Genomic DNA, 70,427 nt, shown 5'->3' on the forward strand with positions numbered 1-70,427 from the left:
CAGGAGCAGTCAGTAGCTACCACATAATAATATATTTGTCTGCTCTTTCCTATTGACTTCCTCCCCCTTTCCATCCCTCTGTAGCCCACATCATGCTGAGTACTACATGCATGAAGCCAAGAGGATGAAGCACCGTGCAGATGCCATGGTGAGACTGGTTCAGGACTGGGTTAGGACCAGAAGGACTGTTCTAACACTGAGTTAGGAATGTTAAAAATCGCTCCGCCATTTTCTGGTTGCTAAAACTCTGATAGTTCGCCTAATTTCAGTTTATGTGACAAAATAAGCTAGTTTAGTGTAGAGAGTCATTGTACCATCTAATCCGCTGTGAAATAGATATTTTTCATTAGCAAAAATATTGTTGTTTCAGCTGTTTGAAGCTGGTGTAATAAAACCGAAAGTGAAAGAAGCAAAAACAAAACTTAAGACCAGGAAGCATAGAAATAGCGCACATAGAACAGATCTACCGCTTCTTAGACTTGCTTTCAATGACAATGATAGATCTATAACTCACATTTCTATGTGGATTTGGTCGGTTTGCCCACAAAGTTACATATTGCCACTTTAAGACTGTTTCAAAGATATCAGTAACATTTTTAAGATAAGTTGGCTAAAATGATGAGGACCCTTTTAGAGGATTAAGTGGCTAGTGAGCTCTTCCAACTTCATTAATTTCCTATATCACTTACCCAGTATCTCTCTCTCTCTGTCTCAGGTGGATAAGCTGGGGAAGGCAGTGAACTATGTGGATGCTGCTCTCTCCTTCATGGAGTGTGGAAAAGCTATGGAGGAGGGACCACTGGAGGCCAAGTCTCCCTATACCATGTACGCAGAGACAGTAGAGCTCATCAGGTGAGACAAACACACACTCACACGCACACACACACACACACATTCACACAGACACTCTCACACACAAACACAGACAAACACAGACACACACACACACACACACACACACACACACACACACACACACACACACACACACACACACACACACACACACACACACACACACACACACACACACACACACACACACACACACACTGTAACAGTGATCCTCTGTGGTTGTCAGGTACGCCATGAAGCTGAAGAACCACTCTGGCCCAGGGGCTAGACAGGAAGACCAACAGTTGGCCGTACTGTGGTATGTTACTAGCAACGATTGTCCAAATGGTTGAAAGGTCAAAAATAAAGTTCTGATCAATGAAAAAGCTGCATAATGGGGTAAGATACTCAACGCATTTTGAATTTTAAAAACCCAAGAAACATTGACTGAACCTTTGTTTAATGAGATCCAGAAAATCTATGGAATCCAGACAGTTTAGGTGGCAATTTCAATTTAATGTTAAATATCAAATGTTTTCTTCTTTGAAACAACCATGCCAACATTTTTTAAAACCATATATGGCCTATTTATGCATTTTGTGATTACATTGATGGAGTAAACTTCTGGAAATACCAACTCATTTCGGCAAGAATAGCATAAAATTAGGCCTACTCTCTATACAATCAGCATATTTCTATGGTAGGCCTACCAAGCCCTCACAATCTCCCAGCTTTCACCATGGTTTTCATTCGTAATGATGATTGTTTTTGTCAAATTCTCATGCATATTCAACATTAGATGGAGACTGTGTTTGAGAAAAGGATAGTCACTAAATGCTCTAGAATTTTCAAGCACAGAAATAGTTGATGTTGGTTGTTCGTTTTTGGGAGCGGCTTCCATTGTGGCTGAGTTAGGCTACTTTGTAAACATTACATCTCTACTTTTTCAAACTCTACAAAAATTAACACCCACCTGTGCAACAATCGCTTTCTTGTCATTCTTGTGATATAAATGTTGTTTGTGCTTTTAATCCCTGTCAAATCAAATCAAATGTTATTTGTCACATGCTTCTTAAACAACAGGTGTACACTAACAGAGAAACGCTTACGTACCTTCCCAACAATGTAGAGAGAAAGAAAATAGAGAAATCATTTAAAAAGTTCAACACAATAATAAAATGTATAATAAATACACAATGAGTAACGGTAACTTGGCAATATACAGGGGGTACCAATACCGAGTTGATGTGCAGGTGTACGAGGTAAATAAGGAAGATATGTACATATAACTAGGAATAAAGTGACAAATAATAAACAGTAGAAGCAGTGGAAGTGATGTGTCCCAAAAGTTCTTGCAAAAAGGGTCAATGCAGATAGTCCGGGTAGTTATTTGGTTAACTATTTATCTAACTATTTAGCAGTTTTATGGCTTGGAGTTAGATGCTGTTCAGGGTCCTGTTGGTTCCAGACTTAGTGCATCGGTACTGCTTGCCGTGCGGTAGCAGAGCGAACAGTCTATGGCTGTAGTCTTTTACCATGTTTAGGGCCTTCCTCTGACACCACCCGATATAGATGTCCTGGATGACAGGGAACTAGGCCCCAGTGATGCCAAGCAGTTGCCATACCGAGCGATGATGCAGCCAGTCAAGATGCTCTCAACGGTGCAGCTGTATAACTTTTTGAGGATCTGAGGGCCCACACTAAATCTTTTGAGCCTCCTGAGGGGGAAGAGGCGTTGTCGTGCCCTCTTCACGACTGTGTTTGGACCATTATAGATCCTTAGTGATGTGGACACCGAGGAATTTGAAGCTCTCTACCCGTTCCACTACAGCCCTGTCGATGTGAATGGGGGCGTACTTGGCCCTCCATTTCCTATAGTCCACAATCAGCTATTTTATCTTGCTGACGTTGAGGGAGAGGATGTTGTCCTGGCATCACACTGCCATGTCTCGAACCTGCTCCCTATAGGCTGTCTCATCGTTGTCTGTGATCAGGCCTACCACCGTTGTGTCGTCTGCAAACTTAATGACGGTTTTGGAGTCGTGCGCGGCCACGCTGTCATGGGTGAACAGGGAGTATAGGAGGGGACTAAGTATGCACCCCTGAGGGGCCCCCGTGTTGAGGGTCAGTGTGATGAATGTGTTGTTGCCTACCCTCACCACCTGGGGCGGCCCGTCAGTAGAGGGAGGTGTTCAGTCCCAGGAACCTTAACTTAGTGATGAGCTTTGAGGGCACTATGGTGTTGAATGCTGAGCTGGAGTCAATTAACAGCATTCTCACATAGGTGTTCCTTTTGTCCAAGTGGGAAAGGGCGATGTGGAGAGCAATAAGGATTGCGTCATCTGTGGATCTGTTGGGGCGGTATGCAAATTGGAGTGGGTCCAGGGTGTTTGGGATGATGGTGTTGTTGTGAGCCATTACCAGCCTTTCAAAGCATTTCATGGCTACAGATGTGAGTGCTACGGGGAGATAGTAATTTAGACAGGTTACCTAGGTGTTCTTGGGAACAGGGACTATGGTGGTCTGCTTGAACATGTAGGTATTACAGACTGGGTCAGGGAGAGGTTAAAAATATCAGTGAAGACACTTTCCAGCAGGTCAGCGCATGTTCTGAGTATGCGTCCTTTTAATCTGTCTGGCCCTGCGGCCTTGTGAATGTTAACCTGTTTAAACATCTTACTCACATCGTCTACGGAGAGCGTGATCACACAGTTGTTCTGAACAGCTGGTGCTCTCACACATGGTTCAGTGTTGCTTGCCTCGAAGTGCGCCTACAAGGCATTTAGCTCGTCTGGTGGGCTCGTTTCACTGGGCAGCTCGTGGCCGAGTTTCCCTTTGTAATCCGTGATAGTTTGCACGCCTTGCCACATCCGACAAGCATCAGAGCCGGTGTAGTAGGATTCGATCTTAGCCCTGTATTGATGCTTTGCCTGTTTGATGGTTCGTCAGAGGGCGTCCAAGCGTCAGCGTTGAATAGATTCAGACAAAAAAACGACTATGTGCCATTGTTGACATTTTGAAGGAGTCTTGCTTCTGTTTGAGCCGGCATAATGCACGTGTGCACAATCATAACATCAACAGGGAAATGCTTTTTGTTTTTTTCTATTGTGTTATTGACTGTACGTTTGTTTATTCCATGTGTAACTCTGTGTTGTTTGTGTCGCACTGCTTTGCTTTATCTTGGCCAGGTCGCAGTTGTAAATGAGAACTTGTTCTCAACGTGCCTACCTGGTTAAATAAAGGTGAAATAAAAACAATAAAAAATAAAAAACAAGCAAGCGTTAGAATGTGCGTTGCTTTTCTTTTTAAATAAATCGGTCCAGCAACAATTATTTGACAAGTGAATTTACACCTCAAAAAACAGAGGAATAATGGCGGGAGAATCCTGAGGTAGGCGGTGCATGCACATTTACATTTACATTTAAGTCATTTAGCAGACGCTCTTATCCAGAGCGACTTACAAATTGGTGCATTCACCTTATGATATCCAGTGGAACAACCACTTTACAATAGTGCATCTAAATCTTTTAAGGGGGGGGGGGGTTAGAAGGATTACTTTATCCTATCCTAGGTATTCCTTAAAGAGGTGGGGTTTCAGGTGTCTCCGGAAGGTGGTGATTGACTCCGCTGACCTGGCGTCGTGAGGGAGTTTGTTCCACCATTGGGGTGCCAGAGCAGCGAACAGTTTTGACTGGGCTGAGCGGGAACTGTACTTCCTCAGAGGTAGGGAGGCGAGCAGGCCAGAGGTGGATGAACGCAGTGCCCTTGTTTGGGTGTAGGGCCTGATCAGAGCCTGAAGGTACGGAGGTGCCGTTCCCCTCACAGCTCCGTAGGCAAGCACCATGGTCTTGTAGCGGATGCGAGCTTCAACTGGAAGCCAGTGGAGAGAGCGGAGGAGCGGGGTGACGTGAGAGAACTTGGGAAGGTTGAACACCAGACGGGCTGCGGCGTTCTGGATGAGTTGTAGGGGTTTAATGGCACAGGCAGGGAGCCCAGCCAACAGCGAGTTGCAGTAATCCAGACGGGAGATGACAAGTGCCTGGATTAGGACCTGCGCCGCTTCCTGTGTGAGGCAGGGTCGTACTCTGCGAATGTTGTAGAGCATGAACCTACAGGAACGGGTCACCGCCCTGATGTTAGTTGAGAACGACAGGGTGTTGTCCAGAATCACGCCAAGGTTCTTAGCACTCTGGGAGGAGGACACAATGGAGTTGTCAACCGTGATGGCGAGATCATGGAACGGGCAGTCCTTCCCCGGGAGGAAGAGCAGCTCCGTCTTGCCGAGGTTCAGCTTGAGGTGGTGATCCGTCATCCACACTGATATGTCTGCCAGACATGCAGAGATGCGATTCGCCACCTGGTTATCAGAAGGGGGAAAGGAGAAGATTAATTGTGATTAAAGATTAAGAGATGCACATTGCTAATGTCACTTTCTCTTTGTAATTTCTTATCTATTATTACCCGCCTAGAAAATAATCACCTATAGGATGTGGATTATGTATTTATTTACTGGGCATTTCTCTGTGTGTGTGTGTGTGTGTGTGTGTGTGTGTGTGTGTGTGTGTGTGTGTGTGTGTGTGTGTGTGTGTGTGTGTGTGTGTGTGTGTGTGTGTGTGTGTGTGTGTGTGTGTGTGTGTGTGTGTGTGTGTGTGTGTGTGTGTGTGTTCCCTAGTTTCCGGTGCCTTGCTCTCCTATACTGGCAGATGTTTCGTCTAAAGAAGGATCACGCCCTGAAGTATTCCAAAGCTCTATTGGACTACTTTAAGGTACAGACCTCACCAGCAGCTATTTTAACTGCTGGATTTAGTGTGATGCAATTAAAAGCAGACATGTTAGATTAGATTGGTTAGATTGTAAATGTGTTTTATCTGTCGTCCCAGAGTTCTCCAAAAGTGCCTACTACTCTCCCAATCTGGAGCGACTCGGGAAAGTAAGAAAGACTCGCTCTCTGTCTCTCTTATCCCCTCTCCCCCTCGCTCTCTTTCTCAATCACTCCAATGTATTTGTGAACGTAGTATTACATTGATTTGACTCTCCTTAGCGAAGTATCATTGTGTTCTTCTCATTGACAGGGGCACAGGGGGACCTCCCTCGTCCCTCTCCCCCAGCCCCTCAGCCCTCACCCTGGGCTCTCACACTGGCAGCTCCCCCTCCTCCCTCATCAGCATTCCCCAACGTATCCACCAGATGGCAGCAAACCACCTCAACATCACCAACAGTGTCCTCTACAGCTATGAGTACTGGGAGGTAGCAGATAGCCTTGCCAGAGACAACAAGGGTAAGAGAGGCTACCTCTTTATTAGCAAATGAATAAATGGACTGAAATGACCTCTTTGGTTTTTTTAGAGAGAGAGAGAGAGAGATAGATAGTGAGAGAGAGAGAGAGATCAGTTTGTTGAGACTAGGTTTCAGTGTTTTATTAGATGTGATTTAACCCCCCACTTTCTCTCTCTCTCGCTCTCGCTCTCTCTTTTTCTCTTTCTTTTTCTCTTTCCAGAGTTCTTTAACTACTTGAACACCCTGTCGGGGCCATTGACTCTCCACAGTAGTATTGCTCATGCAGTCCAGTACACCAGACAGGCTCTACAGTGGATACGCATCAGTGCCAATGTGGGTTAGTGGAGGGAGGGGCGAGACCATAGAGAATGATAGAGAAAGCATCCCTATATAGTTCCCATTATGGCGTCTGTGAGCGCACCGGCAGCGCTATTTCCATTTTTAAGTAGTCAATTTTATTCTTCACAATTGGCTGATCCCTCCTGATGAGCTGGTTGGACATGACTCCAACAGGAAGTTGACTGTCACCAAGTTGACTGCATTAAAATGGTGGAAGCCCTCACTGCTGCTCCCATGCTAACATGGCATTTTGGCCACTGGAGGCCTCTATCATTCTTTATGGGTGAGACCCAACAACCTGGCCTAAGGGAAGGAGGGAGAGAGGGACACAAGTGATGAGAAATTGAGGAGTCCCCTTGTATTCTACGTTTTAAGGATTAGTACTTCAATTAATAGTTCAATTCTCAGCATGTATCATAAATTATGGATTGGATTTATACACAATAGCGCCTTTCCTGGTGCTCAAAGTGCTTCACTTTGTATGGGGAGAAGGTGTTGTTAATCCTACAAACAGGCAAAGGAACTGTTTTAGTATATCTTTACTCTTCCTCTTGGGATTCTCTGTGCTGATCTTTAAAGTTCCACATGGATTCAATGCCTTCAAACTCGCTGCTTTACCAAACGTGCCACATATGTAATGACAAAACACACACAGCAACTGTCTAAAAAGGAAATGGAAGAGAAACATCATACAGTGCACCTGTGAGGACTTTATGATTTCTCTACTGTACAAAAGGACAACAGACATATGACCTGGACTACATCTCCCATGGGCCTCACCAGGACTAATGGTTTCATTAGGGGAAAGGTGAAGTTGGGATTTTGAGTTTTATTTTGGACTGTCAGACCCCTCATCCTAAAATGTAGACCAAGTTACTGGTAGCTTTTCTGTATGACTACACTGTGAGATGGCTCTTTTAAGAACATTTAGAGATGCCTTTCACTTTTTGATGTCTTTTTATGTGCAATAGGTGTGTCAGATTATTTGTTTTTAACAAAAATACCAAAACAATAGGTTTTGATTTGGTTTTGTTGCCAAGTGGATGGCCCAGCATTCATGTTCCTGTCTATGCAAAATTATTATTTATAATATGGTGTAATGTAATTATCAAAAGTTGCATACCGAATTGTATTTCATAAATGTCTTTTTGATATTGCAATTTGTATGCATCTCCATGTTTGTTGAAGCAAAGTTGGTATATGACCTCCTAAAGTCTAACAACAAGGATTTATCCCCAAATAGAAAATGTTTAATGACACCTAGTAATCGCTCAGATATTTCCTAAATTCTATTAGTGTCCCCACTCAACTTTCAATATTTAGATGAAGGTGTATGTGTGTGTGTGTGTGTGTGTGTATTCCAGTTAAATGTATTTGTGATCAGACTGTGCTTCTCTCCTTCATCTCTCCATCTGACTGACTCCCTATCCACTGGGCACACACTGGTTGAATCAACATTGTTTCCATGTCATTTCTACGAAATGACTTTGAACCAACATGGAATAGATGTTGAATTGACGTGTGTGCCCAGTGGGTAGCCTCTCTTTCTTTCTTTCTGCTCCCTCCCTCTCCCCCATCTTTCTGTCTTTCTTTCTCTGAGTAGGTTGTCTGATAGAGCTAGTTCTTTTTTCGACATCACTTATTACCCTGATGCCCTTTGCACCAATAGGAAGACTGTTATGGCAAGCCTCAGCATCCGCTGTCTGGAACCATAGCAACAACTCGGAATAGCCAATGAGACTGGGGAGGATGTAGCCTAGCCTACATCTGCCCGCGTGACAGGTGCACCGCAATGAGACCCTGAGAGGAATTTTTAAAAAGCATCAGACAGTCTATATTTAGATTTGGCTACTGTAGATGAAACATGACAGTGGAACAAACCTGAAATATCACATATGCTTTGACTTCATGCGTTGGATTTCCCGGACTGCGCTTCTGTGGGGTTAACGGGTTTATACATTAAATAACGAATGGGCATTGCACCCGATGACGTGCGTGGGATCAAATTGCCATCCATTCAGTGAGATCACTGGAGCAGAGATTGTAATTTAATTGATTTTGAGATGTTTAGATGTTGCTGTTCACGTCTGCATAATATTGGATAGACTAAAATATTAGGGCCAATCATCATAGGCCCACTAATGTTCAGCGGCTGATAACATTTATTGCCACACGGTTACAACAGAGACTTTCGAGATAACGGTTTACCCAGTATCAGTAGGCCTACACTGGACTGAACTGAAGTATCATAGCTCCACCGCGTTTCGGTATTCTCCGCATGTATGTCGCCCGTGCGTCATTTTGTGAAGTCTGTGTGCGTGCTGGAATAATGCTGGAATAATAGCGCCATCTGCTGGCCGGTTGGGCTAGGGTTTCTGAGGACACTGGCTGCACTGGCTGCATCAAAGCACGAGACAAAATATTAAAAAGTATTCTTTCTCTGTCGCACTATCGGCCACACACTCGGTTTAGTCTACACGCAGCCCTATATTTGGACTCTGGGACTCTAGTCCTCTTCTTGGCTGCCTGCATGGATTTTTTTTGGCCATATACCATATATTATATGCAGATTGTGTATTGCGTTTTTCAGTTTTCAAATCAAATTGTATTTGTCACATGCGCCGAATACAACAGGTGTAGTAGACCTTAGCGTGAAATGCTTACTTACAAGCCCATAACCACTGTCCACTGTCATAACCAACAACACATTTCAGTAAACATAATTAATAAAATATTAACTAAATAAATTAAAGTAAAAAAATTCAATAAAAAGTAACACAATAAAACAACAAAAACGAGGCTATATACCGAGTACCGAGTCAATGTGCGGGGGTACAGGTTAGTCGAGGTAATTTGTGTGTGTGCGTGTCTTAGGGGCCAAGTATGCTGGATGCAGTAACAGTCAAAAGACCAGTCAGAGATCTGTATATAATGACGAGTGCTCGTGTCTCCGTCTTAACAATGGGAGTCGTTGTCCCAAAGGCGGGAAGCAGGCAGGTCCAAAATAAGCCCAAACAAACGCATTAGGCTTATTTTTGACATGTTTGACACTTCCTCTGGCCAAGTCAATGAGGACGTGCCATAGACATTAAAACCAGGGACGTGCGTGCGTGAGATAGTAGCCCACAACATACCGTCGTCCCTAATCTCTTTGACCCAATTCCATTTCAATTTTCAGACCCTTCTCCAGTTTAAGTGGCGCAATAACTACTTCTTTATGCGGTGGAGGCCGATGAGGTTTTAAAGGCTAGGGAAAATTGGCAATGAAATGGAACGTGGCCTTTCACAGCGCTGCGTCAAGTGTAGTGTTGTTGACTCGCCACGGGGTGGCACGATAACCACAGCCAGCGGCAATGGGAGCTGTCACTGACCCGACAGGGAGGACGGTTTAAGGCGCTAAACAGTGAGGGGAGGAGCCAGGGAGTTGAGAGAGGGAGAGAAGGGAGGTAGAGAGAAAAAGCAGACGGGCTGCTGAAAATGGAGAGCACACGGAGAAAGGTGATCGGAGATTATTCAAGAGCATGTCAAAATAGGAAGACCACAACAGTTACACTAAACTCAAAATAGGGAAGAACTCCACCGCATAGACCCTTTTAGAAGAAGGATCCAGCCTGCGAAAACAACATTTAGCTGTTTGATTTCAGCGCAAGATCAAGTCAGTAAAAGAGAGAAGGTGAGTAGCAAAGTGACTTCCGCTTTTACAATGGGAACAGTACAGTGTGGACACTTTGTAGCACACACTCGTGCACCTACTGTTTATTCTATGTTGGACAATTATGTAACATAATTTCGACATAAACAACGTGTCCTCCCTCACTGCACACAGAATCTGTGCAATTATACTCTGTAGCGCTGCGACACGATTCATTCGGTTACATTTGTTATTTACCAGCTAACTCTGCAGCTAGCTTGATTTGCATAATATCTGTCTTTCTGCTTGCCTTTTTTGACAGTCTTCATTCGAGAGTAACGTGGCTAGTTGAGCTTTTTAGGTCTGTGGTAGTCAAAATCACATGGGACCACACTAGCTGACAGACATGACGAAGCAAGCAATACATTTCCCACACAGAATCAGGCGTGGATCTAGCTAACAAGCTTAGCTACACACATAGTGGACGTGGTTGGGGTCAGCTGTCTTTTCATTTAGTAAATCGTCAATGCTAGTCCGTATGCATAGCTATATCTAGTTTAAAGTAAAAATCAAGCATAAAGTAAAATCAAGCCCATTCGTGTGTCCAGGCAATGCTCGCCATGCAGGTCGACCACAAATCTTTGTTTGTGTTCTGCTCGAGGAGGGAGGGAGCAGGGAGGGGGGCTAGCTAGACCTGTAGCCAACTCCAGCAAGCATGACTCCTGCAACCTGCTTACTTTAGAATTTTCAGTCCAGTAAGTACAGTCAGCGAGGATAGCAGTGGTGGCACTGTACAAAGCATGCTCCATAACAGCCTTCTTACAAAAAAAGGCTGCAGTTAGACTGGTGTCTGCTGCTCTGCTCTTTGTACTCATTTTGATTTTCGAGTGATTGAATTGCTCTGACTGCCTGCTTTAGTAAGTACATTCTCTGTCCCCTATCACCCCCAAGCATCTCTCTCATATCTAACTGTCGATGCCTCTGAGGAATTCTTGGTACCAGCCCTTGAAGTTGACTTAAGATGGACTCCTTCCTGGAGGCAGGAACGAATTTGGCCCTTTTGTACCACAATACTTTGGAGCCAGGTTACACTGTGACACCTGCAGTCCACCAGCTGTGGGCCATTTGTGTTTCTGTGGGGACTCATTTGAGCGTGGCACAGCAGGACAGACGGTCTGGCAGGTGTCCAGCCCATAGAGAATGATAGAGCCCTCTAGTGGCCAAAAGGCTGTGTTAGCATGGGCAGCACCATTGAGGGCTTCCACTATTGTAATGTAGTCAACTGGGTGGGACTTTATTAGCTGATCCCTCCTGGTGACCCTGTTGGAGTCATGTCATTAGGCACGATCAGACAATCTTGAAGAAGAAAATGTACTACTTCAAAATGGAACCTCAATGGCGCTGTCCAAGCTGTCACAAACACTATAATGGCACAGATACAAAGATGAGTCCTCTATCTATGTCTATGGTCCAGCCATCCCCACTGCTTATATGCTGCTGCAGAGTCAAATAGTAGTAATACAGTGGGAGGCCTGTTCGAACTGTTCTGGAGACAGGTGTATTTTTAGCTCATAATGTTAAAGGTCATAACAGCGCCAGATAAAGCTGATCCTAACCCAACAAATATTGCAGGGCTAGAATAAAAAGACAGACAGGCGTAGGATAGTCAATCTTTCTCAGATGCTTTGTCTGACTACCTGTCCATGGATGGGATGTAGGCTTAGATTTAACCCCATATCTCCACCTCTTCCGTACTGCTTTCTACTCCATATAGGTTATCTGCCGATGTAATTTTCTGATGTAATTTTCCGATTCCCCCCCCCGTGTCATCCTTTTTTATGTGCCTTTGTCCATAACATTTCTACCCAAAGCTACATCCATCCTTTTTTTCATTCGGCTTCCTTCATTTTCTCTTTCTTGGGAGAATTTCAATTGCATACTCCTTACGTCCTCTCGCCTCCTTCTCAAAAACCCATTGGAGGAGAAGGGCAAAGGGTTGGGACCTCTGGGTTTTGTCATCCAGTGGCTTTTGAGAAGGTGAGGATGCGAGGAGTATGCAATTGAGATTCTCCCAATGTTTGATGTCACCTCCCTTTGAACTGACCTGAGTGTGTTCTTCCTGCTCATGCTCATTTGCATGATTGGAGCACCTGGCCCTGGCAGGATATAAGTCACACGCTGCAATCATGGCAGCCAGCTACAGGTGATGAGCAGATTGGGAACACAGACAATCAGTGTCAAACCTGACTGTGTCTGCCTATTCATTCAACAGATGTGCCATTCTCTGCTTTGTGTTTCTTAATGGCGGGCGTTCAGGCTCCCTCTCTCAGGGCCTATATTAGGACTAATAGGCTTAGTGGGCCACTCCCTCCGGTTGAGACATGGGTCACAGACTGAGGCTAGGGTCCGTGCTAAAGGGAGAGTACACTCCAAAATCAAAAGTTGTTGATCTCCTTGAGCTAGGAAACACCCTCCTCATGTCAAGTTGGACAACAGTCTGATGGATTGAACTCAGAAAGCCCAATAGGAGGGGGTTTGAAGATAAATCTGTTTTGAGATGAGAGCTACAATTCTCAAGGCCAGAATTGAAGGGTTCAGACAGATAATTAAAATGTAATAAGAAAGAGAGGATGAGGATTGTTTCATCATAATCACACCATCTGAGATGGAGGCACCCACAGGATATAGGGTGAGAGAGGGGAGAGCATCAAGTGTGAGAAAAATAAAATGTTCTAGAGTGTGTATTTTGAGTGTCAAAATGACAGACCAAGGAAGGTCAAATTTATATGGTAAGTAAGCATTGGTCACCACACTTTCCCACACACACTGTTGTACTGTTCTTCTAGAGCGGGGCCTGATGTAAATCTCCCTGTATCGACCACTAATTACAATACAAGCCTAATTAGTGTACTGAAGTTGGCTGATCGATCACCTAAACACCTGATAACAAAGAGTGTGTGTATCTGTGTGGGGTGTGGGTTCTCTTACACGGACTGACTCATCGTCATAGATATGGCTACCTAAAACAGACTATTTTCCTCTCCCAGGTGTTTCTCGGTATGAGTCGAGATGGGCGGAGGAAGAGGGACAGGGATGACAACGGTTGGGCTTCCAGGGTGAGTAACTTCCTGTTTCCGTTGCCATGGAGACCCATGAGCGTGGCATTGTCCGTTACATTGGCTCACTTTAGCTCAGTGGGATAATATGGTACTGCTAGTGCATAATGGATTGTGCAAACAACTTAGGTTGATACCTGTGTGATTATGTATACTTATGACTGCTGATGAGAAAGGAGAGGCTAAGGATTTTATAGTAGTACTCTGTATATGTCATGCATGATAAGTCGGCCCAGGTTTTCCTCGTTAATTTGGCACTTCATTGACTTCGCCTGGAGCCCTGTTGCATGTATGACTATCAGTCTGCAGTGAGAATATCATGGTTTCTTGTTAGAACAAATTCTAAAATGTGTGTGTGTGTGTACCGGCGGCATGTAGCCTAGCGGTTAAGAGCGTTGGGCTAGCAACCGACCAGGTGAAAAATTTGTCTGTGCCCTTGAGCAAGGCACTTCACCTTAATTGTTCCTGTAAGTTGCTCTAGATATGAGCATCTGCTAAATGACTTTAAATGTAAAATGTGTGTGTAGGGTGGCTACATGGCTGCTAAGGTGTCCAAGCTGGATGAGCAGTTTAAGATGGACGCCCCCAGAGAGAAACAGAAAGATGGAGCCTGCTCTAGCATCTTCACTGGGGTGGCCATCTATGTCAACGGATACACAGGTGAGACACATGGCCATTAAGGCGTCAGCATGGTCTGGCTAGGTGACCCGAATGAGTGTGCTCGCATACTCCCTTAAAAGACCTTCGCTTGAAAAATGAGACAAAGCGGCAATAGTACTGTTTGTTCATCTTGAGATGCTGTAGCAAGCATACACTTCCTCAAAATAGTCCAAATTAATCTAAGATAAATCAAGAAATCTGTCATTTATTTTGATATTTTTGCAGAGATCTTAGTCGCACAATTTTACATCTAACTAAGATGTTTGGTGCAGTATTTCTCAAGTGGAAAAATAGGCCTAGTTTTCATGCACATCTCATTGATTGACAACAAACACTTAATTGAAGAATCCCTTCGGTTGACCAATCACCGTCAAAGGGGCGTAGACTTGGCTACCGACTTCAGCTTGCCTCGATAATTTTCTGTGTGCATGAACTGCCAGAAATAACCCTTCTGAAGATCAAAATAAACAAAAACGTCACAAAATGTCGTCATAATTTATACCCAAACTGTTCCTAACTGTCTGGGATGTTCCCATCCCATGCCCTCGCCTTTACACCATACCCACCCCTTCTCCCATTTGATTCTATCCTTATCCCTTCTATGGATACTAAATACAGTCCTTAATGCTTTAATGGAGCTAGTAACCCATTTATACTTTCTAAGCAATTTTACTTTGATTGCAATTATTTCTCTAGAAAGACTGGGCGGGTCTGTAACTGCAGTGTATGGACTTTGTGCGCGTGGACCGTACAATAGACGGGTTCAGTTGTTAGGTAAGCCATAGAAGGCTTTGTTGGGATTGCTGTGCGGTCGACACGTTCTACCTCTTTACTCTATTTTCCCACACTGCCTTCCCTTCTCTCCTTCTATCCCAATCTCTATCTTTCATTATTTTCTCTTTCCCCCTCTTATCTCCACTTTTCCATTTTTACCCCATTTCTTCTCTCATTCCTCTTTCCACCTTTCACTCTTTCCCCTCATTTAGCTTTTGTATTTGTCTGTCTTCTATCTCCTCTTTCTCTTCACCTACAGGAAATCTAAATTGGATATGTAAATGATTTCTAAGAATATCACAGGGGAGTACATGGAAATAATCTCCTCTCTCTACCTACTCATTCAAGGGTTTCTCTTTATTTTTACTATTTTCTACATGGTAGAGTAATAGCGAAGACATCAAAACTATGTAATCATGTAACCCAAAAGGTTGGGTGATAGTGGTGGCCAGGTCATCTGATGCAGCACTCCCATCACTCTCCTTCTTGGCCAAATAGCCCTTACACAACCTGGATGTCTATTGGGTCATTGTCCTGTTGAAAAACAAATGATAGTCCCACTAAGCGCAAACCATATGGGATGGCGTATCGCTGCAGAATGCTGTGGTAGTCATCCTTATTAAGTGTGCCTTGAATTCTAAATAAATCACTGACAGTGTCACCATCAAAGCACCATCACACCACCACCTCCATGCTTCACGGTGGGAACCACACATGCGGAGATCATCTGTTCACCTACTCTGCGTCTCACAAAGACAAGGCGGTTGGAACCAAAAATATCAAATTTGGACTCATCAGACCAAAGGACAGATTTCCACCGGTCTAATGTCCATTGCTCGTGTTTATAAGCCCAAGCAAGTCTCTTCTTATTGGTGTCATTTAGTAGTGTTTTCTTTGCAGCAATTTGACCATGAAGGCTTGATTCACGCAGTCAGTTGATGTTGATGTGTCTGTTACTTGAACTCAGTGAAGCATTTATTTGGGCTGCAATTTCTGAGGCTGGTAACATCTCTTTCAAATCTTATTGGTCACATACACGTGTTTAGCAGATGTTATTGCGGGTGTAGCGAAATCCAACAGTGCAGTAATATCTAACAATTTCACAACAATGCACACATCTAAGTAAAGGAATGGAATTAAAAATATATGGACGAGCAATGTCAGAGGGGCATAGACTAAGATACAGTAGAATAGAATACAGTATATACATGAGATGATTAATATTAAAGTGACTAGTGTTCCATTATTAAAGTGGCCAGTGATTTCAAGTCTATGTCAATAGGGCAGCAGCCTCTAATGTGCATATGATGGCTATTTAACAGTCTGATGACATTGAGAGATAAGCTGTTTTTCAGTCTCTCGGTAACAGCTTTGATGCACCTCTACTGACATTGCATTCTGGATGATAGCGGGGTGAACAGGAAGTGGCTCGGGTGGTTGTTGTCCTTGATGATCTTTTTGTCCTTTCTGTGACATCGGGTGCTCTAGGTGTCCTAAACGGCAGGTAGTTTGCTGCCAGTGATGCGTTGGAGAGCCCTGCGGTTGTGGGTGGTGCAGTTGCCATACCAGGCGGTGATACAGCCTGACAGGATGCTCTCAATTGTGCATCTGTAAAAGTTTGTGCGGGTTTTAGGTGCCAAGACACATTTCTGTAGCCTCCTGAGGTTGAAGAGGCGCTGTTTCGCCTTCTTCACCACGCTGTCTGTGTGGATGGACCATTTCAGATCGTCAGGGATGTGTACACAGAGGAACTTGAAGCTTTCCACCTTCTCCACAGCGGTCCCGTCGATGTGGATAGGGAGGTGCTCCCTCTGCTGTTTCCTGAAGACCACGATCACCTCCTTTGTTTTGTTGACGTTGAGAGAGGGAGGTTATTTTCCTGGCACCACACTCCCAGAGCCCTCACCTCCTCCCTGTAGGCTGTCTCATCATTGTTGGTAATCAAGCCTACTACTGTGGTGTCGTCTGCAAACTTGATGATTGAGTTGGAGGAGTGCATGGCCACGCCGTCATGGGTGAACAGGGAGTACAGGAGGGGGTGAAGCATGCACCCTTGTGGGGCCCCATGTGTTGAGGATCAACGATGTGGTGTTGTTTCCTACCTTCACCACTTGGGGGTGGCCCGTCAGGAGTCCAGGGCCCAGTTACACAAGGTGGGGTTCAGACCCAGGGCCTCAAGCTTAATGATGAGCTTGGAGGGTACTATGGTGTTGAATGCTGAGCTATCGTCAATGAACAGCATTCTTACATAGGTATTCCTCTTGTCCAGATGGGATAGGGCAGTGTGCTGTGTGATGGCGATTGCATCGTCTGTGGATCTATTAGGACGATAAGCAAATTGAAATGGGTCTAGGGTGACAAGTAAGGTGGAGGTGACATGATCATTGACTAGTATCGCAAAGCACTTCATGATGACAGAAGTGAGTTCTACGGGGCGATAGTCATTTAGTTCAGTTATCTTTGCCGCCTTAGGTACAGGAACAATGGTGGCCATGTTGAAGCATGTGGTTACAGCAGACTGCAGCAGAGATAACTCTGGGTCTTCCCTTCCTGTGGCGGTCCTCATGAGAGCCAGTTTCATCATAGCGCTTGATGGTTTTTGCGACTTGAACACAAGAACACAAGTTCTTCAAATTTTGATAATTGACTGACCTTAAAGTAATGATGAACTGTCTTTTCTCTTTGCTTATTTAAGCTGTTCTTGCCATAATATGGACTTAGCCCTATTTGGTAAAAGACCATCTTCTGATTGGCTCAAACGCATTAAGAAGGAAAGAAATTCCACAAATGTACTTTTAGCAAGGCACACCTGTTAATTGAAATGCATTCCAGGTGACTACATCGAAGCAGGTTGAGAGAATGCCAAGAGTGTGCAAAGTTGTCATCAAGGCAAAGGGTGGCTACTTTGAAGAATCTCAAATACAAAATATATTTTAATTTGTTTAACACTTTTGGGGGGGGGGGGGGGTTACTACATGATTCCATATGTGTTATTCATAGTTTTGATGTCTTCACTAGTATTCTACAATGTAGAAAATAGTACAAATAAAGAAAAACCCTTGAATGAGTAGGTGTTTCCAAACTTTTGACTGGTACTAAATGTGTGTGTATGCTTTACCCTGCTCTTTGATGTCTGTTCCTGTTCTTCCTCTCTGGCTTTTGACTGTGTGTGTGAGCATAGGATTATAAAGAGTAGAATGTGGATATCAGTGCTCGTCCAATTCTTCTATTTATTATTTCTATACCTAGACCCCAGTGCAGACGAGCTGCGCAGGCTGATGATGCTGCATGGGGGTCAGTTTCACATGTACTATTCCCGCTCCAAGACAACCCACATAATTGCCACCAACCTGCCCAACAGCAAGATACAGGAGCTGAGGGACCAGAAGGTGGTCCGGCCGGAGTGGATCACTGACAGGTGGGTGTAGTGTTGTGTGTTGTGTAATGTAACCTACGTATAGTGTTTAAACCTTCCTCTTTCCCACCTTCAGTATCAAGGCTGGCCATCTCCTGTCCTACCTGCAGTACCAGCTCTATGCCAAGCAAAAAGGCCTGAGCTTCCCCAGTGTGTGTGTTCGCCAGGGCCAGGAGGCTGCAGGACCCAGCCACGGGCAAACCCAACCCAGCCACAGCCTCCCTGTACCCAGCCTCAATAACCTCATACCTGGCCTCAACAACCCAGCCCCCAGCCTTGGGAAGCCCCTATCTAGCCACCACACTCCTACATCCAGCCACAGTCATGTACACATAGACAATCTCCTCGACCAGCCCAACCAGTATAACCCGCTAGCTGGCGACCTCAACCCCCAGCCCAGCCACTCGCTCCCCCTCCCCAGTCACCTCAACCCTCAGTCCAGACACTTTAGCCCAGGACACTGCTTTCTCAGCCCCTACTCCTCCAATCACCTCTACTCTGACCCAGGACACATCCCCCACCACCCACCCAGCCAAGGGCAGCCCAAGCCAGGCTGCATCCGGCCTCTTGCTCCAGCCGACACCCACTCACAGACCCCCGGTCCCGTCCCAGCTCACCCCAGCCATGAGCACTCTAAACCTGGGCACGCACAACCTCAGTCCAGCCTCTCCTTCTCCAACCACCTCCAGCACAGCTACCGGGATCTGGACTTCAGACTGTGAGTGTGTTTTGTGTATGTGTGTATTGATATATGTATATTGGTGCTGGCATAATAACATACAAAAGTAGGGTGCACATAAAGAACATTGGTTCCAAGTTGTGATTCTAAATTCCCACTTCTCTCTCTGACCTATAGAAATGGATCATTACTGACCTATGACAAGACGAGGACCGCCCAAATAAACTGGGTGCAAGAGGGGGGCGGTGAGGACCCATGTCCTGTCAGACCCACCAGAGGGGCAACGGACCCCCCTCTGACCAATGGTCACGCCCACCCTGTGAATGGTGCCTTAAAGCCTCTGGATCTCTCCCCCAACCCCACACGACCCACAGACACCCCCCTGAACCCTGACAGGAAGTCCACGGGGGGGTCTGGGTCCCTGCATCCTGCCAGCCCCCTATCCAACTCCCCTTTGAAATCTGACCCCCCCAAACTTCTCAACAGCCCCCCTAGGAACCCAACCCCTCCCCCTGTGTCTCACCACAGACACCACGAACAACTGACCAATGAACAGAGACTCAAACCCCCGCCGCCCACCTATCAGGAGGCGACGGCTGCCTTGGCGTCCCGCCCCCTCATTCTCCCACCTCCGAAGCCCCGTCAATCAGATTCCCCTCCTGAGAAACCCCTCCCCCTTGATAACCCAAACCGCTCCCCTTCCCCTGTCCGTCTGAATGGCAGTCACCACAATGCCTTTACTCCTAACCCCGCCCCTCTTGAAACCAACAACTTATCAGCTATTCCCTCAAATCCCGCCCCTCCAGACAGCGACCACCAATCAGCACTGGCGAAGACAGGGGGGATCATCTCAGAGTTCTACTCCCACTCTCGTCTACATCACATCTCCACGTGGAGGAGTGAGTTCTCTGAGTATGTCAACACGCTGCAGAGCAGGAGGAGGTCCACAGGGGGCGCCACATTCCCCGGGAGAGACAGGCTCAAACGCCAGAGGAGAGAGGGTAAGGAAGAGGAGTGGTGTTTGGAAGGGATGGATTGGATTGGATTGGGTGGTCTCTGTCTGATGGCATGTGAATTCTGATTTCTCAGTCCAGTCATGTCTCTCTCTCTCTCAAATGTCAGTGGAAACATTCTGCATGTTGTTAATGTCGTCAGGGTTTAATGGAAGGGTGAGTCTCTGAGTGTGACGCGTTTTGCTAACCTTATTACAGGAGTAGCTGTGTGTACATTTACTTCTTTCTGTACATGTTAGTGTGTGTGTGTCTCTTATTCTGTGTATGTTACAAGTCTGTCTCTCTCCTGATTTGTCTGTCTGTGTGTTTGTTGTTCAGGTTCGTCAGCTGCTCCTGGCCCTCAGTCCTGTATCCTGCATGTGGACATGGACTGTTTCTTTGTCTCTGTGGGGATCAGACACAGGCCCGACCTCAAAGGCATGCACGCTCACACACACACACACACACACACACACACACACACACAGGGCCGTGACGGTCATGGAATTTTGGATGACAGTTATTGGTCAGCCAAATGACCACAGTCACCGTAATAACTGTTTGAATAGCACAAAATATACATACAGTTGAAGTCGGAAGTTTACATACACTTAGGTTGGAGTCATTAAAACTAGTTTTTCAACCACTCCACAAACTATAGTTTTGGCAAGTCGGTTAGGACATCTAATTTGTGCATGACACAAGTTATTTTTCCAACAATTGTTTACAGACAGATTATTTCACTTATAATTCACTGTATAACAATTCCAGTGGGTCAGAAGTTTACATACACTAGGTTGACTGTGCCTTTAAACAGCTTGGAAAATTCCAGAAAATGATGTCATGGCTTTAGAAGCTTCTGATAGGCTAATTGACATAATTTGAGTCAATTGGAGGTGTACCCGTGGATGTATTTCAAGGCCTACCTTCAAACTCAGTGCCTCTTTGCTTGACATCATGGGAAAATCAAAAGAAATTAGCCAATTTTTAAATGCCTGAAGGTACCACGTTCCTCTGTACAAACAATAGTACGCAATTATAAACACCATGGGACCACGCAGCCATCATACCGCTCAGGAAGAAGACGCGTTCTGTCTCCTAGAGATGAATGTACTTTGGTGCGAAAAGTGCAAATCAATCCCAGAACAGCAGCAAAGGACCCTGTGAAGATGCTGGAGGAAACGGGTACAAAAGTATCTATATCCACAGTAAAACAAGTCCTATATTCACATAACCTGAAAGGCTGCTCAGCAAGGAAGAATCCACTGCTCCAAAACTGCCATAAAAAAGCCAGACTACGGTTTGCAACTGCACATGGGTACAAAGATTGTACTTTTTGGAGAAATGTCCTCTGGTCTGATGAACCAAATAGAACTGTTTGGCCATATTGACCATTACGTTTGGAGAAAAAAGGGGGAGGCTTGCAAGCCGAAGAACACCATCCCAACCGTGAAGCACGGGGGTGGCAGCATCATGCTGTGGGGGTGCTTTGCTGCATGAGTGACTGGTGCACTTCACAAAATAGATGGCATCATGAGGCAGGAAAATTATGTGGATATAATGAAGCAACATCAAGACATCAGTCAGGAAGTTAAAGCTTGGTCGCAAATGGGTCTTCCAAATGGACAATGACCCCAAGCATACTTTCAAAGTTGTGGCAAAATGGCTTAAGGACAACAAAGTCAAGGTATTGGAGTGGCCAACACAAAGCCCTGACCTCAATACCATAGAAAATGTGTGGGCAGAACTGAAAAAGCGTGTGCGAGCAAGGAGGCCTACAAACCTGACTGTTACACCAGCTCTGTCAGGAGGAATGGGCCAAATTCACCCAACTTATTGTGGAAAAATTGTGGAAGGCTACCTGAAACGTTTGACCCAAGTTAAAAACATTTAAGGCAATGCCACCAAATACTAATTGAGTGCATGTAAACTTCTGACCCACTGTGAATGTGATGAAAGAAATAAAAGCTGAAATAAATAATTCTCTCTACTATTATTCTGACATTTCACATTCTTAAAATAAAGTGGTGATCCTAACTGACCTAAGACAGGGACTTTTTACTAGGATTAAATGTCAGGAATTGTGAAAGCTGAGTTTTTAAATATATTTGGCTATGGTGTATGTAAACTTCCAACTTCAACTGTGTGTGTGTGTGTGTATATATATCACACACACATGTAACGGATGTGAAATGGCTAGCTAGTTAGCGGGTACGCGCTACTAGCGTTTCAATCAGTTACGTCACTTGCTCTGAAACCTACAAGTAGTGTTGCCCCTTGCTCTGCAAGGGCCGCGGCTTTTGTGGAGCGATGGGTAACGACGCTTTGTGGGTGTCAGTTGTTGATGTGTGCAGAGGGTCCCTGGTTCGCGCCCGGGTCGGGGCGAGGGGACGGTTTAAAGTTATACTGTTACACACACACACTACCGTTTTTGCACTATTAGTTAGAGCCTGTAAGTAAGCATTTCACTGTAAGGTCTCACCGGTTGTATTTTGCGCATGTGACAAACTTTGATTTGATAGCTAACACAATGTGCCATTGGAACACAGGAGTGATAGTTGCTGATAATGTAGATATTCCATGAAAAATCTGCCATTTCCAGCTACAATAGTCATTTACAATATTAACAATGTCTACACTGTATTTATGATCAATTTGATGTCATTTTAAATGGCAAAAAAATGTGTTTTTCTTTCAAAAACAAGGACATTTCTAAGTGACCCTAAACTTTTGAATGGTAGTGTATTCACCCAACAGACTCCTCTTTCCCGCATCTCTGGCGCCATTTATATTAAGCGAGCCTACCCGAAGAGTCTCCATAAGAATTGGGAGAAAAGCCCATATATATATATATAATATACACTGCTCAAAAAAATAAAGGGAACACTTAAACAACACAATGTAACTCCAAGTCAATCACACTTCTGTGAAATCAAACTGTCCACTTAGGAAGCAACACTGATTGACAATAAATTTCACATGCTGTTGTGCAAATGGAATAGACAGAAGGTGGAAATTATAGGCAATTAGCAAGACACCCCCAATAAAGGAGTGGTTCTGCAGGTGGTGACCACAGACCACTTCTCAGTTCCTATGCTTCCTGGCTGATGTTTTGGTCACTTTTGAATGCTGGCGGTGCTTTCACCGAGGTAGCGGTCCTGCTGCTGGGTTGTTGCCCTCCTACGGCCTCCTCCACGTCTCCTGGTGTACTGGCCTGTCTCCTGGTAGCGCCTCCATGCTCTGGACACTACGCTGACAGACACAGCAAACCTTCTTGCCACAGCTCGCATTGATGTGCCATCCTGGATGAGCTGCACTACCTGAGCCACTTGTGTGGGTTGTAGACTCCGTCTCATGCTACCACTAGAGTGAAAGCACCGCCAGCATTCAAAAGTGACCAAAACATCAGCCAGGAAGCATAGGAACTGAGAAGTGGTCTGTGATCACCACCTGCAGAATCACTCCTTTTTTGGGGGTGTCTTGCTAATTGCCTATAATTTCCACCTTTTGTCTATTCCATTTGCACAACAGCATGTGAAATTTATTGTCAATCAGTGTTGCTTCCTAAGTGGACAGTTTGATTTCACAGAAGTGTGATTGACTTGGAGTTACATTGTGTTGTTTAAGTGTTCCCTTTATTTTTTTGAGCAGTGTATATATATATGTAAGCAATAATGCCCGAGGAGATGTGGCCAATATACCACGGCTAAGGGCTGTTCTTAGCTGTGGTATTTTGGCCATGTCTCACAAACCCCCAAGGTGCCTTATTACTATTATAAACTGGTTACCAATGTAATTAGAGCATTACAAATAAATGTTTTGTCATACCTGTGTAATACGGTCTGATATCAGCCAGTCAGCATTCAGGGCTAGAACCCACCCAGTTTATATATCTCAGTACCAGTCAAAAGTTTAGACACACCTACTCATTCCAGGGTTTTTCTTTATTTTTACTGTTTTCTACATTGTATAATAATAGTGAAGACATCTAAACTATGAAATAACACATATGGAATCATGTAGTAACCAAAAAAGTGCCTTGATGACAGCTTTGCACACCTTTAGCAAAGAGTGGATACTGAAGAATCTAAAATATCAAATATGTTTTGTTTAACACTTTTTTTTGGTTACTACATGATTCCATATGTGTTATTTCATAGTTTTGATGAGAGAAAAAAAGTATTCAGACCCTTTGCTATGAGACTCAAAACTGAGCTCAGGTGCATCCTGTTTCCATTGATCATCCTTGAGATGTTTCTACAACTTGGAGTCCACCTGTGGTAAATTCAATTGATTGGACATGATTTGAAAAGGCACACACCTGTCTATATAAGGTCCCACAGTTGACAGTGCTGTCAACTGTGGGACCAAAAAAAAAAATCAAGCCATGAGGTCGAATGAATTGTCTGTAGAGCTCCGAGACAGGATTGTGTCGAGGCACAGATCTGGGGAAGAGGGCCAAAAAATATATTCAGCATTGAAGGTCCCCAAGAACACAGTGGCCTCCACCTCCATTATTTTTTTTCTTAAGAGTTATGACAGTTATTTTATTTTCATGATGACCTTCATGCATAACCGTCGGTTACACAGTAATTGTACCAGTCCCACACCTACGGGCGCACACACATTCTCATGTATTTGTATGCCTCAAATCTAGTTCTTAACTGGCCAGTGCCCACTAACCGCCCATCTCCTCCCCCCCAGGGAAGCCAGTAGCTGTGACCAGTAACCGTGGTCCAGGCAGAGTGGCCCAGAGGCCTGGTGTTGACCGCCAGCTGGAGCTGCAGTACTACCAGAGGAAATACTCCCATGCAGGTGTCTCGGAGAGGAAGGATGGGGACCTGGAGGAAATGACCTCGGCCGAGAGTCACGTCTCCCATGGCAATGGCGTGGACCTGGACACAACTTGCCTCTCTATGGCTGAGATTGCCTCCTGTAGCTACGAGGCCAGGTAACTCTCTCTATCTCTCTACACTCTCACACCCATACTCACTCAGGGTTGGGCTCAATTCAGAATTGAATTGTGAATGCCTTGTTGAATTTTGAAATGAAGTAGTAAACATGATACACCATTGTTTGAATTAAAGGAAATATAATTTAATTCTGTGAAATTCAAATTCTTCTATTCTATATTAGGTGTAGTCTATACAAATTAACATCTTGTAAATAAAACATCAATCATGTCATTATATACATGCATATAAAATAATGTTGAAACAATTTGATTTTCAGGACACTTTTTTTTTTTTAATGAATGATCAAGGAAAAAACCTGTGTGCAAATATTCTAAATTTATATTAAATTATTTTAATTTAGTTCAATATGGGGAAAATGCTACATTTCCCAGAATGCATTAGTTTAACCCTCAAATTGACCCTAAGGCCGTCAAAAAGAAGCCAAACAAATGAAATGGTTGGTGGAAATATAATTGGCTGTTCTAAGCACTAAGTTTAAAATAGTATATTAACATTGTTTCCAGAGAAAAGGGATATATTCTTTGGTATCTGGAAGTGTGCCTATCTAATGTCCTCTGTGCATTCCTGATGGGTCAGAAGTGCTTTCCAACGAGGCCAGGTTCCATACACACCCTCTACCCTATAGTAATCTGGTCTCCTTTTTTTTTTCTTCCGTCAGGCAGGCAGGAGTGAGGAATGGGATGTTTTTTGGCCAGGCCAAACAGCTCTGTCCTTCCCTGCAGTCTGTCCCTTATGACTTTCAGGCTTACAAGGAGGTGGCACTTGCTATGTACGAGACCCTCGCCAGGTACGGATGTAGGGATTTACAGATCCTCCCATCTCTTTTTCTCTCACCTCCCTCTCATCTGCTGTTAGTCATGACCTCTGACTATTCTGATTCCTTTGTTACTTGTTAGGATCGTAGCACAATCATCTGATAAACAACAAATTGATTTAACCCCCCCCCCCCCGTAGTTATACTCACAACATTGAGGCTCTGAGTTGTGACGAGGCGTTGGTGGATTGCTCTGCCCTGCTGGCTGAGTTGGGTGCTACACCTGAAGAGCTAGCCAGCGCCATCCGGACAGATGTCAGGGAGAGGACTGGGTGCACTGCCTCGGTGGGCATGGGTGAGTGGTGCCACGCCTTCCTCTACCACCCCTGGGTAACGTTCTGTAGGCACAACGGGAGGAAACATTTGCAAACGGAGCGGGCGCTACTACCTAGGTTGTGTTTATTATGCACCAAATGGCAGAAAACAGACTGAAATAGTCCCTCACTGTTATCTGGGCTTGTCCAATAAGAAATGCTCCTTTTTCATTTTCCACTTCAAAATGTTTTGCTACAGTGTGCCTGTGCTCTACTGAATGCAACCCTGAACTTCTAGGGGACCAAGGGGAGTTGACTGCCATTGTTAAGCATAGTTTCCCTCCCACTCAGTCACACTTGTGACCTGTCACCTCTGACCTCTCCAGGGTCCAACATCCTGCTGGCGAGGATGGCGACCCGGAAGGCCAAGCCGGACGGACAGTACCTCCTGAGGTCAGAGGAAGTGGACGACTTCATCAGGGACCACACGGTCACTAGCCTGCCAGGTGAGGACACTACAGCACCACCTGGTGGACACTGCAACTGATCATCTTTCTGGTGGTGCATTTCACCACCTCTACCCATCCCTCTTCCCTTCACCAATCTCAGGTGTGGGCCGTTCTATGGGCGCAAAGCTGGCGTCTCTGGGTGTGAGGTCGTGTGGGGACCTGCAGCAGGTGTCTCTACAGCAACTGCAGAAGGAGTTTGGCCCTCGCACCGGGCAGACCCTCTTCAGGTTCTGCCGAGGTCTGGACGACCGGCCCGTACGCAGCGAGAAGGAGAGGAAGTCTGTCTCGGCCGAGATGAACTACAACATCCGCTTCACACAGGTAAGGACCAGATTTGGTTTACAGTGGTTAGAGCTTGTTTGATTTGGTCTGCTCTACACAGGTCATAACTGGTTTATGCTGGTCAGAACCAAGGCTTATTCAAGAAGGCGGAACACTCGTTCAGAATGGAATATTTTGTGTAGAACCGATGTTCTTCAACTGCTCAAGGTGCTTTTCTGTTACTTCCTTCTGTCGTTCTCTAAATTCTCCATATTCTCTCTCTCACCAGGTGGACGAGGCGGAGTCGTTCCTGACCAACCTGTCCATGGAGGTGCAGAAGCGTCTTCAGGGGGCGGGGCTCAGGGGTCGCAGACTGACCCTAAAGGTCATGGTGCGTAAGGTGGGGGCCCCGGTGGAGCCATCCAAATATGGTGGTCACGGCATCTGTGACAATCTGGCCAGGTGAGAGAGCAATGGACAGGGTTACACACTGAGGGGACATAATTCACTTACCTCTTTCCTTATCCATTTCTGTCCTTCTCTTCTCTCTCCCTCTGTCCCCTCCCTACTCAGGTCAGTGACCCTGGCCCAGTCGACAGACAGTGGTCAGCTGATAGCCAGTGAGGTCATCAAGCTGTTCCACGCAATGAGGCTGGAGGTGCAGGACCTGAGGGGGGTGGGCCTTCAGGTGCAGCTCCTTGATGGGGCCCATTCAGCCCCCCATGACCCCTCCGGCCCTAAAACACGCTCCATCAGAGACATGCTTCTGGCCCAGCGGCCCCCCGCCATACACAACCACACAGGTGTGTGTGTGTGTGAGATCTTGTTAGTGATTACCTCAAGAAGCCATACATCAACCTCTGCTCTCTCTCTTCAGATTCGCTAGCTGATGCTCCTGTTGCTGACTCAACCACCAATCAGGGGAAGAGTTCCTCTGCCACAGTCCCACCCCCCTTCTCCACTCTCCGCCCTCCTTCGCCTGCTGATCCAATCCCAGGGACAAGTAAAGAAGAGCTGCTGCCCTCTACACGCACACCTAACCATGTTCGGACGCGCCTCAACCTCAGCATCGAGGTCCCCTCTCCTTCACAGGTTCTCCACTCCTAGTTCACCAGTACATTGCTGTCAATGAAAATCCATTGGGTTGGCTATGTTTTTGATGCATCGTTTTCGGCAGTTCGAAAGCGCCCTTACGTGTTTCTGTGTGTCAGGTGGACAGGTCAGTGTTGGACGCCTTGCCTGCAGAATTGAGAGAACAGGTGGAGCGCTCCTGGACCCACAGAGAGACAGAGAGATCCCACAACGGGTCACACCACCGCCCCTCTAGCCCTCACCCCTCTTCCCTTCTTTCTTCCCCCTCCTCTCCTCCTCCCCCCGCTGCCCTTCCTGTAGGAACACTGGTGCTTCAGATCCCCAACCAGCCTGGACAGCCTGGCTCCACGGGCATCATACTGGAACTGCCTGACTTTTCCCAGGTACACACAAACATTCTCATTAACGCCAATACCCCCATTACACACAAATATATTCCATCTCTCTGTCTCTCTGTAGGTTGACCCGGAGGTGTTTGCGGCGCTCCCCAGAGAGCTCCAGGAGGAACTGCGTTCAGCGTACGGCCGCAGAGAGACCGCCCAGGCCCAAGGGATCATCATGGGTAAGACCAGAGACCAGAATACAGTATATTCATACAATACACTGGAAAGAACCGTAGACGTTCGACTAATGATCAAATTCAACCCTCTTTGCATTACCCCCTTATTTCTCCATCTCCTTTCCTCGCCTCCTTTGTTCTCCCTCCTCTCTCAACCCCTCTTCCTCTGTAGCAGAGCAGAGGAACCCCCTGTTGCAGCTGAAGCAGGTTGGAGCGAGTCGGGTGAAGAGGCGCTACAAGAAGAAAAACGCCAACTCCAGCCCCACTAAGAAAGGCCCCTCCCCTCTAAAGAGGCCCCACCCACCAGGAAACAGCCCCGCCAAAGCCCTACAGCACCCGCTCAGACCGAGGGACCTATCCAACGGCCTCAAGGTGAGCCCCTAGACACTTATCCAAGGTCAGTTTGAATTTTTTTCCTGAATGGATTTGTACTGATGCTTAATGATTGGCCTGAACTGACCCTCAACCAGCTGGAGAATGGACCTTCCACATCCTCCCTAAAGCAGGATGTCCCAGAGACTCTGTCTAAGTTCACCCCTCGCCCTGAACCCACCCTGGCTGGAGCCTGTGATTTCACGGACATCCGAACACTACTCAGAGAATGGGTCACTACCATCTCAGGTACAGAAGGGGGAGTGGGTCGGTCAGTACCATCTCTGGTACAGAAGGGGGAGTGGGTCGGTCAGTACCATCTCTGGTACAGAAGGGGGAGTGGGTCGGTCAGTACCATCTCAGGTACAGAAGGGAGGGTGGGTCGGTCAGTACCATCTCTGGTACAGAAGGGGGAGTGGGTCGGTCAGTACCATCTCTGGTACAGAAGGGGGAGTGGGTCGGTCAGTACCATCTCTGGTACAGAAGGGGGAGTGGGTCGGTCAGTACCATCTCTGGTACAGAAGGGGGAGTGGGTCGGTCAGTACCATCTCTGGTACAGAAGGGGGAGTGGGTCGGTCAGTACCATCTCAGGTACAGAAGGGAGGGTGGGTCGGTCAGTACCATCTCAGGTACAGAAGGGGGAGTGGGTCGGTCAGTACCATCTCAGGTACAGAAGGGGGAGTGCGTCGGTCAGTACCATCTCTAGGAATTAGGGGACGTTTGCTGTCATACAGTAGTAGTTGTGTTTTTGACTGTTTGTTGATGTGGTTGTGTGTGAAAATCCAAGTCTTTGTCCTTTCCCCCCGCCCTCAGAACCCATGGAGGAGGACATTCTGCAGGTGGTCAAGTACTGCACTGATCTGGTCGAGGACAAAGACCTGGAGAAACTTGACCTGGTCATCAAGTACATGAAGAGGTACGGTCCACTCATGGTTTAACTCTCCCCTCTAGACAGTCACGGACCACTGGGCCAAGCTTAGTACTTTTCAGTTTCCTCCTCTGTTCCCATTCATTTATTTTCACGTATCCTATGTGATTGCAGGTTGATGCAGCAGTCTGTGGAGTCTGTGTGGAGCATGGCCTTTGACTTCATCCTGGACAACGTGCAGGTGGTGGTACAGCAGACCTACGGCAGCACTCTGAAGATCACATAGGAGAGGACACGGCAGGCTCTAGCCGAGTCTCAAATCACACCCTATTCCCCATATAGTGCATTGGTCAAAAGTAGTGCACTAGTATGTGGGGGATAGGATGCCATTTGAGATCCAGTTTTGCTCCTCCACACACTCTGCATCAGTGTTCTGTTTGTTGTACCACTGCTACATCATCAAACTATTACATCATAATCCTGACGGGAGGAGCTGTGTTCTAATCTTGTGACATCACAGTGAAAGAGTTCTGTGATATCAGCTCAGCAAGCTCCATAGAATTAGTAACAATAGGATCTATATGACAAGCTCTCTCTCACTGACCTGCATTCTATTTCGACTTCATTATGACACGCGTCAGCAGAACACAGCACAGGAATCGGCTGCACTACACTTCAGCAGCCTGAATATCAACTTGGCCCGACACGCACTGTCCAACCGTCCATGAGCCGGGGGGGGGGCAGGAACACTCCTCCTGTAGCCACTGTTGGTCAGGACCCACTGAATCTCATGAGTGATGGCTGACTCGACCATTAGGTGTGTGAATATGCCAAATATCACAGTCTGATGCCTAGAGATGGTGGCCATGGAATCTCCTTGCCTTCTCGACGGTCTACTCTGCCCCCCCTCCCTTCCCCCCCTATTCTGTGACATCCAGGGTTTGGAGGCAGAAAGAAGGAAACCATAGACATCCACTTTTCCTGGCTCTGTTTCTTTTCTCTCTCTGCTTTTCACCAGTCGTTCTGTTACTCTAAGCTCTGCCACCATAGCCTCCGAAGTATCTGCAAACTGACATGGTAGCAAAAAGATGCAAAACATCCTGTTTGGGAGATTGTTTTTAAAAAGCAAGCAATTTTTTTGTACCTTTCCTCTGCAAAAAAGTGCCGAACCTTGTTATGGCATGTAAATGGTGTTTTCAACACCTCTTAAGTTTCAAAAGAAAAAAACATGTTTCTATATAGACATTCTTATGTTTTCTCTTGTATTGGTTACAAGTAGTGTGTTATTAACTGTTGTTAGTTCTCTCTTTTGCTCTTTCATCGTGGGTGTGTGTTTGACGGGATGGAAACCAAAATTTGGCCAAAGCGCTTATGTTACTTTTTTTATGCAACCTCTATAGGTTGACACAGAATTGCAATGGTGTGAAGTGGCTTCCTCTCCTTCAACTACACTGATGAAAAAATATAGGAGAAAGCAATACTATATCGCTTTGGATAGCTACTATGTGATGTGCAGATGGTGAGGAGAGGAAGCCATTTTAGGCTATTGTGAGGCACCCACTCTCCTTATGAGCTGTCAATACTCTGTGACATTAAATAATACTTGCTTATGACCTCACAACAATGTCACACCTTTTTGTGACATTGCAGAATTAAATGTTCTCTTATTGTGACATCGCGGGATACAAATGTTCAAGAGAACACACATTTGTTGCAAAAAAAGAACTGACAGTTTTCTCTCATTGTGACATCAGCAGAGTGGATGACATGGTGGTTTTGAAATGGTTTCTACTGTACCTGATCCATGATCATATTACGGTGAGTATGCTGGGGAAATGAATGTAGTTCTAAACACAGGAGACAGACAGACAACCCTTTGATTCTGAGTTTATTTCCTTAGAATTTGTATGCTGTGGTCTCTGAGTGAATGTATAATACTCACTTTTCCTCTCATCTGCCCTAACTCTACAAAAGGGAAGGGCCAGAAGGAATTATCTCATTGGTCAGTGTACCTGTCTATCACGACTGACCCGTGCCTGAAGACCTGAAGCTGTGACATCATTTGTATGTTTTCTAAGAACTTGATAATAAACTTGGAACTTGTAAAATTTTTGATTTTAATTTGGAGTTGGTGTTGTGATCCTTTGAAAGGGATGATTAAACAAGGTAAAAGTAAACGTGTCATCCTCACAAATGATGCAGCGCTCCCCTTGGGCCAATCAGTGTAATTTTGTAAATGACAGCTCTATGGCAAGACTCATTCAACCAAGTTTTGTCAAAATGGGGCCACTGGTGTCTGAGAATGTGTGTGTGACTAAGATGCATACAGTTGATTTCTATAGTGCCCCCCTTGGGCTAATCAGTGTACTTTTGTAAATAATGATGGATCTCTATGGCAAGACGCATCATTCACCCAAGTTTTGTCAAAATCGGGTCAGTGGTGTCTGAGATGGCGCGGATTAGCCAGACTCCAATCCCTGAGCATGTGTGCCTAATTTCGTCACTCGAGTCAAAGAGATCAAGATATATAAATGTGCATGTTATAGCGCCACCATGAGGCTGATATGAATGTCCTTGCATATTTTGAGTCTTGACAATGTTTGCTACATGTGTACCAAGTTTAGTTAAAATATGGATATCCTCGACTGATTTATATGCATTTGTGTGTCGGACCACAACCACGTAAATATTTATTGGTCAATAGTGGCAATGTTTTAGTTACTAGTTTGGAAAATATTGTATTGAAATCATTTTGTCCATACCCTTACAAAAAAAGATTGCCGTTTTGAAACTGCAGTAACTGCAGTCGACTGGGATTTTGGACGCAATAACTGCAGAGTACTCTGGCGATTTTAGCATGTAAATCTTGGTGGGGCTAAAAAAATATTTATGTTTGATTCAAGCCAGCAAATCCACCACACATTAATTGGAATATAACGGTGACAAATGGTGCCCACAAACTGTTAGGGCCTACATAAAGCTGTCCCATCACCTTACCACCACTACACATGGCAATCAGTGGAGCCTTGTCTGGCAGCGAAACAGTTAATTCAGCCTCATTTACTGCCTTTAAAAAAAACAAGGCTGACTTGCTTAAACAAATGTGGTTTTTGTTGACAATTGAGATGTACAAACTATGGCATAAGTGGATGACGAGCGGATAAGAGGCAATCCGTATTTTCGATTTAAGACAATGAGCGAGCTTGGACGGACATAGTCAATATAACTATTTGTTCAGCACTTTTGAAATGTACAGCGACAGAATTCAGAACATGGCCAGTTCTTCCAGTATTCTCCCTGTACACCAAGTCGGAACCGTAGGATAAATGAGGCATATAAGCAGACAATGAAGCTCTTACTTTTTATATTGATATTATTATTTCGAGAATATTGACATTTCTCGAAAACAGGTGTTGTGTCTTTGGCTATGCTGGATTAGGTGATATGACATGCTATTCTATAAAGTCATTTCTCTATAATTCATATTACCTGATTAAGCTAATCAGGTGAATGTAATTAACTAGAAAGTCGGGGCACCACGAAAGAATGTTTATAGAGCTGTTATCTTCCGAATAAACTCTTAGACCTAGTAATCTTTTACATCAATAGCAGTCAATATTTAATCATCACCTTTAGTCTCATCTGAAAGTTGAATCGGCAATACAAAATTGTTTAATTATTTATTTACTAAATACCTAAATAATCACACAGAATTACATATGCACAGAATGTATCATACATAGATTACAAATTATGTCAAAGGAAAACGTCCTTAGAGACATAGCTGTCCGCTATCAGGCCGTAGGCAGCTACTCTATCGTAAATACAGAATCTTATGCATTCTAAATAACCGCCCATTTGGAAAAGGAAAATGTAATAAATATTTACTCTGAGCTGCGCTTCGATCGGTTGGTCGTAGATGGGAGGCCGGGTTGTCCTTTGAAAAATGTCTGGTGGTAGAATGGATACTTGGTAGTACCGTCGTTGTGAGGTAGGACAGATCCTCTGTCCGTCCTCTCCTAGCCCACGTCTACAGTTGCTGCTCTAACGCGACGGCTAGGAGGTATCATTTCTTTAGTGAATAAGAGTTCAAAGTTCATACCAAGTTGCCATACTTTAAACTCATGCTATATTCTGGCTGGTATAGTCGAAATTCATCCTTCCGGCGTGTAGGTCGTCACCTTCACATTGAAATTCGATGCCAATTTTGTTAGGTTTTTGCTGTGGTTGGCTTAGTTCTGTAGGTGGTCTTTGTCCTTTCAACGTGGGGATGGTAAGTCCTCATGTCTTTGGAACAGAAAGTTACATTTTCGTAAACGGGTTGATATAGTGGTGAAAGAAGGGCGTGTTTCATAGTTTACAACCCATGTCTGTTCACTTGGGCGGGGCCTCTGAGTGAGCAGAGTGGTGTTCTTCTGACCGTTCTCTCATTAAGAAGCTAAAAATTAAATTTAATCTTTTCACAAATAGTTTCACATTTAAACATTTAAATTGCACAACAATTCCATGTGAATCTGATAACTAGAATGTGTAGATTTTCCAAGATACAGTTTATGTCGTCCTATCATCAGTAATCATGTCTCAGACGCCAACTGAACTGACATCATATTCATTAAGTCCCAACGCATATTTTCAACTGGTTGGATTACTGAAATATGGTTCCGTTTCCCATCTTTTGATGTCACCAGACTCTCTCTCAATGTTAACAAAGGGATTTTCAATAGTCACATCGGTAGAGTGGAAAAAGGGGAAAGGTATTTATGGGGGTCATAAACCTCCCCCCTCAGGCCAACGTCATGACACAGGCTATAGGCTACATGTGCACCAGCAAGTCAGAACAGTAGGCTAAATTATGAGCGTGAAAAGGACCTAATTATTAGGGTGAGGAACATGGGCTACTAACAGCTTACTACACAACATACACTTAGTTTTACTTTCTTAGCTACAGTATACATATCTCCCTGGCGTATAACATAATTTATGCAGTAGCATGCAATACATTTTTGAACTCGCCTTGTGCTGTGCTCACTTGACCAGGAAGGTGGAGCGGCGGTCCTTCATGGGCAACTTGGGAAAAAAACAGGTTGAATCATGACGTTAGTGATCTTCAGGTCGAAGCTCTAGAAAGAGGCCCGAGTTCCTGACTTCGAATTCCCGAATTGGATGACCATTCAAAACGTATTTTCCTAGTCGGAGCTTATTTTTTTCCGTGTTCCCACTTGTCTTGAACTCAACGAAGTCTGAGATTTCCAAGTTTCCAGTTGTTTTGAACGTAGCAGAAGTCATGCTGGATTGACAGCATGGCTAATGTTGAATGTTTATCCTTTTAAGCTTGTAAAAGATACCCTTAAACCTAGACTTGGACCACACACCCAATCCAGTGAATAGCAGGCTAGTGATTGCTTTGCAATGCTTGCAGTTAGCCACTGATTCCTTCAAAACCACTCATTGTTGAATTTGCGATTTACAACTTGTGTAATGTTTATGTCTAATGGCCGATGAGCACCGATACATTTTATCTTTAATTTCTCGTCATCATTTCTCTTCATATGACAAGGATTGAAAAGGATTTGCCAGTAGATTGTCGACTTGATTCATAATGACTGCTAGCTAAGTTATTGAAAGTATGATGTTGACATGATCAGTCCAATCAAAGTTACTGTAGATATGTGATTTGACAATTTTATCTGTGGCCAATGACCTTAACCCTTCTTGGATGGGCACTTCTAATGTAACTCTATGGCAGCACCCAAGGGGCTTGAATTTTGGGGCTCTCCCTGTAGATTTTGCTGCGACGTAATGTCCCCATGAGTGACAGAACACTGAGCCAATCACGGCGCAACTAGAGAATTTTAGCAACCACCCCTACGCTCCGTATTTTGCGCTGGCTGCCCCACCACCACAGAAAGCACTGAGCTTGGCTGAAACACCTGCATTTTGAAGCTGCCTTACTCAAGAAAGCAAAAGAGACCATGTTTGTATGCGGCTTTATTAACTCTTTATTTATTCTTACATTGTTTACAAACTTGTTTACTCTGCCCCACCTGCAATGAATGACAGGTCCCCACAGTTATACTGCACTGTAACTGCAGTTACACTGCAAAATTACTGCAGTGAAATTATTTTGTTATTTTGGATGCAGTATTTGCAGCATACTGCAGTTATACTACGGTGTATTGCAGTACACTCTGACAGATTTGTTTTTCCAAAAGGGTAGATGCCACATATCAAGTTTGTCCAGATCGATCATTCGGTGCCAGAAGAGTAACGTTTTGAGTGTTTTTCACAAAATTCTAAGTGGCGGGAGAAATCCATCATGGCACATGTGTTTCTTGTGAGGAGAAGGACCTATGTACCGACTTCATGACTTTAGATCTAACGGGGTGCCTGGTGGTCTGGAGGTAGATGCTATTATATGACACTATTGTTAGGGTTGCGTCAATCAAATCTGGTATCAGGATAAATGTGATGCAGAGTCACTGAATATACTATAAGTACTTTTATTAAACTCAAGCGATAAATGGTAAATGCAATTTTCGTATATACGGGTTCACTGTGACACCTCGCAGGGCAGAACAGAGAACTGACTTGTTTCCTGACAACGTTCTTCTAATATACTTCTGACAGAGTTTGTTCCCACTTCTGAGCTGGCCTGTCAGAGTAGAGGCTGAGTGTGGTTTAAACTCACTCAGCCTATCGTTGGCGCACAGGCTGGTCCCAGCCCCCAGGCGCTCCCGTTGGCAGGTGTAGTTGTTGCTGGGCAGATTATCTTCTGGGCCCACACCCTGCATACAGTTATCACACATCTGGCTCCTGTTATTGTCTAACAAAAGACAGTTTGTTCTCGCAACACTATGCTCTGTATGTGTCCCCCACAACTCATGATAACTGCCTACATCCAAGGTTAGCCACAGCCTTCCCGCTAGTCACACCATATGTTGCAAAATGTTACTTTCAGCACACACAGACACCCTCATGATAGGCCAAGCATATTTTCAACCCTCACACTATCTCCCAACAGATTTCCCTGTACTATAAATGTCTGCCCTTACTACTTTCATCCCATTGTCTCTTCCATCAATCTAACCCAGTTTCCGACTCAATGTTTTTATTTCCCCTCTACCTAACTGCACCTGTATATTCTTGTATATTCCACAATATTCTTTTTCACAGCTTTTTTTGCTATTATATCTACTATAGCATGTCCATAAACTCATGTATGAGGAGATTGCGTCGTCCGTGGATCTGAAGGGAGTGTTAGGCAAATTGGAGAGGGTCGAGTATGTCACGAAGGGAGGAGGTGTGGTCTTTGGCGAGCCTCTCGAATCACTTCATGATGACGGAAGTGAGTGCTACGGGTCGGTAGTCATTCAGTTCAATTAAGTAGCACTATATTGGATCGCTCCAATACGGTATCGTTCCGTGTGGCAGAATACGATCCTTTTTTATATTATAATTTTTTATTAACAACAAATCAATATAGGAAGTACATGTGGGAAGACAAGTATATTTATATATATATAAAGGATAATTGGGCTAGGGGGTACAATATCACATTACACAAGGAACTTAAGGGACATACATACACTTATAATTCTAACAGCTTTTTTGTTAGTAGAGTATTTAATTGTCTTAAAATACAGTTCAATTTCTTTTTGTACGGTAAGAAAATGTAGTGTTTTGTTTGTAAATTTACATTTGTGATTATGAAATTTGGCCAAAAGAATAACGAAATTCATTACATAAAATGGTTTCAGCTTCTTTCTATTGTAGGTAAAGAATCCAAGCACTACATCTCTCCACAATAGTGTAAAATCTCCATAAATGTGTTCAGTTCTAAATCTACTGATGTCTTGCCACAGTTTTCTTACATGAATATAATGCCAAAAAAGATGCAACACTGTTTCTGGGTGGTCATTACAAAAGGTACAATTTGAGTTGATGTTTTCCTTAAACTTCATATAGTGGTTGGCAGGATAATATTTATGAATCATTTTAAAGGAAACTTTTATTATCAATAAATCCGTTCCAAAAAGGCATGACATAAGGTATAGATACAACATTTTGCTGAAACAAGGTTCGTATCGCTCTGTTGTTGAATGGACCAAAAGAGAAACAAATCTTTCCTACTGATGAGTCAACAGGGTCAATGGAAGGTAGGCTCTGAGGGTCAATTCTTGACACGTTCCTGAATAATAAAGCAACATCTGAGGGAATGGCATCTAAAACAATTGCAAAATCTTTAGGTGTTACAGGGACCTTGTAAAGTGATAAGACTTCCTTATAAAAGAACCTCTGCATTTACCAGTTGGCTCACCAATAGGATATTATTTCGGAATCAATATTCTAAAAACAAAGAAGTATTTTTATATAATATGTCCCGATTATTCCATATATAATATCTGTGTGGCGAAAAATTAAGCTTGTAAATTAAGGACCATGACACGAAAACCTGCCGATGAAAAGCAGAAAGTTTCACTGGAACTTTGTCAATATTATAATTGCAAACCAACATGAAGTTAAGGCCACCAAAAGTAGAGAAGAAATGATGAGGAATAAAATTCCACATAGAAGTGAGTCTTCTTAGGAATTGTTTTATCCAATTGATCTTAAAAGTATTATTTAAGGTAGTAAAGTCCAGAAAATTCATGTAATGGGTATGGTTTCTCCACAGAAAGTTGAAAAGCATCTGGTCTATCTCCTTGCTTATTTTACCGCCAAGATATAAAGATAGAGCGCCATATGTTAGTCTAGAGATACCTTCAGCCTTGGTTATTAGGAATCTTCCTTTTAAAGATAAGTCCCTCTGTAGCCATTGATTTAGCTTCTTATGGGTTTTTTTAATACGAGGGTTCAAATTTAGTAAGCCTCTAGACTTCTGATCCTTGGTAATGGTTATGCCTAAATATATAAGTTCTTCTTTCACTGGAATACCATAATATGAAGGTGTTACACAATCTTTGACAGCCATGAGTTTACATTTACTAATGTTAAGATATAGACCAGACACTTTGGAAAAGGATTGTATCACATTGATCGATATGGGAATTTGGTTAGCGTCTTTCAGAAAAAGTGTAGTATCGTCAGCCAGCTGGCTTATAATAATTTCTTTACCAGCTATGGAAATACCTTGTACAGGACTAATATTTAAAGAATTTGTAAGAAGTTGGGTGATTAATAAAAACAGGTACGGAGAGATAGGACAACCTTGCCTAATCCCTCTCTTTAACTCAAATCTAGGTGAGGTGCCATATTTCAATTTGATAGAGCTGTTACCATGTGTATAGAGAATCTTAATAGCCTTACAGAACAATTCCCCAAAGCCACATTTCTCAAGGGAGTGGAAGAAGAACTGATGCTCTACTGTGTCAAATCCTTTATAGAAATCTAAGAATATGAAGCTATCCTCGGTTATTAGGTCTGAGTAGTCAAGTATGTCTAATACTAGTCTGATATTGTTATAAATATGTCTGTTCCTCATAAAGCCAGACTGTGTTTCATCAATGATTGCATCCAGGACTTCTTTAATTATTTTTGCAAGTAGTAAGGCTAATATCTTATAGTGATTATTAAGAAGACAATTGGACACCAGTTATCGATGAGCAGCACTTCTTTTTTATGCTCAGGTCGCAATTGTAAATGAGAACGTGTTCTCAACTTGCCTACCTGGTTAAATAAAGGTGAAATAAATAAATAATTAATTAAAATTGTGCTATTTTCGGCTTTATTCATGTTTTAATGTGACTTTAATCACTGACATTTGTTTTACAGTTTATATATGATTTGTATGATTTTTCTTGTGTCCTTGAGTATTTAGAAAAGTGCTAGTCCTATTTAAATAAATGTTAGTATTGTAAATAATGTTGTCGTTATTATGATTACTTGTTCAAACTCACCTCTAATGCGATGGCTGAAACTGCTTATATTTGACGAGGCATTTGATGTCAGCTGGCAGTGAAGCGGACTACTCGCAGCTGGTTTTCCCAGGTTTCAGTCAGTCTTGAGCGGAATCGAGTCTTTGCAAGTCATTTTGGAAAATAACTGCTCACAGCAGTAGGTCGTCCATAACACAGATACACATTTAAGTGCATGTCTCCTCAGAACAGGAAAATGCTCAGCGCTAACGTACATGTTGTATTACTCAATGAGAGGGAGGTTGTTGTACCTGGCTTTGAGCTCAATGACTTCGTGTTGTAGGCCATCCAGCACATCTGCTGGTTCGACGTTAAACGGGATTGCAAATGTGTTAATGTGTTTGAGCCAATCAGTTGTGCTGTGACATGGTAGGGGTGGTATACAGAAGATAGCCCTATTTGGTAAAAGACCAATTGCATATTATGGCAAGAACTCAAATAAGCAAAGAGAAACAAAAGTCCATCATTACAAAAGTCCTTTACGGGATCGGTGTCCCTATACTGGGATGGTTGAGCTAATGTGCGCTAATGTGATTAGCATGACGTTGTAAGTAACAATAACATTTCCCAGGACATTGACATGTCTTATATTGGCAGAATGCTTACATTTTTCTTAATCTAACTGTGCTGTCCAATTTACAGTAGCTATTACAGTGAAAAAATATCATGCTATTGTTTGAGGAGAGATCACAACACATTTTTTATCATGGCAACTGGTTTGGTACATTCACCTCTGAAGGTAAATCATGTACTTACATTCAGTAATCTTGCTCTGATTTGTCATCCTGAGGATCCCAGGGATAAAATGTAGCATAGTTTTGTTTGATAAAATCTATTTTTATATTCAAATGTAGGTACTGGGTTCTACAGTTTGAACCCCTGCTGTCTCCACACCCACCCCACTTGGCCATCTAGATCTGTGAAAATTAGTGTATAAGCTAATGATCCATCATGTATGACATTTCTGGGAGTGTGTAAACTAAAAACTTTTATTACCATATCATTTGTGTATGTTATGTACTTGAAAATGTATCAACTGACCAGTTCGTGCACATTTGGGCAGACTTGATAATAAATATTGTCCAGTATTGCAATGCTTCACTGGATCAATCTGAAACTTTGCACACACACTGATGCCATCTAGTGGCCAAAATCTCTAAATTGCACCTAAACTGCAATATTATGTTATGGCCTTTCTCTTGCATTTCAAAGATGAATTTTTTTTTTTTTGTTCATTATCTTATACCAGACCTAATTTGTTATGTTGTCCTACATTAATTTCACATTTCCACAAACTTTAAAGTGTTTCCTTTCAAATAGTATCAAGAATATGCATATTCTTGCTTCAGGTCCTGAGCTACAGGCAGTTAGATTTGGGTATGTCATTTTAGGTGAAAATTGGGGGGGAGGAAAGGTCATATCCTTAAAAGGATTTATACTCCAGTTGATTACTTTTCACATCCTTAAATCGCTCACAAAATGCCTTCGCGAGTTTTCCATTTACCGGCATATTCCAACGTAATCTCAGGCTCTTGTCCTTGCAGAATAGGAAAATGTACTGTGTTACCCCTTTCTAGTTGGTCACAACTTTAATTTCGCTTCGAAAGATTTCACGTTTGAGAGCAGATCGCTGAGAAGCTGGTTCGGCCCATGGAGCTTGACGTTCAAGTCAGACAGATACTTGGTTATGTCCACCATGAAGGCCAAATCACACATCCACTTGTCACTCAGTACCGCGACAGGTTTCCCCTTCATCTCCATGAATTGTTTTACTTCATCCTTCAGTCCGTAAAACTGCGCGAGCATGTTTTCACGGCTCAACCATCGCACCACAGTGGTAAACCAGATCACCATACTCCGATTCAAGATCACTCAATAGTTCAATAAATTGGCGGTTGTTCAGCACTTTGCTTTTGATAAAATTTATGGTCGACACTACAGTTGCCATTACGTTGTTCGGCTTCAGGGACTGTGCACACATACTTTCTTGATGTATGATGCAGTTGCATATAATTCAATCACTTGGATCAAGACTGAGACAACTCATTTATTTTTTTCACTAATACGGTTAACCTATTTTTCGAGCCAACCATGGCTGGCGCTCCATCTGTAGTAAGGCCACTTCATTTTTCAAACCGTAGCTCAAATTTGCTCATTGCCGAGACAAGTCTCTCAAACAAATTCTCACCTCTGGTTGTGATATGCATGGCTTCCAAAAACAGCAATTCCTCCCTTGTGTCAAACTCCGCGGTAATCCCACGCACAAAAATGGCAAATTGAGCCGTATGTGTTGTCAGTCGCTTAATCACATGCCAAAGAGAAAAACTCGACATTTCTTGCGGAGTCCTTCAATGTTTTATCGGTATCTTGTGCCATGCCAGTTATCCGCTCTGTGACGATTCTTCGAGACAAACTGACACTTTGGAACAATTTAACTTTGTCTGGTGTTAGCAACTCTTTTACAAATTCTCATTCCAAATGAGGCTTCAGTTTCTTTGTTAAACTCGCTAACCACAAAATTTGATTGCATAACATTTTCCCCATCCAAACGAAGTTTCGTAAAGGCGGCTTGTTGGTCACCCAAACCCGGCTGAAGAGCAATTACTTTATCCACACGAAGTTATCATTGCAACTCATTCAGTTTAGCATGTTTCGAGCTGTAATGACGCTCCAAATTTGCCTTTCTCATTACTGCAAGTGCATCCCCACAAACTAGGAATACACTTCCACAAAAAAAAAAGTGTCTTGGGAACCGCGACACTCCGGATCTACTTTTATTTTATTTACTGTAGCAATTTGTCTGACGTACAGGTGCTCGATGATGACGAGCTGTCCGTCTAGCGCCACCAAACATTTTATTTTTGTGGAAAAATGACGTCTATAGCTTTTTTTAATATATAAACTAATAATACATCGTCTTTTCACATTTTGAAAATGTATTTAATTACTAGAATAGGTTCACGCCTACGCCCACGAAGCGGCCAACCTGTAGGGAAGAGTTGTCAAGCTTCTGCTGGTCGAAATGTACGGTTACTTTCCCTTTCTTGGGCCCAGGGATGATAGTGGACATCTTATAGCTAGCACTTGCTTATAATAACCAAAACTGTTTGGTCTTTACACAATAAAACACATTACAATATAAGGAATGCAACTAAGGTACTACTTATCAATGGTGTTTAAAGTGCAACGAGCGTTTATTTATTTACCTGTGACGTAAAGCCTTGGTAATACTGCGTAGTCTTTGCGCGCGCTGCAGCCTCTGCAGAAAGTGGATTCTGCCTTTTTGCACGGACCGCTTTTGGTAAGTAGGCTTGCCAGTTTGTTAGTGTGATAATATTGATAAAGTCATGTGCAAATAATACATTCAGTAGGCCCTATTAAAATAATATTAATATAAGAGGTTGTGATCTTATCATGGACATATGGCTTCAGTGTATGGGCGAAGTCTTGGTCGTTTTTTTGACAGCTCGCTAGCCAGCGTTCTCTGACTCTGGCCGCGCAATTGTTAGTCTAGTTTCGATACAACCAATAAAGTTTTTAAGAGTCCAGCACAATGTAAAAACTCTCTTGGTTGCATCGAAGCTATTGTTAGCCTAGCAGCTCTACCTGCGGCAGGTCAGGCTTGATGGCGCTAGCTAGGCTAAAACGACGCCAGTGATTGTACTTTTGTTCATTATAGAACGCTTTCTATTCGTCAACTTTGTGTGAAATATGATGCGATTAATAGTAGGCTACAGTAATTTAGCTAGTTAACAAACATAACGTTAGCTAGCTAGCTGACATAGCTTGAACTCGGACTTTAACTTAAGTAACGTTAACTAACCACTATAGCGAGAAAACTAACAGACAATGGTCATTTGTTAGTGGTGGGTCAGTAATCAAATGGCAAAACTTTCTAAATGATTTTAAGACTAGCTAGTTAGCCAACTTTCTAAATGGGAAAACTTTAGCCTGGGTAGCTAGCTATTTTTCATCTATTGAAAACATCCAGGCACAAATATCTTTGATCAAGGTGTGTCGTTACCATGGTCACCAGCCAGGGTTACAGTATTAGCAAAGATTTGTTTAACTAAACCAAGATATGATATGACAGATATGTCGTTTCCAATGGGAACAAATGAGTCATAGTGGGCAGAGCCAAGCACGAACTATGGAAGTCCTATTGGCCTGTTCAAGCATACATCTTCAAATTTCAGTTAGCCTACTCTGTGAAGGGAGCGTGTGCATTAACTAATTTCGTCTTTCCACTCCTTGTAAATAACGCGATTTTGGCAAAACAGTCAACAAAACTTAGTATAATCTGTTCGTAACAGATTCTAGTTTTGGAAACAGAAAACTGTATTGAGATCAAACGTTTAATGATGAGAAAATGCAGAATGTCGGCGAAAATCCATCTCAGACCGCCGGCCATTGGGCTTCCTCTCTTTACCATATTTGTTAGTGTTTGGAAACGCCAAGTGGATGCTTCACATTTATACATCAGGTGAAATATCTGTCTCATTGTTCTATCTGAGGTATTAGTTTGCCTAAATCGTTTGGCCATTCATTCTCATTCTATTCTACTCTTCCTCATCCCCATTCTCCCTTCCTTCAGGAATATAGAGTGAGTGTCAGAAGTTTCGCTCTTCATCATGGCGAGTCAGTCGATGGAGATCATGGCCAAGGCGCTGGAGCAGCAGGTGCTGCAGTCAGCCAGGATGGTGGAGGAGCAGCTGGATGCAGAGCTGGGGAAGCTGGAGCGCATGGATGACGATGAGATGGAAAAGCTGAAGGAGAGGAGGATGGAGGCCCTCAAGAAATCCCAGAAACAAAAGCAGGTAGGAGGGAAAGACAGTGGTCACATTGGCTGAGCCATATGGTGGATGCCAAACAAGCATTTTATTTAGTCCATCCAGTTCTTTCATACCAGTAACACTCATCATGTCATGTTTGTGCTCTGTCACCTCAGGAGTGGCTGGGTAAAGGGCATGGGGAGTACAAGGAGATCCCCAGTGAGAAAGACTTCTTCCCTGAGGTGAAGGAGAGCAATCGAGTGGTCTGCCATTTCTACAGAGACTCCACCTTCAGGTTTGCAACACAGCAATGTTTTCTTGTTTCTTCTCTACCTGTTGTTCTCCTGCCATTACAGGCCAAAAACCTAGTGCTGTTTTATTGCTGCAAATTAATTGAGATCCGGGGTGAGCTTATCCTCCTAAATCCTAAGAAAATTATTAGAAAGGGGTTTATTGCCCAGGATTTCTTTATTGCAGCTTCTACCAGGAGCTAACCCTGCTGTCTCCTCTCCCCTCCATTCTAAAGATGCAAGATCCTGGACAAGCACCTTAGCGTCCTGGCCAAGAAGCACCTGGAGACCAAGTTCATCAAGCTGAATGTGGACAAGGCTCCATTCCTGACAGATAGGCTGCGGATCAAGGTGATTCCCACTCTGGCGCTGGTAAAGGACGGGAAGACCAAGGACTACATAGTGGGTTTCACAGACCTAGGAAACACAGACGAGTTCCCCACAGAGGTGCTGGAGTGGAGACTGGGCTGCTCTGACATCATCAACTACAGGTACACAGACAGTGTGATTTCCTAAAGATAATCACACCTCTAGATAGAAAGATGATCTGTCTAGGTATTTCCTGTTGGGCATTTGAGGCCATTGGTTCATTTGCAAAAGGAATAAAAAGCCTTACCAGTTCATGCACAAACACAGGCTGATTAGACATTAAGTTCTTAGTTCAGATCAAGTCTCGTAACACCCCTCCCTACACTTTCAGTGGTAACCTCATGGAACCCCCCACCCTGACACAGAAATCTGGTTCAAAGTTCACCAAAGTGGAGAAGAAGACCATCAGGGGGAGAGGACACGACTCAGACTCTGAAGACGACTAGAAGACCGTCAGCCTTCAACTTCCGTCTCTCTGGCTGGGCTACTAACCACTAACCGGCAGAACCATCTCTTCCTGTTTTGTTCCTTTCATGTTTATCATTTTCCTATTTATCCCAGTCTTCCATGCTTTTTGTTTTGTTTTGTGGGTGTGAACTTAATCATATGAGTTCATATTTAATTACATTCAAGTGCTTTTTGGTTGTTTATTTCCAACCTGCAAATAAAAGGATACCTATCTGAGCCAATTAACTCTTTCTGCCCTGACTGACTCCAGTTCTGGACTTCAATTGGAATCAATGAAACTCTGAGACCTGATGCTGTTACCATTTAACGAATCATCCTCGCTAACACTATAGCTAGCTAAATTAACATCGATCCATGTCATTTGTCGACACGATTTGTGGGGGAAAACTTCAATCCAGCTTTTCATGAGCAACAACCAAGTGCCAAGGTCAGCTGCATTCCACAGCCACCTCCTTTGTGTCGTCAGTGTGATTGGTAGCACAGGTTTGAGTTTTTCTATAAAAATGGGCTTGATCTTAAAATAAGCTGATCACCACTGGCACATTATTTTCCTCTGACTTCCTCGATTGCATGGATGTATTATTTTATACACATTAACATATTATACATGTTAATGTTATGTTTTTATTTGAAATATAATACAAAGGGGTGAGCTATAGAAGTGTTTCTCAGTCCAGGTCTAGAATGAACACCGGTACAGGGATTTCACTAATACAGTAATTTGAATCACAGCTGATTTCTGGTAGGCCAGACTGTAAAAACATTCATTTGTGTTCTATACAGATTGGATAGGTGAAAGCATGTGATCCACTACACAGCCAATCCAGTCATGTCAGTGATTACTTTGAGGAAGGGAGGATGCATTTTCAGTATTCAAACAGGACCACTGACAAAATGGCTTGAGTATAGAGTAGTGCTGGCTATGACTCGATGGCTTTGGACCCTACAGGTTTGAGGAGGCGTCGTACGATCAGCTCTCCTTTGCTGTTCAGGTAGGTGTCGGCCATGTCTTCCTCAGCAGGGAGACCATGGGGAAGCTTCAGTGGCTGGATCCTGAACAGAGAGAAGGACGGAGAAGAGATGAGATGGAAGAGTGGTCAAAGTTCATCTGTATTGAATTAGAGGATTTCAGTTGTCAGGATCAACCAACCACGCACTCAATTGGTAAACAGTAGCATACACTTGACAGGAATGAACAGATGTATTTAATAATAGCCCTGCGCTAACAAAGTAATAACATGTCTTGCAAACTCGAGCAGCCTTACCTCACAAGATGCTTGATGAATTTCAGCTGGTTGTTGACTGAAGGGATGTTCTTGTGAATTACAGGTACATACGCCTGAGGAGGAGGAGCAAAGAACAATTACAGTGCAACCAAGTTAGCAATCAGAATCATTATTATAACTTGATATTACAGCAAGAGCAAGCACAGCACACAACTGAACTCAATACAAGTCCTATCCGCTCTGCTTAAGGAAAGCCGAGGGGTGGGCAACTTTCAATTAGTTGAATCAGGTGTGTTACAGTTTGGCTGGAGCAAAATCCTGCGCCCACACCCACGCAGGGTAAGATTGCCACACACTAGGCTATCCCCTCAGATGTGAGGTTATTAATCCAAGCTGATAGGAGCCCCACCTTCTGCAAGCAGAGTCCCTCCACTAGCTTCTTCTCCCAGTAGGGCCGGCGCATGGTGCTCTTGACCCGCGTCACCACGTGCAGCTTATGGGGCTGCTCCTGGTTTCCACCATACTTCTCATGCTCTTGAGACCGCTCGTCCAGAATCTGTAGACACAGAAAGACAGATTTACTACGGATTCAAAGGAGTCGCAAAGGTTTGTTTAAAAATGTAATTTCCATGATCATTGCCATTAGGATATGACCAAAGTGTTATAATATAATAAATAGAGGGTGCTTATTAGAGGTCGACCGATTATGATTTTTCAACGCCGATACCGATTATTGGCGGACCCAAAAAACCCGATACCGATTAATCGTCCGATTTGATATATATATTTGTAATAATGACAATTACAACAATACTGAATGAACACTTTTATTTTAACTTAATATATTACATCAATAAAATCTATTTAGTCTCAAATAAATAATGAAACATGTTCAATTTGGTTTAAATAATGCAAAAACAAAGTGTTTGAGAAGAAAGTAAAAGTGCAATATTTGCCATGTAAAAAAGCTAACGTTTAAGTTCTTTGCTCAGAATATGAGAACATATGAAAGCTGGTGGTTCCTTTTAACATGAGTCTTCAATATTACCAGGTAAGAAGGTTTACGTTGTAGTTATTAAATCGGCATTATAGGACTATTTCTCTCTATACCATTTGTATTTCATATACCTTTGACTATTGGATATTCATATAGGCACTATAGTATTGCCAGCCTAATATCGGGAGTTGATAGGCTTGAAGTCATAAACAGTACAATGCTTGAAGCACAGCGAAGTGCTGCTGGCAAATGCAGGAAAGTGCTGTTTGAATTAATGCTTACGAGCCTGCTGCTGCCTACCCCTGCTCAATCAGACTGCTCTATCAAATATCAATATAATAACACACAGAAATACGAGCCTTAGGTCATTAATATGGTCAAATCCGGAAACTATCATTTCGAAAACAAAACGTTTATTCTTTCAGTGAAATACGGAACCGTTCCGTATTTTATCTAATGGGTGGCATCCCTAAGTCTAAATATTGCTGTTACATTGCACAACCTTCAATGTTATGTCATAATTATGTACAATTCTGGCAAATTAATTACAGTCTTTGTTAGGAACAAATGGTCTTCACACAGTTCGCAACGAGCCAGGCGGCCCAAACTGCTGCATATACCCGGACTCTGCTTGCACAGAGCGCAAGAGAAGTGACACAATTTCCCTAGTTAATATTGCCTGCTAACATGAATTTATTTTAACAAAATATGCAAGTTTAAAAATATATACTTGTGTATTAATTTTATTAAGAAAGACATTGATGTTTATGGTTAGGTACACATTGGTGCAACAACAGTGCTTTTTTCGCAAATGCACTTGTTAAATCACCCGTTTGGCAAAGTTGAAGTAGGCTGTGATTCGATGATAAATTAACAGGCACCGCATCGATTATATGCAATGCAGGACAAGCTAGATAAACTAGTAATATCATCAACCATGTGTAGTTAACTAGTGATTATGTTAAGATTGATTGTATTTTATAAGATAAGTTTAATGCTAGCTAGCAACTTACCTTGGCTCCTTGCTGCACTCGCGTAACAGGTAGTCAGCCTGCCACGCAATCTCCTCGTGGAGTGCAATGTAATCGGCCATAATCGGTGTCCAAAAATGCAGATTACCGATTGTTATTAAAACTTGAAATCGGCCCTAATTAATCAGCCATTCCAATTAATCAGTCAACCTCTAGTGCTTATATTTGTCCTGTTTCACACATGTACATGTGTATAACCTTAGTATAAACTGTGTGGTGTGAAATGGACATGCATATCACTCCCCCTGAAACACCCTTGGAGAGTGGGATAATGGCCAGGGATCAGCCATTGACGATGACACTGGAGCAATTAGGGTTAAGGACATAGGTCAGAAACTTTTGCTTTGAGTTGAGGTATTCATTGCATTTAGATTGTATGGGCCTGCCCTTGACGAAAGTCTGCAGCACCCTACCTCTTGTGGGATCCGTGCTTTGGTGAACTTGCTTCGGAATGAAATTAACCAAGGCAGAGGCGTAGATTCTGTTAAAGCCTGCAAGAATGCACAGACACATAATCAAATATGCAAGGCGTGAAGAGAATAAGAAAAACCAAAAACAACTATGGAGGAACACAAAGTCGGATGATCCTACAAAATGTGTCGTTCTAACAACCTGTTATCTGACTGATAGCTTTAATTTGAGTTACAACTGTCTGCCAGGAAGATAGTCTGCCTTTAATAATTTAGACTCCTTACCTGAATTGGGGAAGGTATGTGAAGACCACGACATAGCATTGCCATATTTACTTGTTGGTTGATAAGTCTGTAGCAGGGAAGCCAAGGTTATAATGCAAAAACCGCCAAATGCGAATTCGACAAGGAAATAGTGATTCTACCGAGATATAAAGTGTTGTTACTATAATGTCAATATTTTTTTAAATTATATTTTCAACAAACATCAAAATACAGCTGAATAAACGCAAACTGAAATGCTAGAATGTTTCAGCACTTACGGCACTCACCGGAAGCCGTCAGTATAGCAGTCACTTACTAACGTTACCGTGCTACTTCAAAACTTGGTAATTTCGTTCCTGCATGGCTTTCATTTGTTTCAATTGACTTTGTGAAAAAACGTCGCTTTTTTTTAACAATGTGATATTGTATGATTAACTATATGGTTTGACCCCCAAAAAATTTTACATGTGTATTTCATAATTAATTCGTTTATATTTCATTTAGGCATTTTCACTTCCGTGGATATGTTGCTCAGGGGAATTATTATTCATGCGTACCTGTATATGGACAAGGAAACAAACCAACATCAGGAAGTTAGTGCCATGAGAGGATGATTTTGATCAGATTTACGTTTGAATTAATGGAATGAAATCTCGTCATCCGATTTAGATATCATCTAAGCATGAGGAGTTTAAACAAGGCTATACGAGTTTAAGAAGTGTCTACTGATGCATTGTATTGCCTCTGAAGATGTGCCAAAGAAGACTTGATACCTCAAGCGGACTCAGACGAATTTAATATTCCTGTCGCTGAGCTGTGGACGGACGAAGCATGTGCATACTCCTTTGCCGTCTATGGCATACTCTAACCAGGTGAATTACAAATATCCACAATTTGACACATTGAACTCAAAATCTCAGTCCATTTTTACCAGATAGTGAACCATGACGCAAGTCCCTGGTATGGAGACCTCTGCCATCTCCGTCCTGAAACGAGCCGTGGAGCTGGACCAGAGCTCGCGCTTCCAGGAGTCGCTAGTGTGCTACCAGGAGGGGATCCAGCTACTGATGGACGTGCTGAAAGGTAACACACACACAGTCACATGGTATGAGGGTAACATCTGTTTTACTGATCTACTCATCTGTTCACAGCTGTGAAAGATGACTCGAAGAAAGTCCACTACAGACAGAAGATAAAGAGCTACATGGATCGAGCAGAACAGATCAAAGTCCATGTCAACCAACTAAAAGAAGGTAATAGATCTCAGAGAACTGATGTGACTTTCCCAAAGGAATCATTCCTGCACCTTACTGCTGCCTTCCTCTTATTCCTCCTTCCAGGGATGAGCATTAATTACAAAATAGACTAAAGACCAATGTATTAAAATACATGTATTTTGTTATTGAAAATACAAAAATACATTTGCAAGTAGCCGGCCGAACATCAACAACATTCTCAGTAACAGTTACTCAAACGTCTTACTTGCTATGACTGTGATATGTTGTTGTTTATTTGCCTTAGTTGGATGCACTGTCACTGGATAAGAGTGTCTGCTAAATTACCAAAATGTCTGTGAAAGTGAACAACTGCAAAGCACACTGGGTATTGTCATTGACCATTTTACAGGGCCTAGCTCATTAGAGTAATACTGAGCATGCTTTGCAATTGTTCATTTTTACATGTACATTTACATTTAGTTTATTTAGCAGACAATCTTATCACACCATAGTGTGTCATGGGGCACTTTGTTCACAAAGCTGACATCAGAAAACCACTCACCCACACAACGCCATACACGTGGTCTGCGGTTGTGAGGCCGATTGGATGTACTACCAAACTCTCTAAAATTACATTGGAGGCAGCTTATGGTAGAGAAATGAACATTACATTATCTGGCAACAGCTCTGGTGGATATTCCTGCAGTCAGCATGCCAATTACACGCTGCCTCAAAACTTGAGACATTTGTGGGATTGTGTTGTGTGGCAAAACTGAACATTTTAGAGTGGCTTTTTATTGTCCCAGCACAAGGTGCTGTTTAATCAGCTTCTTGAAATGCCACACCTGTCAGGGTGATGGATTATCTTGGCAAAAGAGAAATGCTCACTAACAGGGATGTGAACAAATTTGTGTATTGTCACACAATTTGAGAGAAATAAGGTTTTTGGTGTGAATGGAACATTTCAGGGATCTTTTATTTCAGGTTATGAAACATGAGACCAACACTTAAAATGTTGCATTTATATTTTTGTTCAGTGTATTTCAAATGCATGTAACAGAAATACCTCCTATCTCTGCCTCTTTCCCTTCTTATCCCTCCCTCTCTCAACTCCTCTCCCACTCAGAGGGGAAGTACCATGAGCAGATCAGGATAGCAGACGATGCTACAGGCTATAGTTACGAGGTTCTGTTCAGGCCTTACGTAACCGAGGGGCTGACTGAGGTCTGGGTGGAGGACCCTTACATCCGACATATTCACCAGGTAATTTACCTGTACACTATCAAACACATTCACCAGATGATATACTGCAGAAACTTACTATTACCTCTGGGTGTTCTGCTCCCTCAAAAGCTGGTTTGTCTATTAATATGATTGTGGAATCTGCCTTGGATGCCATTGCCATGCTGGTTTAGTCATGAGATCTTGACTTTGACCCTTCTGCCCTCTTAGCTGTATAACTTCCTGAGGTTCTGTGAGATGCTGCTGAAGGCCAGCTGTAAGGTGAAGAGGATTCACCTCCTGACCTCTCAGGAAGAGGTAACTAACTGTAGGCTAGTGGCAAGGCCCACAAAATGTTGAGATACCCCTACCTGAGGTGTAACAAAACACAGCCATGTTTTTTCCATATATCTTAGGTGTCCCATATATGAAATGGATGGTTGTATAAAAATATGTTCTTTACTAAAGTGGTTAAATTGATAGATATTGTGACAAACCCCCTTAACTCAAACAGTGCAGAATAATGTCTGGCTGGAGGGGGAGTGGGCCACATAAGCTCCTGTACCCCAATATTGCAAGCTCTGATATTGCTCAAATTTGGAATGCAAATTGTCAATTGTCTGCACTACATACAGAAACACACAACATTAGGATATCTTAAAGCATTTTGAAAATGTAGATCTGTAAACACACAGATGCGATAGGCGGAAATATTAACTATGAATATTTATGATGAACAATTTTTGGTCTCTGTTCAATAGATAACTTTCCAAGAGAAATAAATGTTCACTCATTCAGTGCTGTATGGTCCTGCCTGATGAAAATGCACACAGTTACACGTTTAATTGATGTTGTGGCTATTGGTAATTGGCTCTAAGGAAAACATGTGGACTAAGACATTGAAATATATATTTTTTAGTGTCCAAGTTTCCTTAAAGGATTTTTTAAAATCTTTAGCCCCTATTCTTGCAATTAAGTCAGGGGACCATCACAGATTATCTTTATATTTTGCCTCAAATCCAATATGACTACATTTAATGGAGGTTAAATCACCTGTAAATTAGACATTTTTTCAGAATTGTGTACAACACTCATGTCTATAAAGACTGTTGTGAATCAATTTGATTCTGAATCCAATATGGCCAACATGATTACACTCAATCACCTTCGCCTGCATACAAGTAGCCCTTGTTAATTTTGTACTGTGTTATTCTGTCTTTTAAAATGGTTTCATAAGGCTCTTGGTATATCTAGGACTATGAGTGTCACTGCCATGCCTCTGTTGGTTTGAATAGCCAAAGCCAACTCATTTTTGAATGTGTTCATGTTTTAATCTCATTCAAACACTTACAACATATCAGCATTGGGCAATTCCACAAAAATAATAACAAGCCTTTTACGACACAAGCACACCGTAGCGTAACCAAGTTACAGGAACGCAACCATAATACAACAGTCAGCTACTCTAGTATTGTATATGTACAACCCTCTTTTCCCAACTAAAACTAAGTGTGCAATGTTGATTCAGTCTTTGAGGTGACCAGGACGTGAGTGTCCTTACAGGGTGAGGAGACAAAGTAGCCAGTGGTGGTTGTTGTTCTGGGGTCTGACCAGCTTGCACAGCCAACTGGTCATTCTGGGCAAGCTGCAGTGACAAGGACAGTATCCTTCCTGTATGGCTGGTGGGGTATTGGAGCTGTGGTGTGATCAGTTTCCATTTCTACAGTTCGCTATAGGCAGTCAGCAGATGCAGCTTGCATACCAAAGAGACCCATTGACTAACTGGAATGTTATCCCAGCCTGAATGATGCTGGGGTAACTCCAGTAGTGGAATGGTTGGTTGTCTGGTTGTGAAGGGGAGTCTGAAAGGGCTGTCACAAACAGACTTATCTTTAGACCTTTCCAACACATAATTGACCTGTGGGCAGAGTTGTTTATGTTGAATGTGCTAAAAGGTCACGTCCTACATATTTTTTAAATATTCATTTGGAAGTCATTTAGGATGATAATTTGGCCAACATTAACTGTGGGTGGTTGGCATTGATTATGGACTGGGGCACGCACCAGCAGGAGATGTGGAGAGTGACCTCAGGTTACGGTAGAGGTTATTTAGTATAGCTAGGTCATAGACTATAACTAAGAAGTGTTGGTTGTGAGGGACGTAGCACAGATCCACACACGCATACATTTGAAGATGATCCCTGGGCTTTGATGGACAGTAAACGGGTTGCAGAGGAGGTGGAGCAGATCAAGCATGGTGCACAAAGACCACTATCTCACAGTCAATCCCCAGCCACCATAAACGATCACATACAGCAAGTTTTACCATCCTACGGTGCCTTTTGTTTGGCATATGTTCATTGCCCACTGGCTCCAGATCATCTATAAGTCTTTGCTAGGTAAAGCCCTGCCTTATCTCAGCTCACTGGTCACCATAGCAGCACCCACCCGTAGCACGCGCACCAGCAGGTATATTTCACTGGTCACCCCCAAAGCCAATTCCTACTTTGGCCGCCTTTCCTTCCAGTTCTCTGCTGCCAATGACTGGAACGAATTGCAAAAATCACTGAAGCTGGAGACCCATATCTCCCTCACTAACTATAAGCACCAGCTGTCAGAGCAGCCCACAGATCACTGCAACTGTACATAGCCCATCTAAATAGCCCATCCAACTACCTCATCCCCATACTGTTATTTATTTTTTTGCTCCTTTGCACCCCAGTATCTCTACTTGCACATTCATCTTCTGCACATCTATCACTCCAGTGTTTAATTGCTACATTGTAATTATTTTGCAACTACGGCCTATTTATTGACTTACCTCCCTTATCTTACCTCAGTTGCACACACTGTATATATACTTTTTTTCTCTTGTGTTATTGACTGTATGTTTGTTTATTCCATGTGTAACTCTGTGTTGTTGTTTGTGTCGCACTGCTTTGCTTTATCTTGACCAGGTCGCAGTTGTAAATGAGAACTTGTTCTCAACTAGCCTACCCGGTTAAATAAAATAAATAAATACAATTGCCAAACATTACTGCACTGTTTCCCAAACCAGTGCATGAGTCGCCCCAGCATGAAAGCACATTCTTTACATGCAAGTCCAGTTCAGGTGTCACATGGGCTGGCCAGCCATGGTTGGTAGCAAAATAGTTACATATGAAGGCATTGCACACCAGCAATTTCCAGATGGCATTTTGGCTGTTGAATGGCCTCCTGACAGTCCAGTTCCATGGTGTTTCTGTCTCTAGTAACTGCCTGAGGGGATGACTGATGGTGGAGTAGGCTTATCAAGGACACTTCTGGGAGATTCAGGTTGGCATTGATATTGGAGAGGTGCAATTCATATGACATGTGAAGGCCCACTAAGTTGATGGCATTTCTAGTCATTGAGTGGCAGGTTGTTGGTTCATGGTGGTGAACAGCTTTCCTTGTGCGCTTGTCATGTGTGGTTTCATCATCCCCGTACACCATAAATGTCACCAAGTCAACATATACGGTAACTCCAGGGCAGACAGCTATGATGGTGGACATGATTTTCTGGAAGAAGCAATGTGGCAGCTCAACCCGAACAGGATAAGAGTGCACCGGAGCATCCCAATTTGCATCACAAATGCAGTGAGCCAGTGGAAGGTCATGTTGGTTGGATTCAGGCGGAAGTATTGGACTACCAATGAATCAAAGCTCACTTCTAAGGAGGTGACTTAAGAGCCCAACCCTGGAAGGGCAAGTTATACCACAGCGGTGGCAAATTGTAGAGCATGGCAGAAGGTGTCAGAGTCCAGGGTTGGATTCTCTTACCTTTATTTGGAGCCTCCCAGTTGCCTCATTGATCCTCAAAGAGGCGTGTGACTTGGAATACTTGGTGTTGCCATGCCAAGCAGTCTGTTGCCTTTTTTATACACCCAGACAAAGGCGTTTGAGTGTATATGGTGGGCATATTGGATTCCTAACATAGTTGAAGTACACAAAAATAGTCAGGTCAAATCTGAAAAATGTCTCATTTAAAATGTGTACATATACAGGTGATTAAACCACCATTTAATGGTAATGTGGCAGCCATGTTGGATTTTGAGTCAAATCTAGAGGGCCCCCCTAACATAATTGCAGGAGTAGGAGCTAAACATATCAAATCCATAGAGAAACACTTTTTTTGCAATATCAGAACTTGCAATATTGGGTTACATGAGCTTATGTGGCCTACTCCCCCACTCCAGCCAGGCATTATTCTGCACTTTTTGAGTTAAGAGGGTGTGTCACAATATCTATGAATTTAACAACTTTTTCAGTCAAACATTTTTATAAAACCATCCAAAAACATGGTTGTGCTTTGTTATACCCCAACCCGAGGTACTGTATCTCAAAAACTGAAGCCCTTTTAGAGGATTGGCCACTAGCCTACTAACTAAGCCTTCTCTGTTCCACCCCTCTAAAACCTGACTGATGTACATTTAGAATACATTTCAAAGAAAAGAAAGAGCTTAGCTGAGAATTAATCAAGGAATCTAATATTTTCGCTAGGCAAGAAAGTTTAGAAATAGGCCAATCATTTATTTAGGTCACAAGGGTCACCACCTTTGTGAAGGGGGAGTACATGAGCCGCCTTCCAAACCTTGGGGATAGTACTAGATATAATCATCCGGTTAAAAATATGGGTTAATGATTCCGCAATCAGGGGGGCAGAGAGCTGCAGCAAAAATGGATCAAGCTAATCAGTTCCAGTGGATTTTTTAAAATCTTAAGCAAGCCATCTAGCATATCACAGATAGTAAAATGTTGAAATGAAAACAAAGATTCACTAGAAGTTGATGGGTTAACCGTTTAGTCAGCTAAAGGCTGGTAGAGGGAAGAGCAGTCAATTGACAGACCAGGGTCAACTACACCACCGTTTCTCTCAAATATAAAGCATCTGAATGAGCTCAGATAACGCAGAAGGACGAATCCTTGGTTTTCTATCTTTGACTCTGAATTGTTTAAAAGGGACATGTTTATCTGCCAGAGGAATAAATATGGAAGATACATTTTCTAGAGCCAACTCCGGGTCAGGAATATAGGAGACAGCTGCTAAATCAGAGTAGAACATGTCATGTAAAAACCATTGAGCAGAACTTTTTAAAATGTATCTTCTTAATTAAACAAGCATTAGTGTTTTGCTGTTTCGTATCTCTAATCCATACTATGGGACAATGATCACTGAGATCGTATGCAAGTACTCCACTAGACCAATATTTATGGGGGTTATTAGTAAGAATTAAATCAATCAATGAAGAGTTAAAAGGGTTTTTCACATTTATCCGTGTGGGTTTTGAGATCAATTGAGCCAGGTTAAAATCAATGCATATACTCTTAAATTGATCTGAGGCCAGGGATAGACAATCCAGATTAAAATCCCCTAAAATGACCAACTCTGAGGACAGAAAATATGTTAAACACTCAGATATAGTACCAATAGCATCGATATCATTATCAATCAATGCCACAACTGAGTATTTGTATTGCAGAAGTTTGAACTGGTAGTAAGAGGTTTATAGCTTAGTTGCTCCATTTGTTTTCTTTAGGGCTATTTATTGTACAGTTATGAACCTACTCAAAATGCCAAGCTACTGTATCTCGTGTGTTGTGTCCCTGATCCACCTGTCTGTGTGTGTTGCAGGGGGACAATTCCTCTCAGCAGGCCAGTGCTCTGTCAGAGCTCAAACAGAGTCTACAGAGCCAGGATGTGTGTCTGGACCTCCAGTACTCCACTTTTCACGACAGGGAGATCAGGTACACCATCAATTTCAATCAATCCATTTCCACACCCAGAATGCATCAGTGGCATCAACTAGCATCAGTGGCTTAGGTTGAATGAGGTCTTTAATGCACCATATGGCGCATGCACATTATAGAGTCTTTGATTTATGTAGGTTTTATAAGCATGATGATGATGATGATGATGATGATGATCCCCTAAGGTTTGACAACGGCTGGATCATCAAGATAGGAAGAGGACTGGATTACTTCAAGAAACCAAAGGCAAGACTTCAACCAGGGATATTTCTGCCCTCTATGTTAAGTCTTCACTTTATATTGTCAAAAATATAGAACCAACAGAATAATAATCCGTTAGTATTTATTCTTTGCTTTTTCTCTCCCCCAGGGTCGTTTCTCCATCGGCTACTGTGACTATGACCTGAGGCAGTGCCAGGAGACCACAGTGGATATCTTTCACAGCAAACACACTAAGACATTATAACACCTTTGGAACTGGAGTCTATGGCTACACTCCAATATGCACAGTAGCATACCACTTAGAACGCATGTCCAATACATTGCTCTATTGTAAGTTAAATGCAAGTGTGGATAGGCCTATTGGAACAGAGGGGGTCTCTTTCTAAATGTCTCCCCCTCTGTCCAGTGTGTGTACCTGTAAAAGACATACCAAGTGCCTTTTTTAAGTCTACATGATCAATCATGTAGTTTGGTCTGACTGGGTTGTTTTTTGGGGGCTCCTAATGCTTATTATGTGTATCTGTGGACATTGGACCTGAATGGTGGATCCAAACGATAGTTTGGTCATTTCTGAATCTTTTCTTAACCCGTTTTTTTTTTTTTTTAACATATGCATATTCATTAAAAGTGTACATAACATTTAGAGTTCTCAGAATTTCTGGAAACTGATTGTTTTCATTTCATTTTGTGAAAGTAGAGTACCAGCCAAAAGTTTGGACGCAGTGTGAAGGAAAGCAGCCAACAGGTGCTCAGCATGTGTGGGAACTCCTTCAAGACTGTTTGAAAAGCATTCCAGGTGAAGCTGGTTGAAGGAATGCTAAGAGTGTGCAAGGCTGTCATCAAGGCAAAGGGTGGCTACTTTGTAGAATCTCAAATATAAAATATATTTTGATTTGTTTAACACTTTTTTTGGTTACTGCATGATTCCATATGTGTTGTTTCATATTTTTGATGTCTTCACTATTATTCTACAATGTAGAAAATAGTTACAAGGAAAACCCCTGAATGAATAGGTGTGTCCAAACTTTTGACTGGTACTGTACATGGCGCCATCTAGTGGACATTGAAGTTGGTTCACCTTACAATAACGCTAGAATTGTAAAAATATTATTATGATATTTTAGACTAGAGGGAAGCCAAAATATAATCCCTGGGTGTTAACCTATGATAACTTAATATCATTAATTATTTATAATTTGTCCTGGTGCTTAGACTGGTGGATTTGATCAGTTTATAATTTTTTGGTCAATCTGATTTGACGTTGTTTGCAGTAGACTAAGGGTTAGTCCTGTTAGGATTGGAGAATAGTAAACGTTGGACAGAGGACAGCAGTGGTCGCTCGCAAGCAGTACTAGTATGCTATTATGCTATAACCTCGAAGTATAGGTTGTGAACTACAGATTTACACCAGTCTAATGTTCATTGCTCGTGTTTATTGGCCCAAGCAAGTCTCTTCTTCTTATTGGTGTCCTTTAGTTGTGGTTTCGTTGCAGCAATTCGACCAGCAATTCGAAGGCCTGATTCACACAGTCTCCTCTGAACAGTTGATGTCGAGATGTGTCTGTTACTTGAACTCTGTGAAGCATTTATTTGGGCTGCAATTTCTGAGGCTGGTAACTAATGAACTTGTCCTCTGCAGCAGAGGTTACTATGGGTCTTCCTTTTCTGTGGCGGTCCTCATGAGAGGCAGTTTCATCATAGTGCATGATGGTTTTTGCGACTGCACTTGACGAAACTTTCAAAGTTCTTGACATTTTCCTGATTGATTGACCTTCATGTCTTAAAGATCTGCCTCTTTAAAAAAAAAATTTGCATAAAATGACATACCCACATCTCAGGACCTGAAGCAAGGATATGCATATTCTTGATACCATTTGAAAGGTCACACTTTGAAGTTTGTGGAAATGTTAAATTAATGTAGGAGAATATAACACATTCGATCTGGTAAAAGATAATACAAAGGGAAAAAAATGCTTTTTTTGTATTTTTTTGTACCATCATCTTTGAAATGCAAGAGAAAGGCCATAATGTATTATTCCAGCCCATGAGCAATTTAGATTTTGGCCACTAGATGGCGGCAGTGTATGTGCAACGTTTTAGACCGATCTGATGAACCATTGCATTTATGTTCAAAATTTTGTGTCAAGACTGCCCAAATGTGCCTAATTGGTTTATTAATACATTTTCAAGTTCATAACTGTGCACTCTCCTCAAACAATAGCATGGTATTACTTCACTGTAATAGCTACTGTAAATTGGACAGTGCAGTTAGATTAACAAGAATTTAAGCTTTCTGACAACATCAGATATGTCTATGTCCTGGGAAATGTTCTTGTTACTTACAACCTCATGATAATCACATTAGCCTACGTTAGCTCAACCGTCCCGCGGGGGAACCACGGATCCTGTAGAGGTTTTAAAGCAAAAATGGACTGTCGTTTCTCTTTGCTTTTTTGAGCTGTTCTTGCCATAATATGGATTTGGTCTTTTACCAATAGGGCTATCTTCTGTATGCCACCCCTACCTTGTCACAACACAACTGATTTGCTAAAATGCATTTTGAAGAAAAGAAATTCCACAAATTAACTTTTAACAAGGCACACCTGTTAATTGAAATGCATTGCAGGTGACTAGCTCACGAAGCTGGTTGAGAAATTCCATGTAAGGACTGACGCTGGTAGACGAGAAGCAAGTACAGGGAGTGAACATTTCATTAACAACGGACATGGAACAGGACAGGACAGCGTCTGGACATGAAAACATAACGATGCTGATACGTTAATGCTCCGTTCATCTTTCCCTCGAACCTGACTAGACTCCCAGTCCCTGCCGCTGAAAAACATCCCCACAGCGTGATGCTGCCACCACCATGCTTCACCATAGGGATGGTGCCAGGTTTCCTCCAGACAAAACGCTTGGCATTCAGGACAAAAATCTTAATTTCATCAGACCAGAGAATCTTGTTTCTCTTGGTCTGAGAGTCCTTTAGGTGCCTTTTGGCAAACTCCAAGTGGGCTGTCATGTGCCTTTTACTGAGGAGTTGCTTCTGTCTGGCCACTCTACCATAAAGGCCTGATTGGTGGAGTGCTGCAGAGATGGTTGTCATTCTGGAAGGTTCTCCTATCTCCATAGAGGAACTCGGGAGCTCTGTCAGAGTGACCATCACCTCCCTGACCAAGGCACTTCTCCCCCGAATGCTCAGTTTTCCGGGCGACCAGCTCTACGAAGAGCCTTGGTGGTTCCAACTTTCTTCCATTTAAGAATGATGGAGGCCACTGTGTTCTTGGGGACCTTCAATGCTGCAGACATTCTTTTGGTACCCTTCCCCAGATTCCTTAATCCAGATCTGTGCCTCGACACATTCCTGTCTCGGAGCTCTACGGACAATTCCTTCGAGCTCATGGCTTGGTTTTTGCTCTGACATGCACTGTCAACTGTGGGACCTTATATAGACTGATGTGTGCCTTTCCAAATCATGTCCAGTCAATTGAATTTACCACAGGTGCACTCCAGTCAAGTTGTAGAAACATCTCAAGAATGATCAATGGAAACAGGATGCATCTGAGCTCAGTTTCGAGTCTCATAGCAGGGTCTGAATACTTAAATAAAATTATATTTAGTTATATTAAGTTATAAGTTATATTAAAACATTTTATACACTGCCTTTCAAAAGTTTGGGGTCACCTAGCCTTCATTTCTCAGAACAAGAATAGACTGACGAGTTTCAAAAGAAAATTATTTGTTTCTGGCCATTTTGAGCCTGCAATCGAACCCACAAATGCTGATGCTCCAGATACTCAACTAGTCTCAAGAAGGCCAGTTTTATTGCTTCTTTAATCAAACAACAGTTTTCAGCTGTGCTAACATAATTGCATAAGGTTTTAAAAATATTCAATTAGCCTTTTAAAATGATAAACTTGGATTAGCTAACACAACATGCCATTGGAACACAGGAGTAATGGTTGCTGATAATGGGCCTCTGTACGCCTATTTAGATATTCCATAAAAAATCTGCCGTTTCCAGCTACAGTTGTCATTTACAACATTAACAATGTCTACACTGTATTTCTGATCAATTTTATGTTATTTTAATGGACAAAAAAATTGCTTTTCTTTCAAAAACAAGGACATTTCAAGGTGACCCCAAACTTTTGAACGGTATTATGGGGTATTGTGTGTAGATTGATGAGGATTCTTTTTTACTTATAATAAGGCTGTAACGTAACAAAATGTTGAAAAATGAGAAGGGTCTGAATACTTTCCGAATGCACTGACTGCGTAATTTCACGGCCGATGCTTGATTTGAAAATATTTGTTTCAATGAAACATTCGCATGAGTTCCTGCAGAAAATGGATTCAAATCTATAATCGACCTTAATCTCAATATGCGTGGTAATCCCATGGAAAACACCACAAATCTTTGAGTGGCAGATGAGATTCGTCTTTGAATCTGATTGGGGGGGGGGGGGGGCATAGTTGGGATGTAGTTCAACTAGTTATTTAACTACATTTTGCAGTCATTTGGTGGTAGTTGAACTACACGGAACTAAAATATAAACGCAACATGCAACAATTTCAAAGATTTTACTGAGTTACAGTTCATATGAGGAAATCAGTTAATTGAAATAAATTAATGAGGCCCTAATCTATGGATTTCACATGACTGGAAATGCAGATATGCATCTGTTGGTCACAGATACCTTTAAAATGAAAAGGTAAGGGCGTGGATCAGAAAACCTGTCAGTATCTGGTGTGAACACCATTTACCTCATGCAGCGCAACATCTCCTTCGCATAGAGTTGATCAGGCTGTTGATTGTGTCCTGTGGAATGTTGTCCCACTCCTCTTCAATGGCTGTGCGAAGTTGCTGGATATTGGCGGGAACTGGAAGACGCTGTTGTACACGTAGATTCTGAGCATCCCAAACATTCTCAATAGGTGACATGTCTGATGAGTATGCAGGCCATGGAAGAACTGGGACATTTTCAGCTTCCAGGAATTGTGTACAGATCCTGGCCATGCAGACTGTCTACCATCTGCCCGGTAGAGTTGAATCCCGGATTCATCCATGAAGAGCACACTACTCCAGGGTGCCAGTGGTCATCGAAGGTGAGCATTTGCCCACTTATGTCGGTTACAACGCCAAACTGCAGTCAGGTCAAGACCCTGATGAGGACGACGAGCACGCAGATTAACTTCCCTGAGATGGTTTCTGACAGTTTGTGCAGAAATTATTTGGTTGTGCAAACCCACAGTTTCATCAGCTGTCTGGGTGGCTCATCTCAGATCATCCCGCAGGTGAAGAAGCCGGATGTGGAGGTCCTGGGCTGGCATGGTTACACTTGGTCTGCAGTTGTGAGGCCGGTTGGATGTACTACCAAATTCTCTAAAACAACGTTATGGTAGAGAAATGAACATTAAATTATCTGGCAACAGCTCTGGTGGACATTCCTGCAGTCAGCATGCCAATTGCATGTTCCCTCAAACTTGAGACATCTGTGGCATTGTGTTGTTTGACAAAACTGCATATTTTGGAGTGGCTTTTAATTGTCACCAGCACAAGGTGCACCTGTGTAATGATCAGGCTGTTTAATCATCTTCTTGACATGCCACACCTGTCAGGTGGATGGATTATACTGGCAAAGAAGAAATGCTCACTAACAGGGATGTACACAAATTGGTGCACAACATTTTATGTGTATTTGCTTTTTGTGTGTATTTGCTTTTTGTGTGTATGGAAAATTTATTTTATTTCAGCTCATGAAACATGGGACCTGTTCTGGAAAGAGCCAAGATCTTGAGAGGAACGTACATCTTTCTCAACGAGACTATCCTGAAGCTGTGCGCCATAAGAGGAAATAACTTATCCCAGCCATGAAAGCTTGATGACATTTGTTACATTCGCTATGAACGGCTCATTGTATATACTACACATTCTATCCACATACTGTCCATGATGTCTATACATCCCATCACACACGCACATACAGTACCAGTCAAATGCTTGGACACACCTACTCATTCCAGGGTTTTTCTTTATTTTTTACTATTTTCTACATTGTAGAATAATAGTGTAGACATCAAAACTGTGAAATAACACATTTGGCATCATGTAGTAACCAAAAAAGTGTTAAACAAATCTAAATATGTTTATATTTGATATTCTTCAAAGTAGCCACCCTTTGCCTTGATGACAGCTTTGCACACTCTTGGCATTCTCTCAACCAGCTTCAAGAGGTATTCACCTGGAATGCATTTCAATTAACAGGTGTTCCTTGTAAAAATGTAATTTGTGGAATTTCTTTCCTTCATAATGTGTTTAAGCCAATCAGTTGTGTTGAGACAAGGTAAGGTTGGTATACAGAAGATAGCCCTATTTGGTAATTTGGTAGTCCTACATTTGGTAGTCCTACATTGCTCATCGTAATACATTTATATTTTTCTTAATTCCATTCTTTTACTTTCAGATTTGTGTGAATTGTTGTGCATTGTTAGCTACAGTTGAAGTCGGAAGTTTACATACACTTAGGTTGGCGTCATTAAAACTCGTTTTTCAACCACTCCACAAATTTCTTGTTAACAAACTATAGTTTTGGCAAGTCGGTAAGGACATCTACTTTGTGCATGACACAAGTAATTTTTCAAACAATTGTTTACAGACAGATTATTTCACGTATTATACACTGTATCACAATTCCAGTGGGTCAGAAGTTTACATACACAAAGTTGACTGTGCCTTTAAACAGCTTAGAAAATTCCAGAAAATTATGTCATGGCTTTAGAAGCTTCTGATAGGCATTTTATTATAATATGTTTACCTTTATTTAACTAGGCAAGTTAGTTAAGAACAAATTCTTATTTTCAATGACAGCCTAGGTACAAACAATAGTACGCAAGTATAAACACCATGTGACCACGCAGCCGTCATACCGCTCAGGAAGGAGATGTGTTCTGTCTCCTAGAGATGAACGTACTTTGGCGCGAAAAGTGCAAATCAATCCCAGATCAACAGCAAAGGACCTGGTGAAGATGCTGGAGGAAACAGGTACAAACATATCTATATCCACAGTAAAACGAGTCCTATATTGACATAACCTGAAAGGCCACTCAGCAAGGAAGAAAAACCACCATAAAAAAGCCAGACTATGGTTTGAAACTGCACATGGGGACAAAGATCGTACTTTTTGGAGAAATGTCCTCTGGTCTGATGAAACAAAAATTGAACTGTTTGGCCATATTGACCGTCGTTACGTTTGGAGAAAAAAGGGGGAGGCTTGCAAGCCGAAGAACACCATCCCAACCGTGAAGCACGGGGGTGGCAGCGTCATGTTGTGGGGGTGCTTTGCTGCAGGAGGGACTGGTGCACGTCTTCCAAATGGACAATGACCCCAAGCATACTTCCAAAGTTGTGGCAAAATGGCTTAAGGACAACAAAGTCAAGGTATTGGAGTGGCCATCACAAAGCCCTGACCTCAATCCTATAGAAAATTTGTGGGCAGAACTGAAAAAGCGTGTGCGAGCAAGGAGGCCTACAATCCTGATTCAGTTACACCAGCTCTGTCAGGAGGAATGGGCCAAAATTCCCCCAACTTATTGTGGGAAGCTTGTGGAAGGCTACCCGAAACGTTTGACCCAAGTTAAACAATTTAAAGGCAATGCTACCGAATACTAATTGGGTGTATGTAAACTTCTGTCCCACGTGGAATGTGATGAAAGAAATTAAATCTGAAATAAATAATTCTCTCTACTATTATTCTGACATTTCACATTCTTAAAATAAAGTGGTGATCCTAACTGACCTAAGACAGGGAATGTTTACTAGGATTAAATGTCAGGAATTGTGAAAAACTGAGTATAAAAGTATTTGGCTAAGGTGTATGTAAACTTCCGACTTCAACTGTATTACAGCACTGTTGGAGCTAGGAACACAAACATTTTCGCTACACTCGCAATAACATCTGGTAAATATGTTTATGCTAATATTTTGGGGGATTTGATTTTGATTTGATTGATGTGCAATCAGGTGAATGCATTAACATGTTAATCTCGCAATACCAGAAGGATGACGCAAGTGAAGATTAGTCTAGTGCTGTAGGTTTGTTATCTTTGAATGCAGTAAGTAATCATTGTCATGTCCGTCAGTTCAGTTTTTATAGCCCTGGTGTGATATGGTGCTATCTAGTGGTGTTGCGTGGCCGACTTTGAATCATTCTCAAATTCATTAGAGAATAATTTTTAGATTCTAAATACCAAATCTGGAGTCAGTCTGGTTAATGGTTCATGAGGAGAAGATTTTAAAGTATTTTTATCGTTAGCATATGTGCTAACGTGCATCTATAGGTACAGTGCGGACATATTTGAATGCAGCAACTATTTATTCTCAAAACCATTAAAGAATGCTGATATGAGTCTAAATACAAAATCTGTAGTGAATCTGACGTATGGTTCATGAGGAGAAGATGATTGCAGATGATTATGAGCATTAGCATTACATATGCAAAGAATGAGTTGCTAATAGCTTGTTTTTTGAGATATCAATACCAAATTCAGTGTGGTTAATCTTATGGACATCCATGATAGTGATGACAAGTGCCAAGTTGATAGGCCACTGTAGAGTGGATTTACAGTGGTATACATAGACATGTAAAATCTGATTTTTGATTTGTCAATAACTCAGCCATCTGACCAATCCCTTATATATTCTTAAACTAAGTTAAGACATGTTTCATGTGACTACATTCCACATTTGGTGTCATTTGGTCCTATGGTTCATGTAAAGAAGATTTTTAAAGTATTTTTTGCATATTTTTAGCTTTGAATACATCACTGTTATTTTCTCAAACTCTTTATTGACTATTGTGATGAGTCCAAACTTGGAGTGAATCTGACTTTTAGTCCATGAGAAGAAGTTTGTTATGATTATTTTAAGCGTTAGCTTTACATAGTCAAAATAGTGAATGCTTAATAGTTTCCTTATTTTTTAAGGTATCAATGCCAAACGTAACATGGTTCATCATGGTAATGGCGTTGATGACCCTAAAATGTTTCAAGTTGATAGGCCATTGTGGAGAGGATTTACAATGTACACGTGAATTAAACTAAGTAAAGAGATGTACCATGGGTCTACTGTACATACTGAATTTTGTGTTATTTGTACTTATGGTTCCTGAGAAGTTTTCCAAAAGATGGAGGGAAATCTATCCTCACGTACCTTAGGGGTCCTTGGGGCAAATTTGTTCAGCATGAGGAAAGACACCTACAGTTGAAGTCGGAAGTGTATGTAAACTTCTGACCCACTGGGAATGTGATGAAATAAATAAAAGCTGAAATAAATCATTCTCTCTATTATTATTCTGACATTTCACATTCTTAAAATAAAGTGGTGATCCTGACTGACCTAAGACATGGAATTTTTACTAGGATTAAATGTCAGGAATTGTGAAAAACTGAGTTTAAATGTATTTGGCTAAGGTGTATGTAAACTTCCGACTTCAACTGTACATACAACGTTTCAAGTCTCTAGGTCAAACAGTGTGGTGGATATGAGGGTTTAAGTGAGACACCTTATAACAGTGCCACCTATAGGCCAATTGGTGCCATTATTTTTTACTACGTTTTTTACTCATGGCCTCAAGTTTCTGTGTGCCAAATTAGAAAAACGTAGGGCTGAGGGACCATAGGGCTGAGGGAACATAGGGCTGAGGGAACATAGGTTGGGGGAACATAGGGCTGAGCCCCTCTTCTCTCCTCCCAACACAGTGGCTTGGCCACAACACTGATATGGACTGTGCTTACTGTAAATAACTAAACTGTTTCATCACGTCTGAAAGATCATGCTTGCAAAAGCTCTGAGCGATTGACGCGTGGACATGCAAAGCGCCTCTATTTATTGTCCTAGCTATGACAACAGTTCCAGTAGGTTAAATCTCCTACAGGCTCAATTGGAGTTCATTTTAAATTGACGCACCTGTAGAAGTTAAGTCAATAGCCCTTGGCAAATGAAGTGGAAAAGTACGGGCCCCAGGTGTTGATGACGCTAGCCCAAGGAGGGAACTTTAAACTCAGCTGAAAGCTTCTCATTGTTAACTGTTAACAGCGCAGAGCTTCCCCTGAAGCCTTCAACACACACACACACACACACACACACACACACACACACACACACACACACACACACACACACACACACACACACACACACACACACACACACACACACACACACACACTCTATTTTTGTTCAAATCACACCCCTGTGTCTGTCCATGGTTGGCCCAGCCCACCACAGTGCATTGTGGTCTTGTGGTGGTAATATGTAAATGTACTATTTCCAACTGCAGCTTTATTTTTTTCTCTCTCTCCTAATTTCTGGGCCTAAAATCAGGTTAGTGTTTCATAAGGAGCTTAGCGCAGTGGGCCACAGTGTGCTACTAATGTAATAGTCTCTGGCTTCTCTCTTGCTCTCTCTGTCTCTCTCTCTCTCTCTCTCTCTCTCTCTCTCTCTCTCTCTCTCTCTCTCTCTCTCTCTCTCTCTCTCTCTCTCTCTCTCTCTCTCTCTCTCTCTCTCTCTCTCTCTCTCTCTCTCTCTCTCTCTCTCTCTCTCTCTCTCTCATTCTCTTTCCCCGCTCTGCCCTCTTGTCTCCCTTTCTGCATATGCTGCCCCCGGCATAGCTTGACCTTCTCTGTCCCTGCCTTTCTCTCTGTCCTTATTCTCTCTCTGTCTCTCGCTCTCTTTTACTCGCTCTCTCCTTTCACTCCATCCTTATTCTCAGTCTCTCCCTCCCTCTATCTGCAGGTGTGGAGGACCGCAACCTGAGGCTTTAAAGAAGGACAACGCCTCTGCTGAGAGTGAGAACACAACGCTGTGGGAGAGAGTAGAGGAGAGAAGGAAGAGCAGGAGAGAGGGAGGGATAGCTACAGTACAGTAAGGGAGTCTGGTAGAACTGGGTAAGTAAACACAGGAATGTTAGTCCCTGGGGAGATTTGGTTTAACAATGTAGCATTCTTTGAAGGATAAGTACTTTTAGATAGAGATGCATTATTAAATGCACTTATATTTGAGAATGGGCTTACGTTGCCCCAGCAAATTGACTTTGGCTTACAATGTCTAATTGCTAAGGTACAGCATGTGTACAGTGTACAGTATGTAGTACATTATGTACATCATGTGTTCAAATACTAGCCTATATTCTTTGTGTGGGTGTGTGCACGACTGTGCGTGAGTCTGTGTCTGTGTGCTTGTATGATCAATGCATCTCAGCTAAGTTTTGTGTCGCTGGGTCTGGGACGTTGAAAGTTGGTGATTCATCTACTGTTGTGGAATTGTGGGGCTGTGTAATCGTAGGGATCTCTATGCAATGTCAATAATCCTGCAGATTATCTTGATTTTCTGGTGCTGCTTTCCTTGGGCTCATTAGACGGCTCTCTGAGGATCTGTATGGTTTCTTTTGACCATATTTCTCAGGGCCTTGTGGTATAGCGAGTTGTTCCACTTTTGAATCAAACTCCATTTTACACAGTGTATGCAGGCAGCAGCTGTTACATTGGCGATCTGTGAAAATATTGAATATCAACCTATTCTCTAAAGCATATTAAGTGTTATATTTGGGACATAACCTCCCCTATAGCCTCTCCTTTGACTATGCAACAGTAGTGTTTTTCAACTCGACCCATAGATCGACTGAGCTCATGAAGACTCCCTGAGTCTCAATGGGGACTCAGGAGCAGTTTGAACTTTGCATGTTGCTCCATAGCTTCATGCTGTCTGTCTTATCAGCCTCTGGCCATCGACCAGCAGCTCACACTGTGTAGACTTCAATACTTCACTAGAGAGCCAGGTTATAGGCCTCTAATACCAACAGAGAGGGTGTGTTACCTGGGTCATCACAGAGTGTACTGCACTGACACATGTGTGTCTGTCTGTGTGCCTGTGTGTGTGTGTATGTTTGCATTTGTACGTGTGGTGAGTTGTGTGTGTGTGTGTGTGTGTGTGTGTGTGTGTGTGTGTGTGTGTATGTGTGTGTGCACCTGTGTGTGTTAACTTAATAGATTTTTCCATCCCCATCTATTAGAGTTCCAATTGTCCATCTACTATACGTTATAAACAGTGATTCATCCAGGTATGGAGAAGTAGAGTGTGTTCTCACCCCACCTTTCTGACTAGGTGAAGGTAAAGTCTAAGTGCCAATAAACCTTTGCGCTCAGGTGGAGTGAGAGATAGTGTCCTGTTTGGGTGTGTTTTATCAGACTCATACATGTGCAGCATAGAAGCGTGTTCACCGAGACTAAAGCATGGCCAGAGAGTACCGAGTCTGAGCATTCACTCCATGGTAGAAAGGACATTCTGTATGTTACAACATCTCTGCGTCGCTCTTTCTTCTCTGACTGCTGGCTTCTCTGGCTATCTCTGCTTCCATTTGTTGGTCTGTCTGTCTCTCTGTTTCCTTGTTTTCTCTATTGATCCCTGTCTTTCTCTCTCTCTATATTCCTCCTGCAGTTGTTGAAAGGAAAGAGCGATGGAGTCTTTTGCAGGAGATGCGGAGGGCAGCGCTGGTAACCTTACAGGAGGTGAGGCACTGGAAAACTTGGATAATGTTCAGAAAGCATGTAAAAGCTCAGTTAGTGTACTCTGTTATAAACATAAATTCGAGTGGGTTAGGTTAGACTGAGTATGTGTGTAGGAGTGTGAGTAGAGTGTATCTAACTAGGCACATGTTAGTGTGTGTGAGAGTGTGTCTGTATCTGTTACGTTATCTGTATTGGAGTGGGCGAGTCAGAGTGTGTGTCTGCATGAGTGTAGACAGTGTGTCTGTATCTGTAGCGGTAAAAGCATGGA

The 70,427-nt window shown here is 42.8% G+C and overlaps 5 protein-coding genes across 15 annotated transcripts in view; 4 read left to right on the forward strand and 1 right to left on the reverse strand.

Annotated features, from left to right (window-relative positions):
* Positions 1-7,607, forward strand: part of aff3 (AF4/FMR2 family, member 3) — a 17,702-nt gene extending 10,095 nt beyond the window's left edge. Inside the window, exons 8-14 of the mRNA XM_039014781.1 lie at positions 85-148; positions 716-852; positions 1,082-1,153; positions 5,507-5,600; positions 5,715-5,764; positions 5,907-6,112; positions 6,332-7,607. Of these exons, the coding sequence (XP_038870709.1) occupies positions 85-148; positions 716-852; positions 1,082-1,153; positions 5,507-5,600; positions 5,715-5,764; positions 5,907-6,112; positions 6,332-6,453 (745 nt within the window). The 3' untranslated portion in view covers positions 6,454-7,607. The remainder of the gene's footprint in view (positions 1-84; positions 149-715; positions 853-1,081; positions 1,154-5,506; positions 5,601-5,714; positions 5,765-5,906; positions 6,113-6,331) is intronic.
* Positions 7,608-9,886: 2,279 nt separating this feature from the next.
* rev1 (REV1 DNA directed polymerase) lies at positions 9,887-31,543 on the forward strand. 9 transcript variants are annotated; one of them, XR_005478583.1, is made up of 24 exons: positions 9,887-10,123; positions 13,129-13,197; positions 13,725-13,857; positions 14,554-14,631; positions 17,881-18,049; positions 18,123-18,764; positions 18,903-19,726; positions 20,057-20,155; positions 24,422-24,668; positions 25,352-25,480; positions 25,648-25,802; positions 26,148-26,267; positions 26,371-26,591; positions 26,821-26,993; positions 27,105-27,334; positions 27,409-27,623; positions 27,743-28,006; positions 28,083-28,185; positions 28,355-28,554; positions 28,653-28,803; positions 29,368-29,470; positions 29,597-30,239; positions 31,177-31,240; positions 31,397-31,543. XR_005478583.1 is itself a non-coding variant. In XM_039014785.1 (23 exons), the coding sequence occupies exons 2-23, from the start codon at positions 13,141-13,143 to the stop codon at positions 31,186-31,188; spliced, it is 4,392 nt and encodes a 1,463-aa protein (XP_038870713.1). In that variant the 5' UTR covers positions 9,887-10,123; positions 13,129-13,140; the 3' UTR covers positions 31,189-31,543. The 9 variants fall into 9 exon arrangements, 4 of the variants coding, with proteins under 4 accessions (XP_038870713.1, XP_038870710.1, XP_038870711.1 ...); XR_005478584.1 differs by having other exon boundaries at positions 31,180-31,240; XR_005478585.1 differs by having other exon boundaries at positions 29,597-29,663.
* Positions 31,544-42,368: 10,825 nt separating this feature from the next.
* On the forward strand, positions 42,369-45,456 carry LOC120064306 (thioredoxin domain-containing protein 9-like). Its single transcript, XM_039014787.1, has 5 exons — positions 42,369-42,637; positions 43,931-44,153; positions 44,285-44,403; positions 44,635-44,889; positions 45,099-45,456. The coding sequence occupies exons 2-5, from the start codon at positions 43,968-43,970 to the stop codon at positions 45,211-45,213; spliced, it is 675 nt and encodes a 224-aa protein (XP_038870715.1). The 5' UTR covers positions 42,369-42,637; positions 43,931-43,967; the 3' UTR covers positions 45,214-45,456.
* Positions 45,395-49,479, reverse strand: mrpl30 (mitochondrial ribosomal protein L30). 2 transcript variants are annotated; one of them, XM_039014788.1, is made up of 6 exons: positions 49,442-49,479; positions 49,185-49,251; positions 48,903-48,980; positions 46,871-47,017; positions 46,501-46,574; positions 45,395-46,288 (listed from the first exon to the last, which is right to left on the reverse strand). In XM_039014788.1, exons 2-6 carry the CDS (start codon positions 49,227-49,229, stop codon positions 46,156-46,158), a joined length of 477 nt encoding a protein of 158 aa, XP_038870716.1. In that variant the 5' UTR covers positions 49,230-49,251; positions 49,442-49,479; the 3' UTR covers positions 45,395-46,155. The 2 variants fall into 2 exon arrangements, with proteins under 2 accessions (XP_038870716.1, XP_038870717.1); XM_039014789.1 differs by having other exon boundaries at positions 49,451-49,463.
* A 228-nt stretch (positions 49,480-49,707) lies between these two features.
* On the forward strand, positions 49,708-58,366 carry mitd1 (MIT, microtubule interacting and transport, domain containing 1). 2 transcript variants are annotated; one of them, XM_039014790.1, is made up of 7 exons: positions 49,708-50,246; positions 50,315-50,416; positions 51,507-51,643; positions 51,833-51,919; positions 57,255-57,367; positions 57,556-57,616; positions 57,741-58,366. In XM_039014790.1, exons 1-7 carry the CDS (start codon positions 50,108-50,110, stop codon positions 57,834-57,836), a joined length of 735 nt encoding a protein of 244 aa, XP_038870718.1. In that variant the 5' UTR covers positions 49,708-50,107; the 3' UTR covers positions 57,837-58,366. The 2 variants fall into 2 exon arrangements, with proteins under 2 accessions (XP_038870718.1, XP_038870719.1); XM_039014791.1 differs by lacking the exon at positions 51,833-51,919.
* The last annotated feature ends 12,061 nt before the right edge of the window (positions 58,367-70,427 follow it).

Source organism: Salvelinus namaycush, chromosome 19, assembly GCF_016432855.1.
Source record: "Salvelinus namaycush isolate Seneca chromosome 19, SaNama_1.0, whole genome shotgun sequence".
NCBI lineage: Eukaryota > Metazoa > Chordata > Actinopteri > Salmoniformes > Salmonidae > Salvelinus > Salvelinus namaycush.

Excerpts from the sequence above, each read along its gene's own strand:
- mitd1 (XM_039014790.1), top strand. The coding sequence starts at position 50,108 with ATGACGCAAGTCCCTGGTATGGAGACCTCTGCCATCTCCGTCCTGAAA. Across the intron at positions 50,417-51,506 it reads TGTCAACCAACTAAAAGAAG|AGGGGAAGTACCATGAGCAG; the intron begins GTAATAGATCTC and ends TCTCCCACTCAG. Across the intron at positions 57,368-57,555 it reads TTTCACGACAGGGAGATCAG|GTTTGACAACGGCTGGATCA; the intron begins GTACACCATCAA and ends TGATCCCCTAAG.
- mrpl30 (XM_039014788.1), bottom strand. The coding sequence starts at position 49,229 with ATGGCAATGCTATGTCGTGGTCTTCACATACCTTCCCCAATTCAG. Across the intron at positions 47,018-48,902 it reads AAGCACGGATCCCACAAGAG|ATTCTGGACGAGCGGTCTCA; the intron begins GTAGGGTGCTGC and ends CTGTGTCTACAG. Across the intron at positions 46,575-46,870 it reads AGGGACTCTGCTTGCAGAAG|GCGTATGTACCTGTAATTCA; the intron begins GTGGGGCTCCTA and ends CCTCCTCCTCAG.
- LOC120064306 (XM_039014787.1), top strand. The coding sequence starts at position 43,968 with ATGGCGAGTCAGTCGATGGAGATCATGGCCAAGGCGCTGGAGCAGCAG. Across the intron at positions 44,154-44,284 it reads AATCCCAGAAACAAAAGCAG|GAGTGGCTGGGTAAAGGGCA; the intron begins GTAGGAGGGAAA and ends CTGTCACCTCAG. Across the intron at positions 44,890-45,098 it reads TCTGACATCATCAACTACAG|TGGTAACCTCATGGAACCCC; the intron begins GTACACAGACAG and ends CTACACTTTCAG.
- rev1 (XM_039014782.1), top strand. The coding sequence starts at position 13,141 with ATGAGTCGAGATGGGCGGAGGAAGAGGGACAGGGATGACAACGGTTGG. Across the intron at positions 24,669-25,351 it reads TCCTGTAGCTACGAGGCCAG|GCAGGCAGGAGTGAGGAATG; the intron begins GTAACTCTCTCT and ends TTCTTCCGTCAG. Across the intron at positions 29,471-29,596 it reads GTCATCAAGTACATGAAGAG|GTTGATGCAGCAGTCTGTGG; the intron begins GTACGGTCCACT and ends ATGTGATTGCAG.